We start from the raw sequence: 72,089 nt of genomic DNA on the forward strand, positions 1-72,089 counted from the left end.
CCAAGCCTCCACATTTCTTGAGTCATTCTCAAACTGGGACTATTTAGGGAGAGGTTTTTTGTTTGATAAACTTCAACTACCATTCCCTGGAGAAGGAAATGGCAACCCACCCCAGTACTCTTGCCTGGAGAATCCCATGGAGGGAGGAGCCTGGTAGGCTATAGTCCATGGGGTCGCAAAGAGTTGGACACGACTGAGTGACTTCACACTTCACACACCATTTCGTAAACTTAAATGGACTACCGGTGTGACTTTTCTTTTTAAACAAATAATTAGACTGTACCAGTCTTAAATGAAATGCAAAATAAAACCTCACAGTGTTTATAACAATGATAACATCATGAGATTGGTTTTGCTGGAATGATGATATCATAATAAGTGATAGTTCTCATTGAGTGTTTCTATGTGCCAGACCCTGGGGCAAGTACTGTATGTATACTCTCTTATGAAATCTTTACAACCTTACACATAATCTTCACTTCCAAAGAAAATAGTCTGTAAGCTTACGTATTTAAATACATTTACTTCCAATGTTATTTTTCCTTACATGTATATGTAAGGTAATAAATAAATACTGAATTTTTCTAGGCTTAAAAATGACTGGTTGTATCTATCTACAATGGCTAACTTATACATTAAAGCTTAAGACTTTAGTTTTTGATTGGCAGTCAAGGGAGATAAATTTCCATTTAGTTTAGGGAAATAGTATTCTCCTAAATCTATTTGAACCCAACCCAAAACTTTTAAAAATTTTGTGCTATGGCATTCAGGTGTTCAGAGCCTTGCAGTTTTTAAGACATTTATGATTACTATAAATAAAAATCATTAAGGAATCACCATATCAATATTATTACAATAGTAATTTCAGGTTACTTTTTTTTAGTAATAAGAAGTTTTGGAGTCTATTAACTAGGGGATTAGTTCCTAGGAGAAAAAAAATTTACACTTTTGATTTATTGCATAAACTTCTCAAACTCAGAAAAGTACATTTAAGAATTATGAGTGCTACTGGCAAACTATATAGAATGCAATTTACATTTTTTAATTATAAAAAGCTTTAATCTTTATAGCTTTGTTTTGGATTCTTCTACATACTCCTTTGAAAGAAATAGATAAACAACATGTTGCACAACCAAAATGAGCATGAGTGAACATGACCTGGTTCCATTAAACCTTTGAGATTCATCTCTGTTTCCATGAGTTCCTCCATTTTCCTCCAGTGAGTAATTGACTTCTTTCCCAGACCAGGCCTCATGATTTATCTCTGTCCTATTCCAACCTTCTTCAGCTGTCTGAGAGGAAAGGCAAGATAAAATTGTTACCCCTACGATGAGAGCAGTCTACTCTCCTTAAGACCAGAGTTGATGGATATCTCTAAACAAAAGTGATATCTGTGAGACCAGTTTCTTCTTGATCTCTTGCTCTTCTCTGTGTCATCTTTGGCTCTTTCGTTGCCTATTTTTCATTACTCACCTAAATAAGACTGGCATTTTCCATCCTTACCTCTTCTCCAGAGCAGTATTCTCCATAACCATAACTTCAAAGAACATACATTAATGTCCTCCAAAGCTCTGTGTTCTCAGCTTCAGATTGCCATCAGACATCTCATTGGATAATCTTTAACTCAAACTCAACATGTGCTGAAGTAAACTCATTTTCTCTCTGTATCTTAGTTTGTCTAGCAAGTTGATCTAATCAAGCCATCAAGAGTCATGTGCTCTATACCCACAAAGTGTCAGTTCTAAAGACTGAATATTGTGTCATAAGCTCTTAAAAATGACAAGCCCTCACTGTTTTTATGTTTCTCTGACCCCCATCCCCAAGCCTTTGTCACCCATTTAAGCATAAATGAAGACAGGCAAAGATGACAGGCTGGGTTGAGTCTCATGTTTAACTCTGAACTTCCTTAAAAGAGTGAAACAAAGCACAAATTGATGCAGTCTTGCTTGTCCTTCAATTTACATGACACACCTCCCCAAGGTTCTCTTATTCTTGCCCATGAGTGCCACGTGCAGGATCATTCAACTGGTGAGGATAAACAACCATTCAGGGCTTTTGGCTCTCTGTGCCTGTGAGTCACGGAGGGGTTCTTGTTGGATCGTTAAGAAAGATAAACACGTGGCAGCTCTCTAAAGCCGGTTTCTGGAAACCTAGCAGGAGAGAACAGATAGTCATTGTTCAAAGCCTGTAAGGTGTTAAGAGACTGAAATGGGGAATGCATGCTTAGGGAAGACCAGCCTTTTGATGGATCAGAATTTGAAAATGATTGTAATTAAACTGAAATTAAACTGGTGATGACAGAGGGTTTTGGGGTAAAAAGATACAGAGATATAATGGCACGAGAGCAAGAAAACTGGGGCTAGCATGAAGTTGCCAGGTTCAGTTGGATCAGGAATTTGCCTAAGAAAACAAAGCACTGGAAGAAACCTGGTTTCCTCTGCAACAGATTTAACCAGGTCCACAAGAAGAGAAATAATTGCTGAAGCTCTTTGGCTCGAGGTGAATCTATACCTCTGTTTCTTCATGGTAATGACCACCTTCAGAGAAGGCAATGGCACCCCACTCCAGTACTCTTGCCTGGAAAATCCCATGGATGGAGGAGCCTGGTAGGCTGCAGTCCATGGGGTCGCTGAGAGTTGGACACGACTCAGTGACTTCACTTTCCCTTTTCACTTTCCTGCATTGGAGAAGGAAATGGCAACCCACTCCAGTGTCCTTGCCTGGAGAATCCCAGGGACGGGGGAGCCTGGTGGGCTGCCGTCCATGGGGTCGCATAGAGTCGGACACGACTGAAGCGACTTAGCAGCAGCAGCAGCAATGACCACCTTGATAGTACAATGTATTACCAAATTCTAGCTTGCCAAGGAATCCCATAATATCCTTCTGGGGAAGTTTGTTCATGCCATAAACCTTTTAGAATTTTACACATCTATGAAAACACTTGAGAAATCACCTTCGTATAATACTGCCTTTACATATAAGTAAAGGGGCCTCTGTCTTTGGCCCTGCACTTCAAGCCCTGCACGTTACAGACATGTGATAAATAAGCGTGATAAAGAAATATGGTCCCCTTACCATGGATCCAGTGTCAACACTGAATAGCACCCTGTAATCCTAAGCATCTGTACTTGTGACTGATATTGTTCAGGCTCCAGGGGAATGCTTCTGCCTGCCTTGTGCCCCATGTCCTAGAAAAAGTGATCATATCTGGGTCACTATCACCATTGAAGAGAGAAAGTGTTTTGGAGTGGTGGTAGGATTTGAAAAACAGAAGCCCTTAGGTGAGAGAAAATATATTAAATAATGTATCAAATCCATCCTCTCAGATAATATGAATGTATATCCATTCTTTCATCACAATGTGCTATTTTCTATGGTGCTGAGCAACCATTATTTCTTGCTATTCTTCCTTTTCCAGTTTACAGTTCCAGGGATACTCACAAACTAATGTGGTATTCATAACAGTTGGCTGTGGTGACTGTGGAACATTTTGAAATATTAAAAAATTTTTAACGTTTTAACATTTCTATACCTATTTTATCAGTCATCCAAGTATCACTGGACCATAACAGACACTCAGACATGTCCAATAAAAATTCATACCTTGTCTTTGATAATTTGCTAATTTCCAAGTCATATAAAAATCATACATTTATACTTTGTCCTTATGACAGTTACATACATCAAGATAAGAGAATAAAGCATATTTTACATTGCTTTACATTTGCATTATTTATAAAAATTAAATATTAGGGCATATGATAGATTGACCTCCAGTTTCACTTGTAACTTGAGCCCTAACCACACTTACACCCCAGCCTGACCACACTTGACCCAGCACTTTCCAAGCTACCAAAGTTAGGTAACTTGGTTTACTCATACAGACATTTCAAGAGGGAAAGTAAGTATTGTCCTTTAAAGCTAAACATATCTTTCTATGCACTCAGGAAATACTTTTAGTTGCCTTGGACTCTGGTGATGTTGTTTCCTTTCTAAAGATTTTCTTTTCTAGAAAAATCAGTCATTTTTATTTTCTGTCTCTTACAGAGTTTTGTTGCTGAAATTTTCATGCTGAAAGTTGCAATACACTATATGTGCAGAATAAATTCAGTTCTTGTGTAAAGAAAGGCTTAGGGAAATGATCACATTTCAAAGGTCACTCCTTACCATCCACAACACTTTGTATTAACTCCACTTATCATTAATTGGGACTCTAGAAATATTGTTTTATGAATTAGGTGCAGGAATAATCAAATCAAATGTCAAATTACATATTGCTGATATGTAATAGTTGCTAAGTCATGTCTGACTCTGCGATCCTATGCACTGTAGCTCATCAGGCTCTTCTGTCCATAGGGTAAATGGGTTGTCAGTTCCTTCTCAAGGGGATATTCCCAGCCCAGGGATAGAACCCGTATCTCCTGCTTGCCAGGTGGATTCTTTACCACTGAGCCACCTGGGAAGCCCCAAATCGCATATACATGTTTATAATAAGTTTACCTCAATAAATAAACCAAGTTAATGAGAAAGGAAAGAAGTAATAAAAAATGTTAACTCTATCTTTGGAGCAGATGGAGTGTCTAGGAAAAAATTTTCCACAATACTAAAAGCCATCTATTAGAGTGACTTGCCCAGAGCAAAGGGAATACAGTGATTGTTTTCAAGGGCAAAGGACAGAGATGGGACCCCAAGTTGAGGGAGAGTCCAACAGCTAAGGTGAGGTAGTCCATACCTCCTACTACTCCTTTTCATTTCACTAATGAGATGGTCAGACTTGAATGAGCCGTCCAACAGGATGAGTCTCAACTGAGAGATTTCCCTAAGACACAGGGTTCCAGGCTAAGTGCCCCTTCTCTTCCTATAAGTCCAGAACTACTTGGACCTGTCATGCAGCTTGATTTTTGTTTTCAGTTACCTTTTAACTAATCTTGAGTTAAAGCCTCATGCCTTTTCTTCCAATGAGTTAAGAACTTTTGAACAGCTCTTTGAAACCAACTTCAGTAAACTTTACTCTTAAAACCATAAATTCGAGAACGTCACCACTAGAGATTCTGTGTTTGTTCCCAATATGCTTTGGAAATTTAGGGTAAACCACTTGGATAATGGCATCTAAGCTTTAAAAGAAAATATAACATTTGGCTTTAAAAGTAGGCATGGTTCTTTCCAAAAGTGTTTCTTGAAACACAGTATGTTAATGAAATCACCAAGACTTGGTTTCTGGTGGACTTAGCAGCATTTGGTGTACTCATAACACCCAAGATTTTTCAAAGAAAGTTTAAAATTAATTGTATTTTAAGGAAAATTTGGCAGAAGTTTACATCTGCCGCTGCTGCTAAGTCGCTTCAGTCGTGTCCGATTCTGTGCGACCCCATAGATGGCAGCCCACCAGGCTCCGCTGTCCCTGGGATTCTCCAGGCAAGAACACTGGAGTGGGTTGCCATTCCATTGGTGCTCCCTAAACCAGACTACTGACTTCCATCTTCTGTGTAATAGAGAATGCCATCAGCTTTGCTTGGTTATTGTTTTCCATTTTGTATTTGTTCTTTTTTTTTTTTTTGGACTGAAAACCCCATTATAGAATTGTCAAGGTGAAAATTATCTTCAAATAAGATATGTGTTGCTGATATTTTCTCCATGAAACTGGAGTCATATATAATAAAGAAAATCAGTAATAATGTTACTTCCTCCTCTTCTGGGTTTCAATACTAAGCCTCTTATTTTCTCTGTGTTCTGTCTGCCTTCTTAAGCCATTTTGCACATTCCTTAGCTTTCTGATTCTCAAGTATATATGTCTTCCTTGAGCATTAATTTATCCAACCCAAGCTATTTCATGGGCATTTCTATTTCTTTTTTTCCACCTTGGCTTGGTTCTCACTTCCAGGACTTTTCTACAAGGGTTCTCTGCTTTCTAATTTCTTTATGTTGATGAAAATTCATGTGGCTAATTTTAATGTGGTTGTCACCAATACTGAACCCTTTCTGCCAATTCTACCCCTTCCATTTCATGGCTCTTCACTCCTCCAATCAACGTGTTTTTACCCACAACTTGAATGTGGCTATCAAAGCTAATTAATCTGCTTGACTATTTGACTACCTAAAGCCTCTAGAATGGTTATTTTTCCCATTATCTATCCCAGACCATTCAAGATGTGGCAAACTAAGGTCCCTCAGCTAAAGGACACTGTGCATCTATATTTTTGTAACTTAAAAATCTTAAGCAAAATTCACTTAAAAATTTTTTTTGATAACTGCATGTCTAAATTGACTTCATCAATATTCAAATTTTATCCCCTTTTTCTTCTAAAGAGTTACCTTCACTTAAAAAAATCATGTTCATCTCAACGATTCCTTCTGATAGTTTCATTTGTAAATGAACCAAATGAGGACATTTCATTCTTCTTTAATCCTCTCATACATAGTTCCAGTCAACAAATCCTTGACCAACTTTTATTCAGTTTCTTCTTCACCCTGGGAATGGAAATGTCTTGTGTGGCTTTTTTGGAATATTTACTTATGTTCCTAAAGTGGGGCCTTATCCCAGTTTATACGTTTTCCCACTACCCCTCCTTCCTTGCAAGCAGATTTTCTATGTGTCAGGGCTCCAGCCCCAACCAGTAGTACCACTCATCTGTGATTTCAAAACTCCAGCTCCTACCACTGAAGAAACCCAAACGCCACCATGCTGGTACCTTGTCTCTTGGCAGCCTCTTCCATACATATTGGTATATGCATCTTATCTCTTCAGCTAGCTTGTAAATCCTGTTAGGAGAAGCACTGAGTCTATTTCCTTGATAGTCAAATCAAATGCCATACCTGGTAAGCAATAAAATCAATTTAGAGAGTTGTCACCAGCACTAGAAATAAATAATATATAAGTAAAGACAAAAATATCCCAGTGAACTTCTCATAGCAGGAGAGAAATGTTTGGGGGAAATGTTTCAGTGTGTGTACATACCCTGCACTACTGCATAAGGAAACAATAGATGCTTGGCGTTTGGACATTTAAGTTACTGAAAGAGTTAAGGAAATGTTTGGGAGAAGCCTGCCTGTGAAACTATGAAGATCTTCTCGTGGTTCTTGTTCTCTGGCCCATCAGTCTAAGAGTGGGGTCTAAGCATTTCCTAAGGTCGCTTGGCTTCAGGAGCCTGGTTGAGCACCCCCTTCTCTTGTTCAGAAGAATTTGGATTAACCACAGGCTCTCTGAGGGAACATATATACTGATGTAAGCCTCAGGGTGAACACACCTATAACCTCTACTATGGCACCCCACTCCAGTACTCTTGCCTGGAAAATCCTATGGACGGAGGAGCCTGGTAGGCTGCAGTCGACGGGGTTGCTAAGAGTTGGACATGATTGAGCGACTTCACTTTCATCTTTCACTTTCATGCACTGGAGAAGGAAATGGCAACCCACTCCAGTGTTCTTACCTGGAGAATCCCAGGGACGGGGGAGGCTGGTGGGCTGCCGTCTATGGGGTCGCACAGAGTCAGACACAACTGAAGTGACTTAGCAGTAGCAGCAGCATGGATCTTCAGTCACCCAAATGGGAAGTTGACTATTATTGATATAAATGGCTAAGTTCCACAACCTCCCATTTATTTGAGCAAATGTTCATGGAGTACTTCTTCTGGGCCAGGATTATGTAGACTGAAGATAGATTTGAATCAAACACAGATTACCCCTTTGAAGACAACCTTATGATTTAATGCTATAGCTACATTAAACTATAGCCCATGGGCCAAATATGGCCTACAGCTTGTTTGTATAAATAGAGTGTTATTGGAAATCAGCTAGGCTCATTCATCTGTATTGCCTGCAGCTGCTTTTGTGCAGCCGCACAGAGTTCAGGAGTTGCACCAGAGACCACAGAGCCCACAATGCCTAAATATTTACTGGAAAATATCTTTGAAAAAGCTTGCCAATCTAGGAAGACATCAAAATTTGTTTAAAACAGTATCTTTTTCTATGAGATTTCCATATAGAAAAGTGACAGATCCAGCAAATATAATACAATATTTTCCTTATTTTAATGATGAAACAATAAAGATCACTGGTCTGATGGTACTACCTTAAGAGAATTCAAGAAGTGGCTCTTTTAGAAAATTTGGTGAGAGCAAAACATTATGATCTCAATGCAATGACATCTCATGTTTTTCAGTCTTACACATCCATAATCACCCTGCCAAGAGCCTGGGTGTCTGATTGCAAAATCCCAATACTCTCACAAAAAAATGACAAAGCTAAATGAGCTGAATATGAGTTCAGGAATAGCCAATGGCCTCCTATTAGCTGGGTGTGGCTCATCATCATTGTATGCTTGGCTCTAAAATTTTGAGCAGTGTTCATTTGAGAAATTAACTTAATTTCACATTAAAATCTAGGTCTCTTGATCCTCTTGAGAAATCACATGGCAGCAAGTGGCCTGCAGTCTTGCATGACGACAGCCCACTGGAGCTGAAAAGTGGCTTCCGTCCTTGGACAAGGCATAGATGCTCCAGACCTTCCCATGCTCTGCTGCTCCCAAACATTTCCCTGACTCGAGATGAAAAGTCAGTTGCTGTTTATAACTAGCTTCCTTTGTGATTTCCCTCAGTAAAGAAATTCTCCATAACTAATTTTTTTAATTGTTATCACAGGAAACTACGGAGGTAGTATATTAAAAAAAAAGTTGTCTCACATTTTAAATATGCAATCAAAAGGTATACAATCTGCAGACACTTGAAAGACGTCTGCTCGTCCCTAGTGGGTATAGAAATGACAATTTAGGGCTAATATCTTACACCCATCAAAAAAGTAGACTTGAAATTGTACCTTAAAGCAGTGATTTTCAAAAAGAAATGAGCTTGCCTCAGCTGTATTTAAGATAAACTATTACAGTTTGGAGAGAAAATATTAGAATTTACATGTATCTCCTTTTTAATTTATATTTTATATAATATATAAAGCATCACACGTACACACACATCCGCATGTCTGGATAGATATTCCAGTTGACTTTAGTGGTTGAGGCATGTGATCAAACTAGCTTGGAGCCTTTAGTTTTAGGAACCCAGAAGGAATCCAAGACATTGCATCTAGACCTTCATTTTACACATAAAACATGTGAACCCCCCAGAGGTGGGATGATCTGGTCAGAGACATGAGCATGTAAGCAGGCGACTGAGGCCAGCTTTCTCCTGACTCCCATTCCTATACCCTTTCCTCGACTCCACACTAACTGCTTTCTTAACGGAGGCGTGCTTGAGGAAACGAGACCAGCGTAGTGATAAATAAATCCCCTGAAATAACTGGTAGGAAACTGTCAGACTTCTTCCTCCAGCGTAGCACAAATTTCAACCAGTGGTACCTAGAATAGTTTCTTTTTTGTGTGTGAAAAATGGCATCTGATCAACTTCTCCACTGCCAGTAGAGGCCGCCTGCCCTTGCGACATTCTCACTGGCCAGGTCTCATTGGCCAGCATCTGCCTTCTTTTCCTGTGGAAATAAAATATTAAGGGCAGGAGAAAGGACATATTTGGTAATGTTACGCTCCTCAGCTTCCTGCTCGGGGCTGTCTCAGCTGCAAAATGTCAAGGGAAAAAATATCCCTCCAACTTGGAATGAATTCCAGACAGACCCTGATGCCTGCAAATTTGTCAGAGGGAGCCAAGTCCAGGAAGGCAGAACATGAAGAAGGTTCATTATTCGGCTTCAAGAGACGCTCAAATAATCAGACACTCTGGTATTTATGATTTTTCCCATTTCAGATGGTCTGTAGTTCACATCGTTCCCCTCCCTTTACCGCTGATTCTGAGCTTCCTTTTAAATTAAACCTCAGCAGTTATAAAAAGACTCTCGCATCACTTGTAAGCCGCAGCACTACTGGGAGACAGTGTTCCTACAAGGCTGTTTAGGGCTGGGGAAGGGCAGCCCTTTCTGAATATTAGTCTGGGGAGGGCAAGCCAGGAAGTCAGACTCACTTCACCTTGATCACGCCACAATCCTCATCTTCTTCTGACATCTCTGTCAAGATTCCTGCCATTCACAGCATTTGATATGATCATTTTTACTAAAAAGCAGTATTTCGTCCCATTGGCTTTTTCATTTTAGCTTTTATTTTCATCACAGGGCATGGAACAACCAGAAAGTTTATCCTGACACTCCCACTTTGTGAATATACCATTAGGGATATTTGTAAGGTTGAGTTTTAGAGGATCTTAGTCTTTTCTTGGCATTCAGCATGCTTTCTCTTGTAGAAACCATTGCCACATGCTGGCAAAAAGGTAAGGAAAGAGAACTTGTCATCCAAACCTCATTAAATAGCTACATACACATTTTTCCCTTTGACTTTTTGCCCTTCGTTTCTAAATACCATGGCGTCTGTTTGTACTTGGTTACCCTAAATCCTTATTTGGGTTCTCCAATAGGCACGAAGGCATCCAAACATCAGTTTTAGCAACCGGTGGAAGTGCCCGCATGAGGCATGGGTTGTTCAGTCTTGACCTGTGGTCTCCGTGAATAAGGGTCTTCTTTTTTTCTTTTCCTAAACTGTCCAGCACCTCAACTCTGGTTTTGCTCCTCAACAGTTTAAGGTTTGTGCTACATCCATGGTGATCAACTGTTAGGTCATAAACATCAGATTGTGGCATCACCAAGTGAGTCAGTTGGGAGGAAGCTGGTCTGGAAAAGCAGCTGAAAGTGTCTGTTGACAGATGGAGGCCTTCTTAATCATGGCCTGTGTGGGTGAAGGGAAAGCCTTGCCTGGCCCACCCCTGGCATTGATTCACAAACCTGGACGGCTCTAGAGGAGGCTGGGAAAGCCCATCCTCAGGGAATCCCACTTCTTCCTCCTCCAGTGCTCTCACAGGACACCCACACAACTAAAAGGAGGCGGGAAGTGAACAATGGAGCTCTTTCTGGTTTCCTTTTGAGAGTCAGCAAAGTAAACCAGCTTTCTTTTCCTTTTAAAAATCCTATAGGGTTCCTTTTTTTTTTTTTACTTTAAACTTTTTATTTTGTATTGCACTAGAGCCAATTAACAATGTTGTGGTAGTTTCAGGTGCACAGAGAAAAGGTTCCTTCTTAAACAGCTTATATTGTTAGCATTGCATCCATTTTGGGTAAGATTACTGTTCTATTACCTACCTGGTCATCATAAATGCCACTAATGGGCATCATAAGAGCTCACCTTTTCAGAAAGCAGAAAGTCGGACTAGACAATATCATTAGGCTTTTGTCCATCAATTTCCCCTATTTCTTTGAAGCACTGCGTACTACTAGAAAGATTTCCCTGTTGCCATATATTTTGAATATGAATTCTTGAACCTATAATTCATTTTAGAAGAATTCCCTCAATATTTCTAAATTTGGGGTTTCTGAGAGCACAGATCAGGATCCATTGTGCACCAGACTACTAGGAGACTGATCAGCAAGAGAAACAATGCCTTTCCCTGTGTTCACTATCAAGAACTGCTCAGTATTCCTGCCAGCCTGTAATGCTTTATCACCCAGTCATTTTAGACCTGAAAGAGAACATTCCATCAGGGGATCAAGTTCTATCATTTCATTGGAATGCAAAGTAAGACCACAGAAACTCTAGTACAAACAAATTTACCGTGGCTCAGATTAATAACAGATAGCACTTGAATGGTCTGCCCCAGTTGTGCTCCCTCTCTGCTAAGTCTTAAATAAATGAAAATTAGTTAAAAATTCTGCCAGTAAGCTCAGACCAGACATAAGGAAGAACTTCTGCATTAAGGATACAGAAGAAGTTGTGAAGTTTGCCTCCTGGGGAAAACCTTTAATAGCCTGGAAGAACATATTGGAATGATTACAATGTGGTTCTGACTGGAGATGGGGACAAGGTTCTATGATTTCCAAGGTTTTCTTCAAGACACAAGATTTTCAGAGTTGTTGAAAGGTGACTCCATGCATGACTCACGGCTCTTAAGATTGTTATTCTTGATCAGGCTACTTTTACATAACAAAGTCAGATTCTCCCACTGGAAGATAACTAAGAAGTAGTAGTTCATTCCATCCCACTTGTTTCACTGTTGAGAAACCCTGGGTGCTGGGAAGTCACTGTCAGCCAGCAGAAGAGCTGGGCAGACCCTTGGGCTCCCTGTGCTGGGGTTCTTTCCTATGCCATATTTTTATGAATCACATAAATCTAAGATTTTATAAGAATTTTGTTTATTTCATGAGTAGTACTGAGACAGAAATATGAGAATCTCTGGGAATTGGCATGGCTAAATATTATAGTTTAGAAGAATAGCTTAGGCAAAGTACAAAAGAGGAAATGCTATTTAGATGAGCTCATTTCTACTCACTAAAAAAATTAAAAAATTAAACCTAAGATGAACAACTTCTTTCACTTAGCCCAACATCAGAGCAACTCCCCAAACAAATCTGTTTCATATGTTTCTTCTCCTTACACTCAGGAATTTCTTTGATATCTAATCTCACGTTTATTTTTTATCTTGGAGGGTAATTTGTCCATTTCACATAGAAATCTGGTTGAATTACTCCTCTTGTTTTTTTTTTTCCGTGGAAGCTGTATTTGGAGGCCTTCCTCGTTCCCACTATCAATCAGAAATCATGCTTCACAGATTCATGTTCTTATGAATGACTCTAGGAACCAGCATTTTTAATACTGGTTAATGGGAATAAAAATAACTGCATTAAATCATAAAATGCTCACTTAAAGCTGATATTAATATCTCATTTATATTCTGGACTTTCTAGATTCTTTGTTCAGCATCTTTAGAAATCATATTTTCAGTGGACTCCCCATAATAGGCAATTTCTTAGTTGGTTTGATTTAAAGATAACTAAAAGCCATTCTTATCCCAAATAGTTTTTCTGTTGATCAGTCAGCAACTGAAATCCCAATTGTTGTATTCCATTGTTCAGGTTAAGACATCATCTCCAAAAAACTGGCAGTGTCAAAATATAATCCATTATTATCCATAATACCTTAGCTTTATATCCTGGATGTCACTATGGGACAAAGAACAGTAACATGAATTACATTTTCATAGTAACTATAAATGGCCTAGATTATGTGAGAAAGGAAGCCCAAGTTGGGCAGTAGCCATGGAAGATTAGGTGAGAATCCTTACAAGTTGTAAATTAGGATAAGAGAGAGTGCCAAAACACCATCATCAGTCTCTTTACCCAGTTGAGGAGGGGGCTGTGTCTATATTCCATGTATCTCAACATCCTTAGTATGTTTATTTACTTGTGTTGCAAAGGTCTGCATTGCCATTAATCAATTTGAATCTTCAGATTGAGTCAGAAGTATAAGTTACAAAGCATTTAGTGATAGTTTGGAATATATATGTTTGTATTCCATTGTTCTGGAATATATATGCATTAGAGTAATTAAACATTTTAAAGGGCAAAACAAGAAAGCTGATAATCAAATTTTACAGTGGTTTACATGGATTAAGGGAAACAGGCAAGAGGTAGAAAGTAAAAGAAAAGGGAATTTAGGTCATTCTTTGGGTTAAGGAAAAACAAGTTCAGGGAATGAGAGGTATGGCAAGACTAATACAAACTAGAAATACACTTTCATTCCAGAGATGATCTCCTGGAAAGTAAGTCCCAACTCAGCTCAGTCAACAGACCATCATGGCCTTGCTTTCACTGCTGTTCTTTTCAGATAAAACAACAAAATGCACTTTATATCAGCACTTTTATTCTTGTGTTTATGTGTGTGTGTGTTACAGTTGATTTTGGAAGATGCAGATAAATCCTGAACTATGTCAGTCAGTCAGTTCAGTCTGTCAGTCATGTCCAACTCTTTGCGACCCCATCGACTGCAGCATGCCAGGGTTCCCTGTCCATCACCAATTCTTGGAGCTTTGTCAAACTTGTGTCCATCTAGTCAGTGATACCATCCAACCATCTCATCCTCTGTCATCCCCTTCTCCTGCCTTCAATCTTTCCCAGCACCTGGATCTTTTCCAATGAGTCATTTGTTCATGTTAGGTGGCCAACATATTAGAGTTTCAGCTTCAGCATCAGTCATTCCAATGAATATTCAGGACTGATTTCCTTTAGCATTGACTGGTTGGATCTCCTTGCAGTACAAGGGACTCTCAAGACTCTTCTCCAACATCATACTTCAAAAATATCAATTCTTTGGCACTCAGCTTTCTTTATGGTCCAATTCTCACATCCATACATGACTACTGGAAAAACCATAGCTTTGGCTAGATGGACCTTTGTTGGCAAAATAATGTCTCTGCTTTTTAATATGCTGTCTAGGTTTATCATAACTTTCCTTCCAAGGAGAATGTGTCTCTTAATTTCATGGCTGCAGTCATCAATGGCAGTGATTTTGGAGCCCAAAAATATAAAGTCTGTCACTGTTTCCACAGTCTCCCCATCTATTTGCCATGAAGTGATGGGACAGGATGCCATGATCTTGGTTTTTTGAATGTTGAGTTTTAAGCCAGCTTTTTCACTCTCCTGTTTCATTTTCATCAAGAGGCTCCTTAGTTTCTCCTCACTTCCTGCCATAATGGTGGTGTCATCTGTGTATCTGACGTTATTGATATTTCTCCCAGCAATCTTGATTCCAGCTTTGCTTCATCCAGCCTGGCATTTTGCATAATGTACTCTGCATATATGTTAAATAAGCACGGTGATAATATACAGCCTTGATGTAATCCTTTCCCAATTTGGAGCCAGTCTGTTGTTCCATGTCCGCTTCTAACTGTTGCTTCTTGACTTGCATACAGCTTTCTTAGGAGGCAGGTCAGGTGGTCTGGTATTCCCATCTCCTTCAGAATTTTCCACAGTTTATTGTGATTCACACAGTCAAAGACTTTGGGATAGTCAATAAGGCAGAAATAGATGTTTTTCTGGAACTCTCTTGCTTTTTCGATGATCCAATAGATATTGGCAATTTGATCTTTGGTTCCTCTGCCTTTTCTAAATCCACCTTGAACATATGGGACTTCACAGTCCATGTACTGTTGAAGCCTTGCTTGAAGAATTTTGAACATTACTTTGCTAGCATGTGCTGCTGCTGCTGCTGCTGCTGCTAAGTCGCTTCAGTTGTGTCCGACTCTGTGCGACCCCATAGACGGCAGCCCACCAGGCTCTGCCATCCCTGGGATTCTCAAGGCAAGAACACTGGAATGGGTTGCCATTTCCTTTTCCAATGCATGAAAGTGAAAAGGGAAAGTGAAGTTGCTCAGTTGTGTTTGACTCTTCGTGACCCCATGGACTGCAGCCTACCAGGCTCTTCTGCCTGATGAGTGCAATTGTGTGATAGTTTGAACATTTCTTGGCATTGCCTTTCTTTGGGATTGGAATGAAAACTGATCTTTTCCAGTCCTGTGGCCACTACTGAGTTTTCCACATTTGCTGGCATATTGAGTTCAGCACTTTCACAGGATCATCTTTAGGATTTGAAATAGCTCAGCTGGAATTCCATCACCACCACTAGCTTTGTTTGTAGTGATGTTCCTAAGGCCCACTTGACTTCACATTCCAGGATGTCTGGCTCTAGGTAAGTGATGACACCATCATGGTTATCTGGGTAATGAAGATCTTTTTTGTATAGTTCTTCTTTGTATTCTTCCTTGCCACGTCTTCTTAATATCTTCTGCTTATGTTATGTCCATACCATTTCTGTTCTTTATTATACCCATCCACATGAAATGTTCCCTTGGTATCTCTAATTTTCTTGAAGAGATCTCTAGTCTTTCCCATTCTGTTGTTTTCCTCTATTTCTTTGCATTGATCACTGAGGAAGGCTTTCTTATTTCTCTCTGCTATTCTTTGAAACTCTGTATCCAGATGGATAAATCTTTCTTTTTCTCCTTTGCCTTTCACTTCTCTTCTTTCCTCAGCTATTTTTAAGGGCTCCTCAGACAACCATTTTGCCTTTTTGCATTTCTTTTTCTTGGGGATGGTCTTGATCACTGCCTCCTGTACATTGCCATGAACCTCTGTCCATAGTTCATCAGACACTCTGTCTATCAGATCGAATCCCTTGAATCTATTTGTCACTTTCACTGTATAATCGTTAAGGGATTTGATTTAAGTCATGCCTGAATGGTCTAGTGGTTTTCTCCACTTACTTCAATTTAAGTCTGAATTTGGCAATAAAGAGTTCATGATCTGGGCCACAGTCAGCTCCCAGTCTTGTTTTTGCGAACTGTATAGAACTTCTCTCCTCAGCTGCAAAGAATATAGTCAATCTGATTTCGGTATTGACCATCTGGTGATACCCATGTGTAGAATCATCTCTTGTGTTATTGGAAGAGGGTGTTTGCTATGACCAGTGTGTTCTCTTGGCAAAAGTCTGTTAGCCTTTGCCCTGCTTCATTTTGTACTCCAAGGCCAAACTTTCCCATTACACCAGGTATTTCTTGACTTCCTACTTTTGTATTCTAGTCCCCTATGATAAAAAGAACTCTTGCCTGGACAATCCCATGGACGGAGGAGCCTGGTGGGCTGCAGTCCATGGGGTCGCTAAGAGTTGCACAATGACTGAGCTACTTCCCTTTGACTTTTCACTTTCCTGCATTGGAGAAGGAAATGGCAACCCACTCCAGTGTTCTTGCCTGTAGAATCCCAGGGATGGGGGAGCCTGGTGGGCTGCCATCTATGGAGTCACACAGAGTTGGACACGACTGAAGCGACTTAGCAGCAGCAGCAGCAGCATGATAAAAAGAACATCTCTTTTTGATGTTAGTTCTAGAAGGTCTTGTAGGTCTTCACAGAACTGTTCAAGTTTAGCTTCTTCAGCAGTAGTGGCTGGGGCATGGACTTGGATTACCATGAAATTGAATGGTCTGCCTTGGAAACACCTGAAATATGTACTATATTACTAACATTCACTTGATGAAAATGATCATTGACACCTAAAATTGGCTATTTATATCCAGCAGATCATTGGAAGTCTAGTGATATACAAACACTTTTTTCCAGAAATGGAATCTGGAAGGTAGCAGATAAGGCTTCTTTCTAGGCACTGAAATTCTTCTAAAGGTTTGATTTTGAAAATTGGTTAAAGTCTGGCAATTTTACTGTGGAGTGGAGACAAAACCAGAGTGGTAGGTTGGTGGAATTGAAAATGAAACTATTACTTCTTGCCTTTCTCCATGGGAGGTTGGATGCTACCTAGATAGGTCATCAGGAAAAATAGTAACAAGAGTCTAAACAGTTAAATTTTAATTTAATTATTGAGTTTGTACAGGAAGAGCTTTAATGATTTATTTTGAAATAAAAATTTGAACCCATGCAAGTTATATCCACTGAAGAAATACATTTACATTGCTTGTGTATTAGTAGTTCACTCTCTACATATTCTATATCTATTTTATATATATATATATACACACATATATATATACACATATATCTATCTATCAAGAGATTGATTGGTTTTAAGGAATTGGCTCACACATGATTATGGAACCTCAGTAAGTCTTAAATTTTCAGGGTAGGCCAGCAAGCTGGAGACCCAAGGAAGAGTCATAGTTCCAGTCCAAAGGCAGTCTGCTGGTAGAATTACTTATTTAGGAAGGCCGGTCTTTTACTGCGAAGACCTTCAACTGATTAGATGGGCCCCATCCACATTATGGAGGCTAATTTGGTTCACTCAAAGTCTGCTTTTTAAAAAGTTAATCTCATTTTTAAAATACTTTCACAGATACAGCTGGATTGATGTTTGCCCACTTATCTGGGTACCATGGGCTAGTCAAGTTGGCACACAAAATTAACTGTCTCATAAGGACTAAGGCACAGTTCTATGGTATTGTATTGTGCTCAGTTGTTACTGACTCTTTGTGACCCTTTGGACTGTAACCAGCCAGGCTCCTCTGTCCATGGGATTTTCCAGGCAAGAATGCTGGAGTGGGTTGCCATTTCCTCCTCCAGGGGATCTTCCTGACCGAGGGATCAAACTTCCATCTCCTGTGTCTCCTGCACTGAAGGCAGATTTTTTACCTGCTGAGCCATCAGGGAATCCCAAGGCATAGTTCTCGGAACTATGGAATTAATTGTTATATTATGGAGCCTACATCCTCACGGTTTTCAGAGTTTGAGACATGTTGCCACAGTCTTTTCAAAAAAAGAATACCCAAAGTTAAATCAGTTGAAATTATTCTTATTCTCACCCTCTGGTGGTAGTGATGATAATGATGGTGATTTTGCATCTTCCTGGGACTATCCAAACCTTATGCAAACTAGTCATTGTAGAGGTAGGTTTGTTGAATGATGGCAATACTAGTATCATAGAATCTTTCTGAAGAGTAAAGCTTCCATTTTTTTATCTTACTTAGATTGGAGAAGTAGAGTCGATGATCAAATAACACTTTTCCTGATACTATTAGAAAATTATGCAGGACATCTCTTTGAGAAGAATAAGACTGTGAGACCCATGATAAAAAACAGTGGACCGGCTGTGATATCGAAGACATACAGGAGATTTTATGACTCGCAGTGTGTTCACCTGTAAGGGAAATGTCTGAGAGCCTGAAGTATATATTACACACAGTTTGGCTGCAGTTAGAGGAAAATCTTGGATTGCCTGAACCTTGTAACTTTTATCAAACAAAGAACATATTGTCCCATTTCTTCCCATATCCATTGGTGAAGCACAGAAACTTCCCATTTATTTTTCACTTTATTATTATTTTATTTATTTCTTTATTTGCCTACAGTTTTTTTTTTTTTTTCACTTCATCACACATTTCAAGTGCTAAACGAAATCACTCATCCTCAGGAGAAAATGAAAGAAATGACAGTCGTGGAATCTTCCTCTGGATACGGGAGTAAAAATAACGCTCAAAATAAATAGTGGCCACACACAGGTCGCTTCTTCATGAGGCCACTTGGTGACTTCACAAGATAGGCCCTTCCCCACCCATCTGGGATGTGCCCGACCCGGCTGCCATCCACTTTAGGGGCCTATAATTACAGTATGAAGATGGAGGTGCACCTATGAAAGCAAACTTTGTCCCAAGCTTTTCCAAAGACATACTCTACTTTTCCAAACTTTTTCAATGGAGGGGGCATATTAGAAACAGTCATAGGGTGCCTCTGGAAAGCTCCATGGAAGGCCTGGTAACATTGTTTTCTCTGGGATGGGAAGCTGGGAACTCTGGGTAAAGGCAGGGCAGAGGTTTGCTTCTCAATGTACACTTTGTGTTGTTGAAAATCCAAAAATTTACCATGTACAAAATTACCTCCTTATAATTAGCTACCTACCTAACTGTAATTAGCTAACTAAATTAAAAAATAATAATAATACAAAAAGAAAAGTTAACTGGAAACACTTGGATCTTACTTATTACTATTTAGCTCAGTTTAACTCTTAGATCATTTATTTCCTCTTTTTTTCTTTTTTTTTTTTTGGTCAGAGAGACTCTGTACCTAAGTAACACTGACCTCCTTGTTCTTTTTCAAACGTACCAGGCACATTCGTGCTTCTGATTCTTAGCAAAAACAATTTCCAATGCCTGGAAATATCTTCTCATCATTATCAGTATGGCTCACTCATTACCCACTTTGTCTTGACTCAAATATCAGATTTTCAGTAGGACCTTCCCTGACCACCTTATTTAAAAATTGCAAGCTTAAACCCCAAAATTCCCCCATGCACTTTATTTTTCAAAGTAACTATTTCTCTTAAAGTACTGTATAATATATTTAACATCTTTATTGTATATACCCCAACAGTAGAACTAAATTTCATGAGGCCTGGGATTTCTCTGTTTTGTTATTGCTTTCCCCCAGCATCTAAATACTGGCTGGCAATTATAGATTGTCAGGAAATAATGGCCAAACAAATGGGACAGAGAATGAATGAGTTTGCTTTTTAGTTTGCTACTCTTGATTGAATATTAAGTGATTTGAGACTTGTTTTGAATTCTATTAATGTTTACTGCTAAATTTTTTTAAAACATTTTTTGATGTATACTTTGAAAATAAAAAATGACTCTCTTATTATAAGGGAAAATGTAATTTTTCTTCTATCATTTCACAACTCTTCTGCCTAGCCATTATCCTCATTTTTATGAACAATACTTTACAATCTAGATTATTGTCATTAGGATACTATACTTTTGTTCATAGAATTTTAACTTCTGAGAATATTTTAGACATAATCATTCTGTTCTGAACAAATTTATCATAATTATTTAGAGTTACCTATGATTACAAACTTTCAACACTCATTACCTCAAATAAATTGAATCAACTAGAGTAGTTAACTAGTTACTTCAACCAGGAGAAGACTTAACATAGGGAATTAAGCACTGAAAAAAATTGATTGAAGAAGCAAGGGTCAGAGCAAGTCTCTGTGAGCTTTGGGGAACCCAGAGAGTTCCAAGTTATGAAACACCATCCCACTTTCCCCAGTCTCAGCAGCAGCTGGCAGCACCGAGGCAAGCCACATGCAGGAGATTTCCCAGACGCTACCGTGAAACTCCATATCTTCGGGCTGCGCCAGTCCCCATCTCAGCCACTTCTGCTACAGAAACAGTAATAGCTCTACTTCTCCCCTTTCTGTGGAATTAATATTTCCCAACATGCTCTGAGATATAAATGGACAAAGATTTACCCTTATCCATCTACAGAGGTCCCTCGATATACAGATTTCTATAAGCCTTGCACCTAAAAGAAACAGAAAGGGAAGGAATACTGAATTCTTCATCAAAATTTCATCCTGATATTTCTTAAGCCCATTATAATTTTTAAACTTTTGAGCTGATGGTGTTTGCTAGTTTATGAAGGCCATTGCTGCTAAGTTCTACTCATGGGCACATTCTGTAGGTAAACCTCACTGATCAACAAACAAGTTCTTCTCATGTTCTTTGATAAACATGACATGAATGCCAGACCCTATATATCTTCTTCCAAGACAGGAAAGTGAAGGTGGGAAATCACAAAGGAACTGTACATACTCCACACAGTATGCCTATACAAGAGTTTATTAAAACTAGCAAATATTAGATATTGGTAATTGCCCATTATTTGCTTATAAAGTCTTTCTCTATCAATGCTACCTTATCTGGAAGATGAGCATATAGTAGCACTCATTTCAGAGGACTGAAGAGCTTAATGAGATTAGAGAGAGACAAATAGACAGAGAGAAAGAGACAGCAAGAGAAGGAGATAGTCCTAGAAACAGTGCTTGGCCTTTTATAAGTTCATAATAAAAGATAGCTGCTTTCATTCTCACCACCATCATCCTTATCATCATCTTAACTCTTTCCCAGGAAAAATTGACAGGTTGATATCATGGATTGATGTGCTGGGCTTAATTCTTCATTCCTCACTGCATCTTTTGCCATGATCTCTTCATGAGCTAAATGTGGTTCTCCCCTGGTTGAATTTGGACTTGACTGTGTGACTTGTTTTGGTCACAGCATATGAGCAGAAGCAACAATCTGCCAGCTTTAGGCCTAGGCATTAAGAGCCCCATATTTCCCCTTGTTCCCTTGCATTTCTGCCATTGCTTGAGGAGAGTTTCCTCCCACATTGTTCCTGCCAACTTCAACCTGAGCCCCAGAATGAATACACAGGGGCCAGATCTGCATTGGTGAATGCACAGAACTGCAATAAGAAACAAAGCCATCCAGCCAAGCCTAAGCTAGATTATCTGAGCCCCACCCCACTACAGAGGGGTAAGCAATAATACATGATTGCTGTTGAAAGTCCCTGAGTTTGGAGAGGGTTAGTTATCCAGCAATAGTGAATTAATATGCTTCATTTCATTTGTACCTACACAGATGACCCAACAAAGACAGAGTCAAATGATGACACCTGCTCCCTGACTGAATCATATTGCATGTTTTGCCCAAATGTTGGCTTGGCTCCCTGTGAACATCACCCAGAGGAGTGCTGTGGAGACTGAGTGAATGCAGGGAGAGGGAAGAATTGGTGCCAACTTCTGCCTTCTGTGTTTTTGCCACCTTCAATTCTTTGCCAGCTGGTACAGCTGTACCTTTTGCCCAAACAATATGATATCCTGGGCATTAGCCTAAATGGTACCACACATGCACAGAGCCACAGCTGCTATTTGTGCTTCTTGCTGTTCTTGGCTCTGCTGCAGTGCCTGAGGTGGCATAGATTTCTACACACACCATGCAGCTTTCCAAGATTCATAGATAGAGGTCTGATCAATGCAACCGCTAATAATGTTGACTATATATTTGGTAAATAAGCCAGGATCATGTTTGAATAGTTCGATATTCTTTTCTCAAAGCGAAACTCATGCAAATCAATTACATAAACAGAAGATATAAGATCAAATAGATTGTCCTTCCAAGAAAAAATTAAAACCTTACCTATTTTGTTAATATGTTTTTATGTTTTTAAAAGGAGGAAGTATTTATTCTTTGCTTTGCATAATAATATTTGTAGCATTTATGTAGATAAATACCATGAGTTAGTCATTCAATAAATCAAATTTATAATTAGTTTCTGTATAGTAAAAAGGTAATTTCTTCTGCATGTGCTGCTTGGAATAATTGAAAACCATTACTGATTAGTACATGTGGCTAGTGAATGTCATCCATCTTAAAAATTTCTGAGCTTGTTTTAAAATCTAAAAATAAGAGAATATGAATGAATGTGTGTCCAATTGATTGTCCATGTGGTGGTGGTGGTTTAGTCACTAAGTCATGCCCGATTCTTGCAACCCCATAAACTGTAGCCCACCAAGCTCCTCTGTCCAAGGGATTCTCCAGGCAAGAATACTGGAAGGGGTTGCCATTTCCTTCTCAAGGGAATCTTCTCAACCCAGGGATCCAATCCATGCCTCCTGTGTTGCAGGCAGATTCTTTACTGCTGAGCCACCAGGAAAGTCCCTTATAGTCCATAGAATATATCTATTTCTAGCCTCTTGAAAACGTAATCAAAAGTGGGTTCTTTATTATTGACAACACTTGTAAGTACTATGGAGATGAGAGAAGGCATAAATAGAGGAAAAAAAGAAATTTTATAGATATTCAAATTGTATAATTTAACAGGGTAAAACATAGACAACTTTCAGAATTCTGTCAATGAAAATATAGGCAAATAAATATATAACATAGTTGCTTTCAACACTGGTTGCAAATTAAACACTTGGGGAGGTTTTTAAAACTATCAATGCCAAGTCCCACACAAAACTTTCAAATTTAGTTGGCCCTGGGTGGGACCAAGGAATCAGTCCTTTATGGAAGCTCCCCACATGATTCTAATGTGTAGGGTTAGCCTCATTATTATATGGTATTTTAAATTGTCTTCATTCCAAGGGGATGCTAAAGTAGGTACAATGACTAATTTCAGACTTCTTTAGAGGATTTGAAGGCTTCCCTTGTGGTTCAGTCGGTAAAGCATCTGTCTGCAATGCAGGAGACCCGGGTTCAATTCCTGGGTCAGGAAATTCCCATGGAGAAGGAAATGGCAATCCAGTCCAGTATTCTTGCCTGGAGAATCCCATGGACAGAGGAGCCTGGCAGGCTACAGTCCATGGGATTGCAAGAGTCAGACATGACTTAGCACTATTTTTCTTTAGAGAATTTGAGCTTATAAGACGAGTTTTAAAGGAAAGAGCATGGATTGACATAGACAAGTGTTTTTCTTTTAACATCAGTTCTTTGATTTGGGTTTTCTCAAATGGCGTCTCTGTTTTGTGGGCTTCCCTGGTAGCTCAGATGGTAAAGAATCTGCCTACAATGCAGGAGACCGGGTTCAATCCCTGGATCAGGAAGATTCCCTGGAGAAGGAAATGGCAACCCACTCCAGTAGTCTTGTCTGGAGAAGCCCATGGACAGAGGAGCCTGATGAGCTACTGTCCACAGGGTCACAAAAAGTCAGACACGACTAAGTTTTACCATTTCAACCAGGTTTCCTGGTGGCCCAGTGGTAAAGAATCCCCCTGCCAATGCAGGAGATGCAGGTTCGATCCTTGGCTTGGGAGGATCCACTGGAGAAGGCAATGGCAACCCACTTCAGTATTCTTGCCTGAGAAATCTCATAAACAGAGGAGCCTGGTGGTCACAAGAGTTGGGTATGACTGAACAGAAACAACTAAACAACAAACCATTTCAACTAACAAAGCTTTACATTTTTAACCGGCAAAAATTAATTTGAGAGATAATCATCTTTGACTTCTTGTTTCCTCTATCCATATTTTTACCTGACATCAATCTCAACTTCATTTTTGGTAGAACTATGTCTTTAGTCAGCAATATGCTGGAAGAGCTCATAGAGGCCTGCAAAAGTCAATTGTGCGTGTGTCTTTCTAGCCCTATGTTCAGGAATGTCAGGCTAGTAGATTGAAACTAGCCATGGTGAAGTGTTTACACCACAGACATTGGCAGATGCTAAAAATCAGATACTCTCTCATCCCCAAAATGATTAGTAAACATTAGATAGCATCTAACTAACTCCACTGGAAGAGATTTAAGGCACCTAAATTAATTTTTTGGTTCTTCACACTAACTATCTTCAAATTGTGTCTTAATGTTGAAGTACCTATTAATCTAGGGAAAATTGAACTTGCATTTTCAAGAATGCCTTTCTGTCTTTTTATTTCCTCTTGAATCTCCCTTCTCATTTTACCCTTACCACCCAAAACAGACATTCCCACATATTCAATGCTGAGAAGAGATTGAATTGTGTTAGCTTAAGAATCATTTTGTTTTCTCATGCCTGTCTTCAAACCATCCCATCCCACAGTTTTTAGTTTTTCATTTAAGCTGCACAGCAGTGCTTTTTTGTTTGATGAGAAAAGATAACCAAGAAAATAAATTAGGAGTCTTATGATTGACCTTATTTTTCTGTTATTCAAGGAAACCCAAAATGAAGCAAAATAACCAAATTTTGCCAAGGAAAACATTTTCAACCATTTCAATTACTGTTTTAATTGGCTGGATCCAGCTACCAGATTATCCTCTAATCTCTGCAAGAATGTTATTTGGGAAAACTTGAAATATGCCCTGCATGGAAGCCACATTCATCCCTTCAGCATATTCTAGTTGAAATAACTGTCTCTCAGCATACTGGAACAATATTAGAGTAAAACAGACAGTTCCTGGAAGAATATAATCCATAGATCATATAAAAGCCTAATTCACTCTTAGGATATTATTGAGAAGTCTGAAAAATGCTGTATGCCTGAATCCAAGATAATGAAAACTGATGCTATTGAGATGTTTGTAAAATAAATGACTCTAAGTAATGTGAAGACATATGTGTGTGTGTATGTGTGTGTGCATGATTGTGCATGACTCTGTGTGTATTAAGCAACACAACAGAAGGAGGATAACGGTTGCAATTATTTGAATGGTTTCATGAAAGCATCTTGGGATGTGGGTTTTATGAAGATTACACCCAGAAATAGCCCCAGCTGCTTATCAGACTTGTGGGTTTAGAGATAGGAAAAGGCTTTTCTCATTTGTTTATTTGAACTGAGTCTTGAAAAGATTGCTATTAAGATGAGTGTATGACATCTTCAGGTTGCCATTTTCAGTATGTTCTCATTCAAGTGGGAAAAGAACTACCATGCACATTATTTTTAAATAGTTATGTGTAGTCAGTTTCCACAAATAGACTTCAGAAAAGGCACAAAATAATATGGTGGCTATGATAACCAGTTGGGTTTGTACCCTTAACTAGTCTCTTCAATAAATTTGGGTTGTCTGGCACTATATTGAAATTATAAAATTCAAACAAAATAAAAGGCTGCTAACATCTGTTTCATATGTTAGGACAAGGCCACCAAGAAGGAGCATGGCATTAAAAATCCATGAGGATGTATTCAGGGATGACCTCTGCAATACACATTAGACATCCTTCATAGCCTCACTGCTTACAGTATGGGCACCAGAGCAGCAGCAGAAACTTCTGAGAGCTTGCTACCAGTGCATAATCTCAGGCCCCATTCAGACAACTGGATCAAAATCTGCATTTGAACAAGATTGTCTGATGACTTACACAGGCATTAAGATTTGAGGAGCACAGGTTTAAATTATCTCATTTATCTAAGAATGGAAGCAAGTGGGTATATCTGTTTAGTGTCTCTATCAAAAATACTGTGAATGTCACAGTGTTTGCTGGAGTATTTATCAGTAGATCTAAAAATAGGTTAGAACTGGATCTTTTATATGGTGTTTCAGCAGTTAGTTAAAATACCATCCGTTCATTCCTTCAAAGTTTCCATTGCTAAGATTATTAGACCCATTTATGTACTTCAGGATCTCAAGGACTGTACAATTGTAGCCGGGAGTTTTGCTAGGCTGCTTGGAGTAATGTCTTCTTTGAGAATCTACTGTGTGGTGTCATAAAGATGTGGAGAGATGTCCTCATACTTAAGGTGATTAAACCAAGTTCCTTCATTTCCTGTCTTTCTGTCTGTTTGTTCCTCTGTCTTTACCTTCTTCCTCCAACCCTCACCATTCTTCATGTCCAAGCCAAAAAACTCACAAGCAAAATATAACAAGCCAAAATTATGTTTAGCCAGAAGAATCTCAGGAGCCCCAAAGCCTACAGGTCTTCAGGGACCATCAAGCATTTCTTCCCTTCCTGGTTAGTGACTCATTTATTTCTACAACCAACAGGTTCTCTCAACTTTCCACCAGCAATTTTGATGCTCAGGTCTGAGAGGAACTGGCTAAGAAACCATATGTGGTAATTTCACCTTAAGCTGAATCAATTCCAATTGCCTCACTCTTTGTGGCTGTAGTTGTTTCACACCATTATCAAACCTGAGTGGACTTCTGTTATCTCCTGTATCTCTTGACTTCTTCTTCTCCATCTCACACACAGATTTTTCTGTAAAGAGTAAGTGGAGGTGGCAGTGAGACCATTATTTTTACAACAGTGCCTGAATATTTTAGCAACTAGAATTGCATTGCAAGCCCAATACTACTATCCTTAGAGTCCACATGCTGCCCAAGAACAGGTTGGTGTATTCTTTGAGAGTGGCACTTTCCAACTTCCTGTTCTGGCTCTAAGTTGAATGGATAGATTGCCATACAATAATTTGGTTTGAATAAATCTTAGAGTACTGAGTTTGTGAATGAGTTCGTTTTTATAATATCAATTAGAACACTTTCAAGTTCAGTCTTGTGGTAGTGTCTCTCATTTGCTTGCATTTTGATGAGCTTTGCAGGGGAGAATAGAATAGCAGGATGCCATTCTGAAATTACCCATCACCAGCGTCCTCTGACCACAAGTGAGAGAGACTGCTACTGATAGACTATTAACAGTTGCGGAGATTCTGAATCATTGAAGCACTTGACAAAAGAGAGTTCGTGGATCAAGTGAAAATCCACATATACCCAGGAGAGTATCCCAAGCTTGTAAATGTTGTTGTGTAAATGTAGCACTGAGAAGAAGAGTGTGTGAGCCACTGTTTTGGAGTTTAAAAAAAAAAGCACAGAAGAATTCAGTTTCAGCCTAAAATGGCTTATTTAGCCACTGGCCATCAGAAATGTAGACAGCATCACATTTCCCTTTGACCTAGACTGACAGGATGTACCAAATTCCTTTATTCAAGTGAAACTTAAATGGAGCTTTCAGTAGAATTCCCAAAGTGTCAAAACATGTTTTACCAAAGTTAAATTTCTTGGCAGGATAAAGGATGTATTTTTGAGCCATCAAAACTGCTGAAGAGGAAACCCATGTTTGTTATACACCCCCATACTATGTGATCGTTGAGTAAAGAGGAAGTGGGGAGATCTTCAAATAAGATGAGAAGATTTAAAATGCGAGCACTGTGTGCTTACTGTTGCTTAGAGGGGACCCTTTTTGCCCCTCCATGTATGTGCAAAATGAAATTGGATGTGGTTAGTCATGTGGTTTTTAGCTAAATTAGATTGTCCATGGGAATCAGTTCCTTTGGTCTATAACTGAGGCCTTAAATACCATTTTATAAACACTGAAAAAGAAGTCTCTTTCCAGATAAATGTTAAAGCTGGAATTTGGGGATGCCAATTAATACTTTACATTTATATAGGTGTAATAGATTTCATCCTTTGAATACATACTGCCTCACAACTGACATGGTATTCACTACGGGAAAATCAAAGAAAGATTCACATGTAGTGAGAGTAGTATTCCTACAGCAGGAAATAATTATGGTCAGCAATGTGGCAGTAAAGTCACCCCAAGTTAGCTGACTACAGTGGATTAACTTCACATCTGGCTGGTAGAGACTATCCAAAAATGATTCTGGGAATGCAGGGAAGCCTTTAACAGGACTGTGGCTTTGTTCTGTCTTTGTGAGCATCAGCTGACAGGCCTTCATCAATACATTCATTATGACATCATTATGTGGATGAACAATTTGTGGGCCAAGAAGATCTGAGAATCCCTGGGGCGAAGGGAAATTCCACAGACATCCATGGTCTTGGATGCTCAGTGAATAAACTATGGTTTTTCAGCAGTTCCTTGGGCCTGAGAAATAGTTGGTCATGACCCAAGCCTACACCCTTCAGCCCAAGCTTTCTCAGGGAGGGTTGGATACATCTGCAATACCCACACTGGCCCCACATGCCCCTATTAACTTAGAGCAAATGAGATTAGTATTGCAGAAGATATTCTCGAATTAAACTCTTTAAAGGAGAGTGTTTGTGTAAGGTGCCAGAAGGCTAACACACCAATGCCCCATTTCAGTATTGCCAGTTAACACCCTGGCGTAACACTGGCATGCATGACGCATGAATCCAATCTTGCTCTGAAAAATAATAGTAAATTTCAAAAATTCTTATGCCTGAATGCATAAACCTTCATGATTGCAATATTTTAAGCATTGTATAGAAAGATGCACTTTCATCTTAGTAGTGGCTCCTGGTAAAGAATCTGTCTGCCAATAAAGGAGATGCAGGTTTGATCCCTGGTTGGGAAGATGCTCTGGAGGAGAAACTGGCATCCCACCCCAGTATTCTTGCCTGGGAAATCCCGTGGACAGAGAAGCCTGGCAGGTTACAGCCCAAGGGGTTGCGAAGATCAGATATGACTGAACAACTAAGCATATGAGAGCGTGTGCACACACAGACACACACACACACACATATATATATCAGTTCAGTTCAGTTCAGTTGCTCAGTTGTGTCTGACTGTTTGCAACCCCATGGACTGCAGCACACCAGGCCTCCCTGTCTATCACCAACTCCCAGAGTTTACTCAAACTCATGTTCATTGCATCGGTGATGCCACCCAACCATCTTATCCTCTGTCAACCCCTTCTCCTCCCACCTTTAATCTTTCTCAGCATCAGGCCCTTTTCAAATGAGTCAGCTCTTCACATCAGGTGACCAAAGTATTGGAGGTTCACCTTCAACATCAGTCCTTCCAATGAATATTCAGGACTTATTTCCTCGGATGGACTGGTTTGATCTTCTTGCAGTCCAAGAGACTCTCAAGACTCTTTTCCAACACCACAGTTCAAAAGCATCAATTCTTCAGTACTCAGCTTTCTTTATACTCCAACTCTCACATCCATACATGACCACTGGAAAAACCATAGCCTTGAATAGATGGACCTTTGTTGCCAAAGTAATGTCTCTGCTTTTGAATATGGTGTCTAGGTTGGTCATAACTTTTCTTCCAAGGAGTACGTGTCTTTTAATTTCATGGCTGCAATCACCATCTGCAGTGATTTTGGAGTCCAAAAAATATGAAGTCTGCCACTGTTTCCCCATGCCATGAAGTGATGGGACCAGATGCCATGATCTTAGTTCTCTGAATGTCGAGTTTTAAGCCAACTTTTTCACTCCCCTGTTTCACTTTCATCAAGAGGCTCTTTAGTTCCTCTTCACTTTCTGCCATAAGGGTGGTGTCATCTGCATTTCTGAGGTTATTGATATTTCTCCTGGCAATCTTGATTCCAGCTTGTGCTTCTTCCAGCCCAGCATTTCTCATGATGTACTCTACATTTAAGTTAAATAAGCAGGGTGACAATATACACCTTTGATGTGCTCCTTTTCCTATTTGGAACCAGTTGTTGTTCCATGTCCAGTTCTAACTGGTGCTTCTTGACCTCCATATAGGTTTCTCAAGAGGCAGGTCAGGTGGTCTGGTATTCCCATCTCTTTCAGAATTTTCCAGTTTATTGTAATCCACACAGTCAAAGGCTTTGGCATAGTCAATAAAGCAGAAATAGATGTTTTCCTGGAACTCTCTTGCTTTTTCAATGATCCAGCGGATGTTGGCAATTTGATCTCTGGTTCCTCTGCCTTTTCTAAAACCAACTTGAACATCTAGAAATTCATGGTTCATGTATTGTTGAAGCCTGGCTTGGAGAATTTTGAGCATTACTTTACTAGCGTGTGAGATGAGTGCAATTGTGAGGTAGTTTGAGCATTCTTTGGCATTGCCTTTCTTTGGGATTGGAATGAAAACTGACCTTTTCCAGTCCTGTGGCCTCTGCTGAGTTTTCCAAATTTGCTGGCATATTGAGTGCAGCACTTTCACAGCATCATCTTTCCGGATTTGAAACAGCTCAACTGGAATTCCATCACCTCCACTAGCTTTGTTTGTAGTGATGCTTCCTAAAGCCCACTTGACTTCACATTCCAGGATGTCTGGCTCTAGGTGAGTGATTACCCCATCATGATTATCTGGGTCGTGAAGATCTTTTTTTGTATAGTTCTTCCGTGTATTCTTACCACTTCTTCTTAGTATCTTCTGCTTCTGTAGGTCCCTACCTTTTCTGTTCTTTATTGAGCCCTTCTTTGCATGAAATGTTCCCTTGGTATCTCTAATTTTCTTGAAGAGATCTCTAGTCTTTCCCATTGTGTTGTTTTCCTCTATTTCTTTGAATTGATCACTGAGGAAGGCTTTCTTATCGCTCCTCGCTATTCTCTGAAACTCTGGATTCAAGTGGGAATATCTTTCCTTTTCTCCTTTGCTTTTCACCTCTCTTCTTTTCACAGCTATTTGTAAGGCCTCCTCAGACAGCCATTTTGCTTTTTTCCATTTCTTTTTCTTGGGATGGTCTTGATCCCTGTCTCCTGTACAATGTCATGAACCTCTGTCCATAATTCATCAGGCACTCTGTCTACCAGATAGTCCCTTAAATCTATTTCTCACTTCCACTGTATAATCATAAGGGATTTGATTTAGGTCATACCTGAATGGTCTAGCGGTTTTTCCTACTTTCTTCAATTTAAGTCTGAATTTGGCATTAAAGTGTTCATGATCTGAGCCACAGTCAGCTCCCAGTCTTGTTTTTGTCTACTGTATAGAGCTTCTCCATCTTTGGCTGCAAAGAATATAATCAATCTGATTTTGGTGTTGACCATCTGGTGATGTCCATGTGTAGAGTCTTCTCTTGTGTTGTTGGAAGGGTGTTTACTATGACCAGTGCATTCTCTTTGCAAAACTCTATTAGCCTTTGCCCTGCTTCATTCTGTACTCCAAGGCCAAATTTACCTGTTACTCCAGGTATTTCTTGACTTCCTAGTTTTGCATTCCAGTCCCCTATAATGAAAGGGACATCTTTTTGGGGTGTTAGTTCTAGAAGTTCTTGTAGGTCTTCATAGAACCATTCAGCTTCAGCTTCTTCAGCATTACTGATCGGGGCATAGACTTGGATTACCGTGATACTGAACGGTTTGCCTTGGAAACAGAGATCATTCTGTCGTTTTTGAGATTGCATCCAAGTACTGCATTTTGGACTCTTTTGTTGACTATGATGGCTACTCCAGTTTTTCTAAGGGATTCTTGCCCACAGAATATGATGGTCATATGAGTTAGATTCACACATTCCAGTCCATTTTAGTTCACTGATTCCTAGAATGTCGACGTTCACTCTTGCCATCTCCTGTTTGACCAATTGATTTGCATTGATTCATGGACCTAACATTCCAGGTTCCTATGATATATTGCTCTTTACAGCATCAGACCTTGCTTCCATCACCAGTCACATCCACAACTAGGTGTTGTTTTTGCTTTGTCTCCGTCTCTTCATTCTTTCTGGAATTATTTCTCCTCTGATCTCCAGTAGCATTTTGGGCCTACTGACCTGGGGAGTTCATCTTTCAGTGTCCTATCTTTTTGCCTTTTCATACTGTTCATAGGTTTCTCAAGGCAAGAATACTGAAGTGATTTGCCATTCCTTTCTCTAGTGGACCACGATTTGTCAGAACACTCCCTGTTGGCTCAGACGGTAAAGCGCCTGTCTGCAATGTAGGAGACTCAGGTTCGATACCTGGGTTGGGAAGATCTCCTGGAGAAGGAAATGGCAGTCCACTCCAGTACTATTGCCTGGAAAATCCCATGGACAGAGGAGTCTGGTAGGCTACAGTCCATGGGGTCGCCAAGAGTCGGACACAAGTGAGCCACTTCACTTTCACTTTCACTCCACCATGACCCGTCCATCTTGGGTGGCCCTATATGGCATGGCTCATAGTTTCACCGAGTTAGAGAAGGCTGTGGTCCATGTGATTAGACTGGTTAGTTTTCAGTTATTGTGGTTTTCAGTCTGTCAGCCCTTTGATGAAGAAGGATAAGAGGCTTATGGAAGCTTCCTGATGGGAGAGACTGACTGAGGGGGAAACTGGGTCTTGTTCTGATGGCTCAGTAAATCTTTAATCCAATTTTCTGTTGATGGGTGGAGCTGTGTTCCCTCCCTGCTGTTTACCTGGGGCCAAACTATGGTGGAGGTAATGAAGATAATGGTGACCTCCTTCAAAAGATCCCATGCATTTACTGCCACATTCAGTGCTCCCAACCCTGCAGCAGGCCACCGTCGACCCATGCCTCAGCTGGAGACTCCTGGACCCTCATGTATGTGTATATATATATGTATATAATCATCTACCATGGACACTCTGTCTACCTTTCCTATATTAACTCTCCTAACTCTCTCAGAATTCTGGATGTTATCTAAACTAAATTCATTTCCTTCCATCTTCCCTTTATTCTTCATTTCCACTACTGCCCCACAGCCCAGTCTCAATACCTCTCTGTACTTCTCCTTTAAGACAATTAAAAAGATGTGCTAAAATTTCTCTGAAGGATCTAACTAGATAATGACTCTGTCTTCCTTTAGCTTCCAGGATTTTGTTTTCACCTCTATCGTTTCACATTCCATTCCATCGTGTGTCATCACCATTTGGGTACATGCTCAAAAATATGGGCTCTGTGCTTAAATGTGTGTTAAACTTTAGAAGTGATCTGTTAGTTTTTATTAAAAGCAAACTTTGCTAGTAAAGGATGAAACTGATCTGTATATTTCACTCAGTTAACTTGGCCTGTCTGTTTCTAACTGAACACAGTTAATCAAAAGAGTATGCACAGAGTCATATAAAGTAAGGGCCATACACAGAATGACTGCTATCTAACAATAATACTAGAAAATCCTAAATAATTAACTGTTTGAATATTTACTTGTTCTCATTCTCTCTCTCTCCATTTGAAATTTCAGTTACATTCCCTGCTTTATTTTTGCTTAATTATCTTCTAAATGTTTATGCTCTCTGCCCCTGTTCCATAGTCTCAGTGATGACTTTATTTTCAGATTCATTAACTTCCTGGTGAATTTTTTTTGTCCTGCTTCATAATCTTGATATTTTCTTACTTCTTGAAACATATGCCTGCTATTCATTTCATAGTCTGAATGTGTCTTTCTGAAATCTAGAATATATCGAGTTGGATTTTTCTGGTGACTTTCATTCATACTTCCTTGTATGTTTTTAGTCTCCTTGTAAAATGTTCTTTCCTCGTTCATCTACTAGTATATCATTTTTGGAAGCTTTTGGTTTTGGACTGTCTCTTTGTTTTTATATATCTACTTGAAAAGACTTTTGGCTTTTTGTCTGCTCTACCATGCAACTGTGAGTCACCAGGTATAGCAGATGCTCTCATGGCAACAGTGATTTTGGAAATTGTCTACTTCTCTGTATTCACACCTTTTTGCCATCTGCTTTTCAAGATCTTCTTTACTTTCTCATGATCTCAGACAAGTAATAGAAAAATATATTATGTTTTTAAATTTATTCCATATTTATTGGTATTATTTTGTGGAGGAATTTTTCTGGACAACTAACCTACCATATTCTCAAGAATAAAAATGCTTAATCATATCTTAAATTATTTGCTTACCTCCATACAGATGAAAGCCCTTCACAGATATATGCTATCATATGCATGTAGAAATCTGTGACACCAAAGCCCTTACTTGACACATATAAGCCAATGAAGGAATAAGGAAGAAATGAATGGTGCCAATCATAATTGTATAGTACCAGGTCTTTGAGAGCTACAAATAATTCAAGAAATAGGACAATAATATTTTCTCAAGAGATTTGGAAGTCATATTGAGTTTCTCAATTTACTCTGAAGATGTCTAAAAGAAATTGCATAGTCCAGTGAAAATATAAATTTTATCTGAGAAAATAAAAGTCAAAATATTGTTAAAAATCTATAATTTTACATAACTAGGTATCTTTAAAATTTTATGACGACTGGCACAGAGACTACAATTTGATATTAGATTATGATGCTTTAATCGCCTAGCTTTGACTTAATTGTTTGCACCCAAGAAAAAGACAATCTGGTGGGTATCTTTATCCTTATCTGTCCTAGAACCCATATGATAGAGGAGGAAAACACAATTTATGCTAGAAACTCTTACATTTTAGGGAAGATTTTGGAGCTGTATCCTAAAGGAAGATTTGAGGCATATTTTCAACTTTAATTGACTATGTATGGCCTGATCATAAAAAAATTTTGCCGGTATAGTTTTTGTTTTTATAATTTTAGAGTTTATTTTTTATAATATTCACAATATTTGTAAAAGCAAGCATTTAAATATGGAGATTTTTATATGTTTTTTGAAATTTTATATACTTTTACTTGGATGTTATAAGCTTTTTTAAAAAAATACATTGATGAAAATTCCTGGGAAAAGAGCAGACCTGTGTCAGTGTGTGTGTGTGTGTGTGCACGCATTTGTGTGTTGTGTCTACCTGTGTGTTTATACTTGTTTGCGGTTCACATATTTTGTGGTTGAATTATTCAAAGTTTGTTCCCTCCCTTCGATGAAGACTTGCATTCCAGCTTCATTGCAGTGTGCAGTTCTTCTGTGTGGTTTGCTTTTTCTTGCATCTGAAAATAATTTGGGAGAAACAGAAAATTTGATTTGGCCTGAAAAATCTTTTCTCCATTTCTTTGTAAAATGCGACCAGTCCAGCTATTTCTATATAAGGATAAAGAGTCAAAGACAGGCTAACCCAGGAAAAATGTGAACCTAAAGATTTCCTCAAATCTGATATTTGGGCAAACCAATCTCAAAATATTCAAGACTTATTCCTTGGCTCTGAAAATTGCAACATCATAGGAGTAGCTTTTTCCCCATTATTGGCAATTCTTCTGCCTGTCACACTTTGCCATTGAGATTTTTTTCTCAGGATTCTTCTTGAGAAAGTTTGACTTTAAGTAAAATGAACACTACTCTCCCAAAGTCACATGAGATGCAAGTCAAAATGATTTTATGTTCAAGCATCAGTGCAAAATATTTAAGTCAGGAGGACTTCACTCCAAAATTAGACCAAAAATAGAAACCATTTTCAAAACTATAGACCATCCAATTCAAGGAAACATCATCCAGGTATATTTATTAATATAAAATTTTTGAAACTGTAGTATGTGATTATTATAAAGTTCAGTGGGAAAGTAGGATCTAAAATTACATGATGCTACATTAGTACAATTACAATTATTTTTAAAGCTAAGATACAAAAATAATCAGGTAAAAACACATCATAAAACTGTAAGAGTCATTATCTTTTTGCTTGTAGAATATTTGCTTGTAGGAAATTTTTAAAAAGAGAAACCTTTGTTAATTTTAAAAATTTAATAGTTAGGGACTTCCCTGGCAGTCCAGAGGTTAAGACTCCACATTCCCAACTCAAGATGCAAGGTTCAATCTCTGGTCAGGGAGCAAAGATTCCTCGTGCCACATAGCACAGCCAAAATAAATAAGTATAATAAAAATTTAATAGGTATTTTTAAAATTTTCATTTCTGTATGATTGATTAACATATTTATTTTGAAGGGGCAAAGTGTCAAGGCAGAATAAGTTTCCAGGGACCTGAGTTCAGATTCTTTTCTTAACCATCTACTAACAAGGGTTCCATACTGGAATCTTTCCAAAAGATACTATTTTCTTGAAACTTATCTCATTCCATACCTTATTCTGGTGATCTATAGAAAACGTACTTTTTCTCTTACTCTGTATAGGAAACTGGATAACTGTTTAGAAATATATTTTATTGAGAAATGTCACAAATTATGTGTTTTACTTTGCAGTGACATTTCAGATGAAAATGTTTGTCTTGCCTTGATGGCCCAAAAAAGACTGGGTCTGACAGAGAGTAAGGTGATTGCCCTCTTTGATGTGGAGAATAAGTACCTGTGTGTAGTACAGAACAATGAAAGCAAAGGTGGCTTATGAACCATCACTTTTATAGTTTTCTATCTGTTAGGTTTTCCCATTTAAAGACACATTTTTCTAAATGTTGAATATTGCATTAAATGCCCATGCGGTGGTGGCACTAATTCATCATAACCAATCCCTCCTGTGGAATTATTTACCCAATAACTGAATACATTTTCTCTCAACCTAATATTTTATATCTGCATATTTAGTCAACATAATTCTAAAATAAAAGAAAATGATGAAATTGTCCAGAATTGTCAACTCTAGTGTACCCACTGTTTCTGATTTTCAACTATGGTAATCCAGTTTTTAAATAAGACTGTTAAAAACAAGAAGATATCATGAAAAAAAATAAAAGTCCAGTCAAGAAAAAAGTATGAACTGTAGAATGTGACTTTAATCCTTTAGAAGTCGCATATTTTTCTGTTCTTTGCTCTCTTTCAGCAGAAATATTTCCCTCTAACCAAAGGCTGATGCCTTTTGGTACCTTCAAGTAATACCTACAGTGAATATGATTTCTTAGAAGTTTTTTTTTTTTTAAAGTTATAAAATAGTCTACAGGAGACCACAAACATTCCCCTGAAACATAGTGCAAATTCTACGCAAGTCTCATGAACAGCCTACCTGTTTAGATGATCCAGTGGAGAGTTATGACAGTGGTTTGTCTGTGGAATTCTAGCTTGTGCCATTTAAGGCAGACCAATTACCTTAATTTTTTCAGAGGACATTTGTCTTTAGCACTCTGGTTGAATTTTTTCAAGGAGAAAGACATTTTTCAAGCAGTAAACATCCTTATGGATATTGGAGTTAATATGGAATTGGAATCATAGTCACCTATGGAAACCGGGGCATTTTTAGGTAAATACTCTGAAAGACTATTGGACATCACTCAGTCTAGAGATTCAGATGGATTTTATTCAAAATGATTTTAGACTTTATATTTTAGTTGAATGAGGCTAATGAATAAAATTTTGGGTGAAAAATATTGTTGCTTTATTGCATCTTACTAAAGTTTTTTAACATTCTGTATTGTAAGTAACTTTAAAATATTTTTTAAGATATTCTTTTTTTAAGTTTATTTATTCATATATTATTTATTTTTGGCTGTGCTGGGTCTTCGTTGCTGCGGGGGCTTTTCTCTAGTTGTGGCAAGTGGGAGCCACTCTCTAGTTATAGCATGCAGGCTTCTCATTTTGGTGGCTTTTCTGTCTGTGGAGCATGGGCTCTGGAGCGTGAGAGCTTCAGTAGCTGTGGCTCCCAGGCTCTAGAGCACAGGCTCGATTGTTGTAGCATGAGGGCTTAGCTGCTGCACCACAAGTGGGATCTTCCCCACCCATAGATCGAACCCATGTCCCCTGCATTGGCAGGCAGATTCTTTACCATTGGGCCACCAGCGAAGCCCGTGTATCGTAAGTTGCTTACTGACCCCATTTGGGTAATGGGCTTACCACTTGACCCATACTCTTTGGGTGCTGTTACCAGGTGAATGGGAATGAAAGCTGAGAAGGCAAAAAACAAAAAAAAAGTAGTCTTCTAAATGCATTTTGCCTTTTTCTTAAGTCAAGCTTGTGCATGAAAAACAGTGGTCTTTTCTCACAAGTGCAGATTTATTTGAAATATTTGAATCTTCTTTTCCTCCCTCCCTTCCTTTCTTCCTTCCTTCTCTTTCTTCATTCTTTCCTATTCTCCTTCCTTCATCTCTTCCTTCTATCCAGGCCACACTGAAATTTCTAAGCACCCTATTGAATGTAGAGATACAGTTCAAGTGAACCACGGAGACCCAGACTCAAAGCAAACAACAGTTCTTTTATCAGAGCTTTTTCAGTTTTGTGTGTTCTACAAAGTCATTAAATATCTGTGAAGAATCAAGCTACCTTATAACAAAGTAGTACTTGCTCTTTCAAAATTTAAAAACATAGTTTTTCAGTTTCAAGTATTTTCACAAATGTATTTCTTAAAACTTTATACTCTGCTTCTCTAAAGACAATTATAGAATTAGAAGATTTTTCTAACAATTATAGATTTTTAAAAGGAAAAAAATCTTGAAAATGGTCGAAGACTTTTAGTTTGTATCTTGTGCTCAGAGTTGCTTTTTTATTGAATAAAACATATTCCCTGCTATTAACATTGATCTAAATTTATATAATGACATTAATTATATGTATTTCTAAATGATATCCTAAAAAACACTAGAACTTTTATGTTGCTCAGATAAATAAGCTAGAGAACTTTTGTAACATGGCACTGTACCTTTTCCAAAAGCTATTGTTATAGTCAGTGTTAGAAGTTTCATGAATAAAATCTTTTTTGTTTTTCATTTCCTCCTCAAACTTATTGCCTGAAAGGCCAGTTTATATTGTGCATTTCTTACATATTGGCTGAATTTGTTACATTGTCATTAGGTCAGAAGGTGCTATATATACATGAGGCTGAGGTCCCCGTATATGATACAAGTGTCACTGGCCCAGTAGACTCTTTCCAAAGAGAACAGGCTAATTTGACTGCATTTAAGAAAATTCGCATCCTTTACATCCAAGCATATATGGAAAGAGGTCATTTTATACTCAAGTAATAAAGTAAATGGAGCTGATTTCAAACTATCTCTTTAAAATGAGAATGCATATACAGTGTCAGTCAAAATTGTCAGAGATTTCCACTTATGCAAATATAGTAGACATACATTTCCTTATTCTTCTCACTATGAACAATTAAAAATTCTGGTCACTATGTACAAAACAAAACATAAGAAGACTCTGAAAGGGGAGTTGAGAGAAGTTAGACTGACTAGGGACCTCAGGACCTAAGAAACAACACATTGATGAGTTCTCTGTGTTTCTACTTTTGCTTATATACCCCAGACTTGGAGCCGAAGAAATGGCCAACTAAGAAACAAATGGATGCAAACTAAAAAAGTCATAGCAGAGGCCTACTCTCTTTAGCTAAAGGATCAGGAACGGGCAGTCTAGCAAGACAAAGTTTTTATACAGAAGAGGCTCAACTTTAGCTACTTGCTGCTGCTGCTTAGTTGCTCAGTTATGTCTGACTCTTTTGTAACCCTATGGACTGTAGCAACACCATGTTCCTCTGTCCCTGGAATTTTCTAGGCAAGAATACTGGAGGGGGTTGCCATTTCCTTCTCCAGGGGATCTTCTCAACCCAGGGATTGAAGCCGTATCTCCTGCTTGGCAGGCCAATTCTTTACTGCTGGGCTACTTTAGCTAAATATCACAGGGGAGAAAAAGTAACTTTGGTCCCACTTCCCACCCTTGGTAAAGGTTGACAGGGAAGTCTAGACTTCCACTGTCGCCAGGACTTGAAGAGTGCCCTGTAACACTGAGGTGTTGTCAGAGGAAGTCTAGCGGAACATCAGGACCTTCACCATTGCCCAGCAGTAACGAGACTCCACCCTCCAATGTCCCATGAGGGAGCAATAGGAAACACTCATGTCTCTACCAGCCAGGTGGTATAGGATGGTGCTAGTAGACAGGCTGAATTCTCACCCATGTCTAGCAGTGATGAGGAGCTCCTCCTCTTTTCAGGAGTCAACAGAGGCTGAGCAGAAAACAAAAAAGACTTCTAGCAATAATGAAGTGATGTGTGCACTTCACCTGCCAGAGTAGTGTCAGAAGAAGCTAACTGAAGCAAATGAAAGTACCAGGGACATTACATTATGTTAAAAGATCAATTCTCCAAGAAGGTATAGCAATTCTAAATGCATGTGTACCAAAGAACAGTGCAAAAAATATGTGAAACAAAAGCTGGTAGAACTAGTAATCTAAAGAGAAATAAACAATCCTACCGCTATAGTTGAAGATTTCAATATCCTTCTCTCAGCAGTTGATACAACAACTAGATAGGAAATCAGCAAGGATATAAAAGAACTTAAAAACACCATTAACCCACAAGTTCAAATTGATGTTTATAGAATACTCCACCACCAGCAGCAGAATATGCACTTTTCTCAAGGAACCATAGGACATATACTGAGATAGACCACATCCTGGGCAATAAAACAAACTACAGCAAATTTGAAATAATGAAAATGATACACAAAGTGTGATCTCTTGCCACATTGGAGTCAAAGTAGATACAAAAAACAAAAAGATAACAGGAAAACCTCCAACCACTTGGAAACTAAACAACACATTTGAAAACATGAGTCAAAGAGGAAGTCTCAAGGAAAATAAAAAATACATTGAACTGAATGAAAATTAAAACACCACATAGAATCTGTGGGACATAACAAACACAGTTCTGAGGGGAAATTTTATTAACACTAAATGTTTATATTAGAAAGAAGCAAATATCTCAAATCAATAATCTACATATATAAATTGAATACCTTACACTAAATGGACCAGATTCTCAAAAAGCACAAGTTACCACAATTCACTCAATATTAAATATAGAATTAGAATAGTCCAAAATCTAGTAAGGAAATTGAATTCATAATTTTAAAACTAATTATACAGATACTGAAAGAACAATTCATTATACCCAATATTTTTCTGAAAATTGAATAGGAGAAAACATTTTCCATTTAGTTTTATAAGCTAGTATTATCCTGATACCAAAGCAATACTAAGACAATTTAAAAAGTGAAGACTAATAACCTTTATGAATAAAGATGCAAAAATTCTTAACAAAATATTAGCAAATAGAATGCAGCAATATATAAAAAAGAATTATAGATCACAACAAAACATGGCTTATTTCAGGGCTACAAGGCTAGTTCACTATTTGAAAATCAATAATGTAATCCACCATGTTAGTAGGCTGAATGACAAAAAGAAGTCACAGGATAATATCAGTTGAGGCAGAACATGCATTTGACAAAAATTCTATATTCATTAATGATAAAAGCTGTCAGAAAATGAGAAACAAAGGGGAGTTTCCTCAACTTTATAAAGAACATCTACAAAAGCAAAAAAACCCTACAGCAAAGATAACCTTATGATAAAAAAACTAAATGCTTTCCACCTAAGATCAGGAACAAGTTAAGATGTCTGCTCTGACTGCTTTTATTCAAACAGTGCTTAGAAGTTCTACTCAATGCAATACAACAAGAAAGGAAATAAAAACCATACATAACATAACACCCCAAAAAAGGTGAAGCACTTAGGTATAAGCCTAACAAAATATGTATAAGATCTATATGGGGGAAACTACAAAATTCTGATGAATGAAATTTTTTTTAAAGAATAAATAAGTGGAGAGATAGTCCATGTGCACAGAGAGGAAGACAATATTGCCAAGATGCCAGTTCTTCCCAAATTGATCTCTACATTCATTGCCCCTCCAATCCAAGTTTCAGCAAATTATTTTGTGATTCTAAAGAGAGGTAAAAGACGTGAAAGAGCCAACACAGTGCTAAAGGAGAATAAAAAATCAGAAAACTGACATTACACAACGTCAAGATTTACCACAAGCTACAGTAATCAAGAGAGTGTGGTGATAGATAAATACAGGTATTCCTCAGAGATACTGAGGATTCAGTTTTAGACTACCATAGTAAAGTTAATATCACAATAAATGGAATCACATGGCATCTGAAGACACTGGTGGGGAGAAACCTACAAAATTTCAAAACTAGTCTGCCAGAAACATCTAACCTGGCAGGGGCCTCAGATCTCCCCTTTCTGGACCCTTTCAACAGCTGCCGTTGGGCTTCATTCACCCACCACTTAGTGTGGGTTGTCAGTATCTTCTTGTTATTGTAAATATTTTTCAGATAGGTTGAAGCCTTCTATTGCCAGAAGGCTGATGCCCTCACAGTTGGAAAGAAACTGTTAGAAAATGTGTTTCCCACTTGGGGTATATTTTCCGCAATCTCTAGTGATCAAGACATTCATTTCATTGGGCAATTCATATAAGCCTTAGCAAACACCTTGCAAACTTCTTGGAATTATCAATACACACACACACACCCCATACACACACGCACTCCACACATACCCCCCACACACACATACACACACACACACACAAACACACACCCCACACACATACACACACACACACCCCCCACACACATACACACACACACACAGGCTTCCCAGGTGGTGCTGGTCTTTTTTTTTTTTTTTTTAGCTGTCTTATTTTAAACTACTTTATTGAGTTATGATTGACACATAAAAGGCCTTACAAATTTAATATAAACAACTTGATGAGTTTAAGGGTAAGTATATACCCATGAAATCAACATCATAAGCAAGTCCAAGAAGATGTAATGATATTTTTTAATTAATTTTTTAAATTTAATTTTACAATCTTTAATTCTTACATGTGTTCCCAAACATGAAACCCCCTCCCACCTCCCTCCCCATAACATCTCTGTGGGTCATCCCCATGCACCAGCCCCAAGCATGCTGTATCCTGCATCAGACATAGACTGGCAATTCAATTCTTACATGATAGTATACATGATAGAATGCCATTCTCCAAAATCATCCCGCCCTCTCCCTCTCTCTCTGAGTCCAAAAGTCCATTATACACTGCTGTGTCTTTTTTCCTGTCTTGCATACAGGGTCGTCATTGCCATCTTTCTAAATTCCATATATATGTGTTAGTATACTGTATTGGTGTTTTTCTTTCTGGCTTACTTCACTCTGTATAATTCGCTCCAGTTTCATCCATCTCATCAGAACTGATTCAAATGAATTCTTTTTAACGGCTGAGTAATACTCCATTGTGTACATGTACCACAGCTTTCTTATCCATTCATCTGCTGATGGACATCTAGGTTGTTTCCATGTCCTGGCTATTATAAACAGTGCTGCGATGAACATTGGGGTACATGTGTCTCTTTCAATTCTGGTTTCCTTGGTGTGTATGCCCAGCAGTGGGATTGCTGGGTCATAAGGTAGTTCTATTTGCAATTTTTTAAGGAATCTCCACACTGTTCTCCATAGTGGCTGTACTAGTTTGCATTCCCACCAACAGTGTAGGAGGGTTCCCTTTTCTCCACACCCTCTCCAGCATTTATTGCTTGCAGATTTTTGGATCGCAGCCATTCTGACTGGTGTGAAGTGGTACCTCATTGTGGTTTTGATTTGCATTTCTCTGATAATGAGTGATGTTGAGCATCTTTTCATGTGTTCGTTAGCCATCCGTATGTCTTCTTTGGAGAAATGTCTATTTAGTTCTTTGGCCCATTTTTTGATTGGGTCGTTTATTTTTCTGGAATTGAGCTGCATAAGTTGCTTGTATATTTTTGAGATTAGTTGTTTGTCAGTTGCTTCATTTGCTATTATTTTCTCCCATTCAGAAGGCTGTCTTTTCACCTTGAGTATATTTTCCTTTGTTGTGCAGAAGCTTTTAATTTTAATTAGATCCCATTTGTTTATTTTTGCTTTTATTTCCAGAATTCTGGGAGGTGGATCCTAGAGGATCCTGCTGTGATTTATGTCTGAGAGTGTTTTGCCTATATTCTCCTCTAGGAGTTTTATAGTTTCTGGTCTTACATTGAGATCTTTAATCCATTTTGGGTTTATTTTTGTGTGCGGTGTTAGAAAGTGATCTAGTTTCATTCTTTTACAAGTGGTTGACCAGTTTTCCCATGGTGCTGGTCTTAAAGAGCCCACTTGCCAATGCAGGAGATGTAAGAGACGCAAGTTCATTCCCTGGGTCTGGAAGATCCCACAGAGGAGGGCATGGCAACCCACTTTGGTATTCTTGCCTGGAGAATCCCATGGATAGAAAAGCAGCAAAGAGTCAGACACGACTGAAGCAACTCAATATGCTTATATTACATACATATACCCTACTGGTTCTGTTTCTCTGGAGAAACCTTGCTAATACAGTATGTTTAACTACAATATTACTTTTTTCCTAATGCTGTTAGTCAACTTTAAGATAGTTTGTCCATTGCAAATAAGTTAGCAGCAAGCCTCATGCCTCATAGCCTCCATCTCAATCTATCTCTGACTCTGTCAGCTCTCATTTTTAAGTTTTCTCCAAAGGAAATGCTTTATTCTATAATCTTAAAAATAACATTTACTATAAACTGGGTGTGTAGGTGATTGGGCAACTTGGTACAAGAAACTGATTGGTGAATACTTGAAACAATGTTGTTGTTGTGGACACAGGGAATTTTTATTGGCTTTGAGAATGTTGGTTTCCTCATTGTTATGATTTAATTGGTTGTGTCTGCTCAGTCACTCAGTTGTGTCTAACTCTGCAGCCCCATGAACAGTAGTCGACCAGGTTCTTCTGCCTGTGGAATTTTCCAGGCACGAATACTGGAATGGGATGCCATTTCCTCCTCCAGAGGATCTTACCCAACTCAGGGTTAGAACCCACATCTCTTTTGTCTTCTGAATTGGCAGGCAGATTTTTACCACTAGTACCACCTGGAATGATGATAAATAGGAGCATAGAGGAGTTCATAGATGAGGCCACATGATGAACTTATGGTCATAAATCAAAAGTATACTAGCTGCCAACATCAACCATCATTCTAAACACAAAATTATGCTTCTTCTCATAAAATTCTAGAATTGGAAGAGATGTTATAGTTTATTTAATTCAACCTTTCATTTCAGAACTAAAGAAAGGAGTCAAATAGTTCAAATTATATATTTTATAAGACCCACCCACTCTTAAGATGAAATGGTACAAGGATTAGGCACAAGCACATTGCTTAATAGCAAATGGGGGAAAAGTGAAAACAGTGATAGATTTTACTTTCTTAGGCTCCAAAATCACTGCGGGCAATGACTGCAGCCATGAAATTAAGACACTTGCTCCTTGGAAGAAAAGCTATGACAAACCTAGACAGCATATCAAAAAAGCAGAGACATCAGTTTGCCAACAAAGATCCATATAGTCGAAGCTATACTTTTTCTGGTAGTCATATACAGATGTGAGAATAAGACCATTAAGAAGGCTTGTGTGTGCTAAGTCACTTCAGTCATGTCCGACTCTTTGCAATCCTAGGGACTGTAGGCTGCCAGGTTCCTCTATGGGATTCTCCAGGCAAGGATACTGGAGTGGGTTGTCATGCCCTCCTCCAGGGGATCTTCCCAACCTCGGGACCAAATCCATATCTCCTGTGGTTCCTGCACTGTAGGAAGATTCTTTGCCACTGAGCCACCAGGGAACAAGGCTTAGCACTGAAGAATTGAAGCTTTCAAGTTGTGGTGCTGGAGGAGACTCTTGAGAGTCCCTTGGACTGCAAGGAGATCAAACCAATCAATCCTAAAGGAGATCAACCCTGAATATTGATTGGACATACTGATGCTGAAGCTGAAGCTCCAATATTTTGGCCACCTGATGCAAAGAGCTGACTCATTGGAAAAGACCCTGATGCTGGGAAAGATTGAGGGCAGGAGGAGAAGGGGGCGACAGATGGTGAGATGGTTGGATGGCATCATTGACACAATGGACATGAGTTTGAGTAAAGTCTAGGAGATAGTGAAGGACAATGAAGCCTGCTGTGCTATAGTCCACAGGGTCACAAAGGGTCGGACACAACTTAGTGACTGAACAACAGCAACACCAGAAGACTCAAATAAGCAGCACAATCTGGTCCAGACTTCCATTTCATCCACCAGTTTCTTAACATTTATTTATATTGTGTAGGGGATGCCTTAGGACAGCTGACAAAGGAGGCAAAGAGCAAAGCTGATCTGTGAACTATCATCCTAGTACTTGCATGTAAGCTAAAAATGGGCGAGAACTTCACTATATGGCGGCCTTTAAAGACAGTGGTGGGATGAATCTTTCTGATAGCCAGAGCTCCAGGCGGTACAACTGATTACCTTTTGGTGAAAAAAGAATGGCCCAAGATTAAAATCGGTGCAAATTCATGGATAGCAAGCAGCTTGAGAGGAGAAAGATGGAGAGATCAGTCATGGTACATGGATGGACCAATAGGAGAGGGCACAAAGTGTGAGGATCTTGGCCTTGCACGTGGAAGGCATCTACTCCGGAATAGGCATTAAACAGCCAAGTAATCACAGTAGACAAAATGTCGGCAGGCCCACGTCAACCATCTCTCTGTCATCAGAGGTCACAGTGTTTGAACACTAGGCACAATGAACAGAGTCACCACAGTGTCCAGAGAATGGAGGCTATGCATGGGTCTGGCTACGTGAGCTCCCATTTGCTGAGGCTGGCAAGAGAGACCAATGCTGACTCCCATGTACAGCACCATCCCTTCCTAACCAGCCACCTGGTGGCAAGTTAACTACATTGAACTGTTTCCAACCTGGAAAACACTGCAATTTATTTTGAACACTTTTTCCATCTCTATGTATTCTAGGTTTGGATTTGCCTTTCCTGTCTGAAGAATCTCAGGCAGCACCATTTTCCGTGTGATTACAGAAAGTTCAATCCACCCACGTGGAATCCCATATGACATTGCTTCAGGCTGAGCCAATGGTTCTTAATGAGGGGCAATATTTCCCCCCACCCAAGGGGATATTTGACTGTGTCCGCTGACATAGTTGGTTCTCACAACTAGGAGGATGCTACTGACATCTAGTGGCTAGCAGCCAGGGTTGCTGCTAAACATCAATATACAGGACAATTACCTGTAACAAAGGGTTATCTCAGGCAAAGTGTGAAGATGTCACTATTCAGAAACCATTGACTAAGACATTCACTTTATAGCAAAGGACATGCAACCATTGGCCCACAGTCATGAAATTAGCTGGTCTTGTCATGTACCACAGCATCCAAAACAGCTGGCATTGAAGAGCAAAAGAATAGCTTACAGATGGCATAGAAAAGGCACAAGTTCAAAAATGATACCATGCAAGGATAGGTAGTCATCTTCCAGGATGTGATATATACTCAGATTAACAGCCAATATATAGTGCTGTGCCCCATTAGTCAAATAGAATACAAAGTGCCAGGGACCAAGGGATGAAAGTAGGAATGATCCATAGGAAGTTTTTTCTTCCTTTTCTGGATTCTGGCCTCTCTGTGTTTGCTGATCTTAGTTCCTATATGTGGGGAACTTCCACCTTGGAAATGTAAGCTATGATTTATGCCTATATACTTCATACTTCTCATGACAAGGGGCCAGGGGACAAGGAGAGGAATACAATATTGAAAGAAGCAATTGATGTGATCATCAGGAGACAGGGAGGAATATGTTTGGCACTTGGTTATCTCAGTACTTCTTTGCTCAACTGTGATGGTTAAATAGAAAACTACATTAGCCAAGGTCTGAGAAGGACTCAATCAGGGATTTAGATAATCAGAGATACAACTTTAAATCACCCCACCAGCTCAGCCAGCAAAGGCAGCATAGGTATGAGCTGTGGGAGAAGAAAATCCAGGATAAATCATGGAGGAAGGAAACTAAGACATATCACAGTTGTAGCCTCAAGCCTACCTGCATCCAGGAAGGCTGCAGCTTTCTTCATTGATGTTCCTCTAATAAGTTTACCCTAGGAAAGAGACCCACCCCTCCTGCAGGAAGACCTTCAGGGTTTAGATGAAGCAAGAGGATCCAAGCTGTGCAAAAGTGGACTGTAGTAAACATTGCCCAGGTTCCCTTTCCAGGAAGGAAAGTGCTAATTCCCTCAACTGCTGAGTGTGCTGCTGGCTGTTAGCTGTCACCCATAGTTCTCCCTGGGATTTGCCTTCCAGTGAAAACAGCCATATTGCCCATCATCCTTCCTCCTGCAGGGAACAAGATGCATCCCAAGACTTGCTGATATGCGATGTGAAGAGCTGGTCTTCCTTCCCCAAATCAGAGTATACCTAGAGAGCCATTCCAGACTCAGGGCTCCCCTTGGGCTTGCCTTGGTTTTTGTTGCTACTACATTGCAGCCCAGCTTCTCCTTTGGCCTGACTCTGCTTCCCTCACATCTCACACAAACACTGATCCTGACAGCAACACCTCAAGAACTTTCTGTAGACTAGACTCCATCTCAGAGTCAATTTGTGGGGAATCTGACCCACACCATTAATATTTACATACACTGCAGTCTATGCACGTGAAGATTCAGTGAAAGGCTGCTGCTTTAGCTTGCCAGAACCTCCTTCTTCCTTGAAAGCTTGTCTTTCAGATGGCTATTGACAGATGTACACTTTTCTTCCTCTTCCTCAGTTATGCCTATTCTCCTTCACTTTGGGAAATTTTCTGCTAGAATAGAAACTTTTAAAACTAGAAAGAAATGCATGTAAAAGACTATCTTTTGTTACTTCTTTTTTATCTGCAACAAGAACCCTGTGATTAGTTTTAGTCCATTAAATATTTGGCCTAAAGCATGTGTTTATGAAATGCAAAACTCACCTTGATCTAGGCTCAGATTTACCAGAGTTCCTTTTCTTTCTTTCCAACACTCGGACTTTGTTTATATCAGTGTTGACATTAGTCATTTTCAAGAGGCTATAATTTGGATTTTTTTGTCCAACAGCAGTGCCCTGTTCCTATGTTTTTCTTTTCTTTTCTTGTCCATAAGCCTGTAGCAAGGGAGAAGCCAGCTGAAGGTAAGCACCAATGTCAAATGCTCACTGAATGATAAATGGATAACTTCAACAGTTTTATAGCCTAGCTGAAATTATACTGAAATTCCTTATTGGCCAGACCCAAATCTAAATATATCTATGCAGCAAATAAACTCAGACTGTTCCCTTAAATGCCAGTTTCTCTGGAGAAACAGATCAGAAGACAATTATTGGTATAATTTATTTAAATGCTTGATAAAATTCACCAATGAAGCCATCCAAGCTCAGCATTTTCTTTGAAAAAAGGATTTTTATTTTTATAGCTATTATAGACATATAACATTATTTTATTGAACAGTTTCAAGTGTACCATATGATTCAGTATATATATATATATATGAAATGATGACCACAATAAGTTTCAGTTCAGTTCAGTTCAGTCGCTCAGTCGTAGTTTAGTTAACATCAATCACCAGACACAGTTGTAATTTTTTCCCTGTGATAAAAACTGATAAGATCCACTCTCAGCAACTTTCAATACAATACAGGATTATTAACTGTCACCATGCAGTACTTTACATCCCCAAAACTTATTTATTTTATAACTAGAAGTTTGTACCTTTTGACTATCTTTTTAATTATGCATTTTATTTACTTAATAAGACTATATAATTATTTTTTCAATTTTGTCACTTTGGTTTGTTGTTTTTCTCAAAAAAAGTGTATCTTTTTCATCTAATTTGTTTATTTTCATAAAATGTATCACAATATTTAATGTTTCACTCTTCATTATCAAATTTTCATCTGGTATCACTTACTCTTAGCCAAAAGAATTTCCTCAAATATGTCTTGCACACATCTGCTGATCAATGCTTTTTCTAGATTAATAGATTTTATATATTCTTAATAAATTTAAAAGATATTTTTGTATTGCTTTCTGATTTTCACTGTTTCTGGTAAGAAAACAGCCTTCTTATTTTATTCCCTGTATTTCATGTGTATTTTTCCTCTTGCTCTTATTATGTCCTGTTTAACTTTGGCTTTCAGCAGTTTAATATAATAGGCCTAAGTCTTGTTTTCCTTTCTGCTTGGTGTTTGCTTAAATTTTTATAATTATGGGTATATTTTAAAAATAAAGTTAACAAATTTTAAACAATATTTTCTTAAATAATTTTTTTTCCCCATACTTTTTCCTCTCTCTTAGACATCAGTTATACAAGTGTTAGTTCATTTGCTATTATTCCACAGGTCACTGATATTCTACTTTTGATTTTTAAAGTAATTTTTATAGCTAATTTGCTCATAATTATTAATAATTCTGATAGATAATTCAAAAAATATAAGCAGTATCAATAATTCATATCATACCTTTAGAAATAGCTATTTTTCTCTTTAAAACCTTATATCTCATTTTCCTTTTTGTATTACTGTCTTGGCCAGGACATGCAGTTTGTATTGATCATAGCAGTGATAATAAACATTCTTATCTTTAATCTTGGCTTAAAGTTTGGCTTAAAACTCAATATGCAAAAAATTAAGATCATGGCATCCGGTCCCATCACTTCATGGCAAATAGATGGGGAAACAGTGGAGACAGTGAGAGACTTTATTTTCTTGGGCTCCAAAATCACTGCAGATGGTGACTGCAGCCATGAAATTAAAAGACACTTGCTCCTTGGAAGAAAAGCTATGACCAAACTAGACAGCATATTAAAAAGCAGAGGCATTACTTTGCCAACAAAGGTCCATCTAGTCAAAGCTATTGTTTTTCCAATAGTCGTGTATGGATGTGAGAGTTGGACTATGAAGAAAGCTGAGCACCGAAGAATTGATGCTTTTGAACTGTGGTGTTGGAGAAGAGTCTTGAGAGTCCCTTGGACTGCAAGGAGATCCAACCAGTCCATCCTAAAGGAAATCAGTCCTGAATATTCACTGGAAGGACTGATGTTGAAGCTGAAACTCCAACACTTTGGCCACCTGATGCAAAGAACTGACTCATTGGAAAAGACCCTGATGTTGGGAAAGATTGAAGGGAGGACGAGAAGGGGACGACAGAGGATGGGATGGTTGGATGGATGACATCACCAACTCAATGGACATGAGTTCTAGCAAGCTCTGGGAGTTGGTGATGGAGAGGGAAGCCTGGGGTCACAAAGAGTCGGACACGAATGAGCAACTGAACTGAACTGATCTTTAATCTTAATGGTAAAATATTTAAAATTTCATTATGAGGGAGGTGTTTGCTAAGGTTTTTGAGCAGTATCATCAATCAACCTGAGGAAATTTTCAAACTAATTATTTTTCCATTTTTAAGTAAATTTTGAAATTTATTGCTTTTGTTTTCTTCTAACTCTTGGGAAAATACAGGGCAGTAGTTATAGTGCCATTTCCAGCCATTTCAGAATGTCTCCATCTCTGTAACATCTGTAGGATTACATTTATATTGTCCTCTGGAAGTCAGGTTGGCATTGTGACTTCCTTTGCCTTTATGCGGTATGAGAAGTGATGTGTCACGTTTGGACAGAAGTTTCAAAGTTGGCATGGTCTAGTTCACCTTGCCCTCCTTTCCTGACTCAGCAATCATGTACACATGTATAGAGAAGAAGCACCCATCAACCTGGATCCCTTAATAATGATAATAAGCAGAAGGCACTTACAATTGATTATAGTATATTACTTATTATTATCTTTTATTCCATAGCTTCTTTTTGTTGATATTGTCATATGTTTTGTATACATAATAGGAAGAGCCAGGTAAGCAATGCAGCTTAGAGAATATTTTCTTTAAAAAACATTTCTTTCCAAGTGTGAAGTGAGTGGAAGAAAAATAATTGGGTATGTAGTCCCTGCACTTGGCAATAATACACAATTTATTAGAAGAAATTAATTAAATTCCTAAAGACAATTCTAGATATGCCACATGAGCTTAAGAGAAAAAGAAAGAAAATAAATAATTTTCTAGAAGGAGTATACTTCCTGTAACTATACTATGAGAAAAGTATAAAGATACAATAAGGAAGAGCAAACTATATGGCTTACTTATAATAGCACTTAAATTTTAAGAGTATAAATTTGATTCACTCATAGGCATTGAAGATTTTTTAACAGGGGAGAAACTTTGTCTTTAGTTTAGGAAAATGACTAAAAATACTGCCACTATATTTAGAATGAAATGTAAATATAGATTTGCATTCTAGAGATCTTGAAAGGTTGGGAGGGGCAAGGATTTTTATTTTTATTTACTTATTCTTGGGGGGTCATGCACTGCACTGCTTGTGGAATCTTAGTTCCCAGACCAAGGATCAAACTCAGGTCCTCAGCAGTGAAAACTTGAAGTCCTAACCATTGGACTGCCAGGGAATTTCTGGGGCAAGGATTTTTAGTTGTTGCGGTGAGATGTCGAGGGCCTAGAAGAGGGGATGGAAAAGAAGGAACAGCTTTGGGTTTTATTGAGCTGTCTGCATATCCATCTATGACTAGACCTTTAAAAACCTACATTCTTCACTTTTGTATATTGCAGGTCATATATAGAGAGTCTGTAACTGGATACACCTTATTGGATATCCACCTCATATTTGACGTTACTGAGTTTATGTTAGTATTTTATGTTACTGAGTCAGGACACAAAAACTGAAACTGGAAACACAGATATCTAGGGGAAGAAGGTTGGTAACACAAACTTCTGAGAAGTAGGGTATTTGGGGGGATTTTGTTTGTTTGTTTTTGCCTTTTGTGCACAGGCAGTTGTGATTCGGGTGCATTTGCTTATTCTGGTAGGAAAAAACCCTCCCCCTAAAACAGAAGGACCGTTATAAAGAGCTAGAAGTAATCAACAACACCAGACTATGTCATGTTTTTTATACCTATAACTGGGTCACTTTCAAGGACTGTGGACCAGACTTCATTTCTTTCTTTTTAAAGGGCATCTTGGGAATTCTAATACTTCTCCATGCTCTAAAGTATCATTTGTCCAGGGGAGAGGGTTTGGGTGTCAAGCATAGGAGGGATCAGGGGTTTCTAAAGTGGTCCCTCTGAGAATCACTTCATAATATATTTGTCGGCATATCTTTCTCCAGTGCTGGTTTTGTTACCGTCTCTCTGTTTTCAATATAAACAGTGTACAAAGGGAGCTATCTTCCTGCTGCTCAAAATAACTACTTAGTTGGGTAAAATTTATAATGTTAGATTCTACTTTTAGCCAGGAAATGCAAACAAAGCCTGGAGACTGCTTGTTCCCTGACCCCAAATTCATTTCATGTTGCTATAGTATCATCCCTGAGAAAATGGGCCTGCCTGTTTTCCTCCCCATAGACGCACTCAATGGGCTTTTGTCAGCTCTTGAATTATAGCATTAAAATTTAAACACTAGGGATTTAATGGAGGATTATTATGACACTCCAGTGCATTCTTTCTGTTGCCATTAGCAACAACTGAAGGATAAAATAAATTAGTTGTTTTAAGAGGTACTATTTTCTTAAAAGATGAAGGATCTACCTCACATTCTTGGAGTTTTATAAACTGGTCTGTACAGGTTATTGTTAACATGAGAAGAGGGCTGGTGGTATATAATACCAATCCAATAATTGAAGGACTTTTTTGTATTAGCTCACCAGTCTACAAAGAAATGATATTTTCACAGGCCCCCAGAAGATGAACTTCAATCTGCTGCTCCCAAACACATTCTCCACTGTCTGGAAAACGTGCAAAGGGGATGGCACAGTGTTCTCCATCCCAAATCCTTCAAAGTGCTAGGGGGAAATAAAAGAATTCCTGCCAAAAGGCCTAGAGAGATCTGTCTGTCTGTATAGTATGGTAATGACTGAGGCTAGTCCAGAGAGGCTTCTGGGAGAAACCCAGCTATTGAAATCTAATGAATGGAACTGAGAATTTCTTTTTACAATGCTGTTTGTTTATTTGCTTGGTCATATCCTAGTATCTAAGAAGACATCAGAATAAACAATAAAAGCAAGATATTGTTGGATCGTCTTTGAATTTCCATTTGAGTATATATTCTGAGAAATTTTCTCATAGGTAAATTTGTAACTAGATTTATTTTCTCTGCCAGTCATTTATTTGCCTTTCTAGTTGTGTGTCATTTTTACCTCTTCCCTGTTCCATTGTCAGCATCCAGATTTATATTCAGGATTGTACTATAATCCTGATACAATTATTTTGAAGGCATTTTCTAGCAAGAATACAAAGAAAAGCAAGGATATATCCATATTTTTGTTGCTCTCTCAGTTACCAAAATATGTATATATCCTTGCTTTTCTTTGTATTCTTGCTAGAAAACACTTTCAAAATATTTCACAATTTTTTTTTGTCTTTGGAATAAATTCAAGTTCATGGTAGAAATACTAAAAAATGAGTAATAGGCTGTAAGTAAATAAATAGCCATTTGGATTTTTTTACTACCCAGAGGTAATACCTCTTAACCTAAGTGGGATTCTTTACTTATGGCAATGAAAGTAAATCTTATTTTCACCAAATACTTTCAGAGCTCTCTGTCTCTTTCTCAAAGGCAATTCTATTACCAATGTCTTTTCTTTCCATTCAGGGGTAGTCCATGCAGATTTATTTATATAGGAGACTTTTACATGAAAATGATACATATTAAAGTTTTTATCTCCTAGCTTTTCACATATAGCTTTTCCACATAATAGTAAATCTTGAAACCAGAATTTGTATGTGAGAACACAAGGGTGATATGGGGGTTTGAAGGAGAAAACTAAGAACATGGTTTTAAAGTTGGCTTTACTAAGCAAGCCCTTTGCTCTGTTTTTTAAGTTTTATGGACCTGGTCAATAAATTAAAAGGGTCATGAAACATGCTTTTAATTTTGCTTTACGTAACACTGAGAAAATACTGTTCATAAAAACAAAAAAAAAGTTAGCATTATTTTTGCCATGTTTTGGGTTACTTTGATATGGTTTGTCTGGAACAACTCATCTCTCTAACATCTAGTCCCTAAATGAGATATTTTTGTAATTTTTATAATTTGCTAGCAAAAACAGTGTTGCAATAAACATCCTTGCAAACAGGATTGTAGACCCACATATCAATCTGCTCATACTCTAAATTGCTAGAATATGAATTACTTAGATCAAAGCGTAATATACAGAAACTTTTACCATAGTGAACCAGACCAGGTATTTAAAAGCACCTCTATAAATTAAGGACCAATAGCACTTCAGGAACCACACTGAGAGCTGCCACAGATGGGCAACTTCCAATTTTCATGTCAAGCTGAGATGTTCCTGGGACCAGGGTGACTGTGCTCTTAAATATATCATTTTCCACCTGACAAGTCACGTTCCTTAGGCCTTTCCCACTATGCAGGTCATTGAGTCCCTGTAGACTCACCTTCAGAAATGGAAATATCAGGCCATAGAGTCACGTTTCTGTGGATCAGGTGTTTAGCTTTGCCAAGAGCCTGTGCTATGCTATGCTAAGTCGCTTCAGTCGTGTCTGACTCTGTGCGACCATATATATGGACTGTAGCCTGCCAGGCTTCTCTGTCCATGGAATTCTTCAGGCAAGAATACTGGAGAGGTTTGCTGTGCCCTCCTCCAGGAGATCTTCCGACTCGGGGATCAAACCTGTATCTCTTATATCTCCTGCACTGGCAAGTAGATTCTTTACCACTAGCACCACCCTTGCCAAGAGCCTGAAAGTGAAAAGTAAAAGTGAAAGTTGCTCATTCATGTCTGACTCTTTGTGACCCCACGGACTGTAGCTTGCCAGGCTCCTCTGTTCACAGAATTCTCCAGGCCAGAATACTGGAATGGGTAGCCATTCCTTTCTCCAGGGGATCTTCCCAACCCAGGGATGGAATCCAGGTTTTCCACATTGCAGGCAGATTCTTTACTGTCTGAGCCACCAGGGAAGCCCCAAGAGCCAAGAGCCTAATAGCAAGCTATTAACTGGTTTCAAAAAACCTTACCCATATAGGCCATTACAGACTATTGAGTAGAATTCTCTGTGCTACATATTAGGCCCCTGTGAGTTATCTATTTTATATGTGTGTGTACCAGTCACTCAGTCCTGTCTGGCTCTTTTCAACTCTATGGACTGTAGTGTGCCAGGTTCCTCTATCCATGGCGATTCTCCAGCAGGAATACTGGAGTAGATTGCTGTGCCCTCCTCCAGGGGGTTCTTCCCAACCCAGGAATTGAACCTAGGTCTCCCGCATTGCAATCACATTCTTTACCATCTGAGCCACCAGGGAAGCCCCATTTTATATACAGTAGTGTGTATATGTCAATCCCAATCTCCCAATGTATCCCTCCCCCTTCCCCCGCCATGTAACCATAAGTTTATTTTCTACATCTGTAATTCTATTTCTGTCTTGTAGATAAGCTCATTTGTCGCCTTTTTTTTTTAAGGATTCTACATATAAGCAATATCATGTGATATCTGTCTTCCTCTGTCTGATTTACTTCACTCAGTGTGACAATCTCTATCTCTACCCATGTTGCTGCAAATGGCATTATGTTGTTGTTTTTTATGGCTGAGTATAACAGATTAACTTTGCTGTACACTTGAAACTAGCACATTATAAATCAACTATTCAGTTCAGTTCAGTTCAGTTCAGTCGCTCAGTCGTGTCTGACTCTTTGCAACCCCATGAATCGCAGCATGCCAGGCCTCCCTGTCCATCACCAACTCCCGGAGTTCATTCAGACTTGCATCCATCAAGTAAGTGATGCCATCCAGCCATCTCATCCTCTGTCTATACCCCAATAAATTTTTTTAAAAGCCTAACCCAGTAGCAATACCAGAGAGGCAATGAGTCTGAAACCCCAAAGGACCCCTCAGGATAGAGGCTAACTCCCTCTGCCAAGGACCCCAATTGACTGAAAGTTGTCAGCGACACTTGAGCTCAAAGGTGTCATTAGTGTTGTGAGTTCTATTAGCACTTCTCTACTTACAGCTCTTCTAGAACTGGAAGAGTATCCTTGGCACTCCTGGGATGAAGAAGTACATTCAAATGTAGGAATAACAATAGTAGATTAAATTGGCCCAAATCCCTCAGCCTCCAAGGTCACATTAGCTTCCTTTCCCACTGTAAACCTTGCCCCAAATCCATTCACTGAATCTGGATGCCTAGTCCCCAGACAGGAGTAGGTAAGATGACACCTTGGGCAGCTGTATCCAACAGAGTTCTCCAGGATAATAAGACTGGTGGGAATGATCTTTGGTCTCTTTTGGGGACAGAGAGATCGCTGTAAACCAGTTGAGATCAGGGTAGAGTGGAAGAGAATAAATAGAGGGCATTAGTGGAGAGAGAAGTTTCTTGACAATAAACAAGATACTGTATTCCGTTTGAGCAGATTTTGAATAGGGGCTAACTCAGGACTCACAAAAAGAACTTCTATTTTGGTCTGCCCAAAGTTCTGTGTTGAATAGCAAGGTCCTCACTGTTGATAGCATTTTTTTTTTTTTTTTTGGCTTTGAGGACTCTTTGGTTCATCAGTTGCAGCCTCATCATTTTTTGGCTGAAGCTGTAGAGCTTCAGCTCTATGCCCTGTTGTCATGGTAACATTTGCTCATCCACCCTCCCAGAGGAGAGTGAGCAATAACTAGGGCACCATTTGAGCAGTTTGGTTTGATCCTAGCTCTCATTGCTCCAAACATTTATTAACAGGTAGGACTGCAGAGAATCATTATGTAATGCCCAGCCCCCTTGCCTAACATTTGCTGTCAGATCTCAGAGTCTTGTCATATTCCCAGACCTGGCCTGCAGGACCCATGGTCCTTTTCTTTCAGAAAGGCACATTTCAATCAGCATCCCATCCTTGTCACCAAAACTGCTGAGAATTGTGATGGGTCTGATCTGTCTTGTGTGTGTGTACTTAGTCGCTTAGTTGTGTCTGACTCTTGGCAACCTTTTGGACTGTAGCCCACCAGGCTCTTCTGTCCATCAGATTTTTCAAGCGAGAGTACTGGAGTGGGTTGCCATTTCCTTGTCCCCAGGGAATCTTCCTCACCCAGGGATCAAACCCTCGTCTCCTGTGTCTCCTACATTGCAGGTGGATTCTTTACCTGGTGAGCCATCGGAGAAGCCCAATATGTCATCTTACTTGTAAACTAACAAGTTAATCAGCCACAGTCTTATGGATGCTAAAAAATGACACAGGACTCCTAAGTCAGAGACCAAAGAATTTATTACAGAGCATGGTAAACAGCATGAACATCAGCTTACTTTTGAGAGTTCCTTCTGCTCCAAAATCTTACAGAGAAGACACCTAGATGTACTCTACATATGCAGTGATTTGCATTTCAAGAGACGAACTATTAGCATACAAAAGGTCAGTATCTTACAATGAGTAATAAGCATGTCTACCCCTTGATCAAGAGAAATAATATCTTTATTAAAGCAGATGGTAAGCATGCCAGCTCTTTGTCCCTGGGGAAGATCCTATCTCTATCAAGGTTTTTCACTATGCAAAACATCCTTAAAAAATAGTCCAGAAGGAAAAACTGTCAGTGCCTCTGTTCCCAAGATGTGCCAAACTGTGAAAGACTTATTAGAATTGTTTCCCAATACATTCAATGGCTTGAATGTACTTAGATGTATTCAACTACCCCCTCTCTATTCCTCCATTGGTGGCAATACTTTTATTAAAAACCAGTACCAGCTGCTGTAATAACCCTTATGCATTGCTTATTCATTCCTTTTGGATAATTTCCCAGGTAAAGTGGTTAGGTAGAAATGAATACATTTAATTTTAATATATTTTGCAGATTTTCTCTACCAAAAGACAGTTAAAATTAACATTTCAAACAGCTGTGTCGAAGAATAACTTACTCCTTAATGTGGAAAAAATAAATGATAAGCTTCATATTCTTAATCTTTCCTAGAACAGCAACTTAATGCAGAGACTGTAGAATTTAATTTATTCCTAATAAAATGGGCTGCTATACAAAAATAGACTGGGTGGCTTATAAATGATGGAAATCTAGTTCTTACAGTTCTGGAGGCTGGGTGATTTATTCGTCACAATTGTGGAGGCTGGAGTGTCCAAGATCAAGTCACTGACAGATTCAGTGCCTAGTGAGGACCCGCTTCCTGGTTCATAGACACTTCCTGGTTCATAGCTGTCTTTTCACTCTGCCCCCATATGACAGGAAAGAGGAGGGAGCTCTCCTACTACTGTCTGTATTATAAGATCACTAATCCCATTCGTGAGCATTCCACCCTCATGACCTAAGCACGTCCCAAAGTCCTTACTTTTAAATATCATCACATTGGGGATTAGATTTCAACATGTAAATTTGGAGGGATACAAGCAAAGTTCAATAAGAAACCTGAAACATAATGGTTAGACAATTGATATAGCTGCTTTGAAAGGACAAAGCTCTCATATAGCCATTATATTTAATCAGAAGGATAAGAAAAAGCTGGGAAATATTTACATGCTAGTTTTCATAAAATGTAATATAAATCTACATTTAGCCTGTATCTTGTCATCATGAAAACTGTTTTTGTCTAAATTTATTTTAAAAGAAAAACAAAGGATTTCTCTGTATTACTAAAAGATTCTAATAACTTTTACTTATAATTCCAAATGTATGGTTTTTTTAAATAAAAAGTATATTTGTTAATGTACTGTTTCTTATAAAACACTATATTCACTTGTTTTTAATTATGTTTCTTGAGTGAGATTGTGGTCACCCACATGTCTCATAATAATTAACTCATTCTGAGATATCACTGATTTATTCTGTAACTGCCTTGGTTGTGATTTAAACTTACTTGGTAGCGTTAAAAACACAATGAGAACATTTGTTAAGCTTTCTATTGCTACATAACCTTGTTTATAACAAACCCTGTGATTTAACCTATTCAACTCTAATAGGCAATAGCAATTCAAGTTTTCTCTTTAGAAAAATCTATGTTGACAATGGATATTATCATTTGCAATTTCTACTCAATCCATAGAGTAAAAACAAGACCTCATTGTTGCATTAACCCACTCCAGATGAAATTCAGGTCCTTAGGATTTTACTTATTTTTGTCAGTGAAATATTATTATCTCTGATCAAAGATCACAGCAAAAGTGAACCACTGTCACAGGTAAGAGTCAAGAGAATCAACAAACAATAGATACAGATCTCACAAACTGCAGGTATTGGCATGATTAGATCTAAGATATGTATAAAATACTTTAAAAATGAAGAGTAGGACTTTCCTGGTGGCTCAGTGGTAAAGAATCTGCCTGCCAATGCAGGAGACATGGGTTCAATCCCTGATGCCGGAAGATCCCACATGCAACTAAGCCGGTGGGCCACAGCTACTGAGTATGTGCTCTAGAGCCCGAGAGCCGAACCTGCTTAACCCACAAGCCACAACTAACGAAGCGCAAATTCTCTAGCACCTGTGCTCCACTAAGGAGAAGACGCCACAATGAGAACCCACATATCGCAACTACACCATAGCCTCTGCTCACCGAAACTTGAGAAAAACCCGAGCAGCAACGAAGATTCAGCACAGCCAAATAAATAAATAATTACTTTTTAAGAATGCAAGGTAATATGTTTCTTGAGCTAGCAGGTGGATTTTTAACAAAATACAACTGTTAAGGATGAAAATATAACCTTTAAATTAAAAATTTATGAGATGATGAGTTATCACAGATGAAAAGTCAGTAAAGAAAGTTTCGTCATAAAAAAGTAATTAAAAATGCAGCACAAAGACAAAAGAAAATGAGAATTACTAAATAGTGTTAGGAGATAGAAAAGGTAGACTAAGAGAATTGAACCTTGTCTTATCAGAGTGAGACGAGAATAGAGATTATGGAGCAGAGTCAACTTTTGAAAAGGTCGTGATAAAGAATTTTCCAGAAATGATGAAAGACAATTTACAAAGGAAGCATAATGTATACCAAATGGGATAGATTTTAAAAAAATGAATCTATGATCATCCACCTTCCACTAAAATTTTAGAACTTCAGAGATTAACAGAAACTCATAAAAGCAGCAACTTGAGCAAATAAATCTCCTCTGAAACAACAACAACAAAATTGAAGAAATAGTAAATGTCCAAACAGCAATAACAGAAGCCAGATCGCAGTGAAATGGAAAAATTCCCAGTTGTGCAACCAGCCAATTTCTCAGTAACAAGGGCAAAATAAGACATATTTCCATAAATAAGAACTGAAAGTTTTCACCATCAGCAGAATTTCAGTAAACTAACTTCCAAATTATATTCTTCAGCATAAAAGGAAGACCAAAGATGCATAAAAGAAAAGAAAGTTTTAAAAAATTATGTATGAAATACACAATGGTGAATTACTTAAGAAAAACAAAAAGGAATTAGAGGCAAAGAAATAGTTGTAATAATGGAAGACAGAACACAACCAAAAATAGAACAGAGACTAAAAATATTAGAATACTATGAACCTTTAAATTGAGATAGTGGAAAAATTTTCAATTCCTGGAAAAAAAATAATTCCTAGAAAAAAATAAAACAATAAAAGAATAACCTTATAATAATATTAGTTTTACAATAAGATTAAAAATAATATGATGGAGTTCAGGAAGGCTACCTGAAATGTGGCACCTTGGCATATTGACTATTTTAAGTTGAGGGATCTTTTTTTTTTTTTTTTGTAATGATACTCATTCCTTCATTATCGACTGTGTTAATTTGAACAAGGCTCAGGCCTGCAGGCTGCTGGCAGCATTGAGCTGCAGGTGCATTTCAGCTAGACATAGAGATCTCACCCTAAGCCAAGAAGACAGAGGGTAATGTTTTATATATGTATATTTATGTTACATACATCCCATATCATCTTCTGTATAGAGTGAAAAGAATGGGCCACTGCATTGTTAACCACTGTCCTAAATAACAACCATAGCAACAGACATGGAAATTTGGTCCTAATCAAGGCCTTTACTTTGTCAACCAAGTGTTGGATACATCAAAAGGAAAAGAAGAGACAGAGAGACTGATATCCAACCACCCTGGTGGCCTTGTTCCCAGCACATCTTACACCGAGTGTAAAGTGTTCCCTGTGGAGGTAAACACACATACAGAAACACTCACACACATACACACATACACAAAAATGTAGGCAGGAGCTCCTCCTCTGGCCACACTTGGGCCCAGCCCTCAGACTGGGGGAGGGGGAAGTTGGGTACATTGTGCTAGAAGACTGTGAGGGTCAGGTGAGCAGACAATGCAGAGTCGAGTGATGTCCAAGTGATGAATGAGGGTAACACGTGAGGCTTCATCCACAAACAAGAAAGAGGTCAGTGGGAGAGGCTGATCAACACAGGCCTGGAGGTCCCTCTGTGCCCAGGCCACCTGGGAAATTTCTACACAACACTCCTGTCCTAGCTACAGCCTAATCTCTGATTTGAATCCTGAGTCTCAAACCATCTTCTGGGCTCTGATGAAAAATGTTGTTTCCTTGAAGGACAGGAGCCAGTGGCAAATGCATGGCCCAACCACCTGGTGTTCTAGTTATAGCAACAATGACAGCATCACTGACGTGAACCAAACTACAGCTTGGTCATCAGAGCAGAAACTGAACTGTGTGCAAGAAGGGTTCATTTCTTGATGGAAAGAGAATAACCAAGTTGTCACCCCCCACCACTACCCCCTACACACCAAATTTCAGACAGACCTGTCAGTTTCATGCCTTTCCCCAGTGACTAAACTCATATTCTGGTAACTGGAGACTCCATATTAGGTCATTTTGCAATCCCAAACTATGTGATTCCATTCATGACTCTTTATTTACCCTGTCAAAATATACACTTAAAAGGTAAGTTAATGAAAATGAATCTCTCTTTTTGGTAGAAATTTACTGGAGATACGTGGAGACATCTTGGGATGTCACAAAAGGGAGTTAGAGGATTTCCCTGGGGATCAATTTGCACAATGCTGATGGGTCAGTCTTGTCAATAAAACAGGGCCAACAAATGTGATTCAAAAACAGAGGGACTGGACAGAGCTGGCAGGTTGTCCCTGGCTCTACATCTTCTGTGCTCTATGATGGGGAGAAGCAACAGATTCTGGTACCTTTGTTTAGCTGGGGGAAAAGAGCACTGATCCTCCCACTAGCAGCGGGGATCTGGGCAGCTGCAAGGAATGATGAAAGCGGGAAGGAACAGCATCTCAAAGATGGAGAGTTGGCCTGATTGCTTGTCGGCCAAAGTGACTTATCAGAGGGGACAGAACCAAATGGACCTCCCTTGATGACTGTCCACACTGTCTCCATTACCATTCCATGTCCTGTAGGTCCCAAAGAGGCAGCAACTGGTCAGTTCACAGTTCCCTTCCACAAGTTGGGAGGGTGGGCAGGAAGCAGTTTGGGAAGCCATCAGTTCTTGCCAAAGCTGAAGAGCATGGGCTGTGCAGATGAGGTCACTGGAGTCCTTGATAAGGAGCCCAAGAAGTGGAAAGAGGCTGTTTGAGGCCCAGAAAGCTGAGAGCGGGGCTCCTTGCACGGGGAGCACAGGCTCACCATCATTAGGATGGATGTCTCCTGTCCTCAGGCACACCTTGTATTTCTCTAGGTCCCAGAAAGTGCTCAGGAGCTGCTCACCTGCAGCATAGGAGGAGATGGAGATTGTGGGGCAAGCCAGATTGATAAAATAGCCATAGGTACCTGCGTCTTCCCTTCTGCAGGCAACTGACCGGAAGGAGAACGAGGTCTGACTGGGGCAGGAGAGTCTAAAGTCAGAAGAGGAGGAGGCTGGGCGGTACACACGGCAGGCTCAGGCGAGGGCTCCTTTCCCACAGGAACTGAGCTCCACGAATAAATAACATTAATTAAATAAAGGAGGGTAAGAGCCAGTAGAGTCATGCCTGCCGGGGGTCCCCCCCAACATACGCACACACATGCAAGCATACTGAGCTTCAGTGAGATGAGCCTGGGTTGGGGGCACAGGGACTGGGGTCTGGGGGCACAGGCAGCCTGATAGAAGGTTGTTACTCATGGTTGAACACTGTCGTGGGGAGCAAAGCAGTGGAGGCGGTCAGCAAGGCATGTGTGGTGGGAGGTGGAGGCCACTGAGGACTCTGGCACCAAGATATGGATTTCCGGACTTTAGATGTGGAAGGTCTTTCCAGACGCTGTCCAACCACATGAGCCTGTCCATATGTAGTGCACGGGGGTCTTGTTCTTGTTCATGAGAAAATTCCATCTCAAAGACCACTGGCAGGGACATGTCCAATGCCCGAAACAAGATGTTCTCAGCCCCGTACCTGGGGCGGGACCCCCCATTGCCATGGCAACCCTACTGGCCAATAGGCCTCTTGTAGGCCACCACAGATGTTGGCCACTTTATTTGGCTGCTATTGGCTCCACTAGGAAGGAGGGGCTGGGACTTCCACTGCTCCTCTTGGCAGTCTAGGAAAAGCTAGTTCATAATCTTGTTCTTCTCAGGGGAGACGAAGTTCTCCATGATCAGGTACCTCTGGGCAGCAGCCAGCATGCACTTTACAAGGTTCATCTAATGCAGGCAGAGGACAGGAAGGAGAAAACAGGAAAGAGAATGAAGGAAAGTTACATGGCTCAAAATAGCCTGGAATTAAAACTCCCCTCCAGGTACTCCCCACCATTCTATACAAAACAAAGTACTCTCTCACCCGAAGAAAAGAATGGACATTAAGGTTGATTACAACCAGCTCCCTGCCTGTCCCAGCCTCTGGCCGATTTCCAGAATTCCTTGCCCCTGAAGTTTAAAAGATAACTAATCTGAACAACCCTGGAGAAAAACAGGCCCCCTTAAGACAGTAGATTTCCACATATATGCCTATATATACTTACTCTTTTCTTGGATTAGTGTAGCAGCTCACTAATCTGACTGCTGCCCCATCTCGCCTCATTAAAGGTGATCTGTTCTTGGAAAGTGCCGGTCTGGTTTTTTCTCCAAACCTCACTTTCTCTAATTCCCTTACCCTACAAAGAAGATACTCTATTGGGCTCCTCCACCATCCCTCGAAGCTGAGGGATCTTGAGAAATACTTTGGCCATCTGTTGCAAACAGCTGACTCATGGGAAAAGACCCTGATGCTGGGAAAGTGAGTGAGAGTCGCTCAGTCATGTCTGACTCTTTGTGACCCCATGGACTATGGAATTCTCCATGGAATTCTCCAGGCCAGAATACTGGAGTGAGTAGAGCCTTTCCCTTCTCCAGGGAATCTTCCCAACACAGGGAGTGAACCCAGGTCTCCCATATTGCAGGCGGATTCTTTACCAGCTGAGCTACAAGGGAAGCCCGAGAATACTGGAGTGGGTAGCCTATCCCTTCTCCAGCAGATCTTCCTGACCCAGGAACTGAACCAGGGTCCCCTGCATTGCAGGTGGATTCTTTACCAACTGAGCTGTCTGCTGGGAAGACTGAGGCAAACAGAGAAGAGGGTGACAGAAGATGAGACTTTTGGAGAGCATCATGATTCAACAGACATGAACTTGGGAGCTTTGGGAGACAGTTAGGGAAGGGGAGGTCTGGTGTGCTGCAGTCCATGGGGTCACAGAGAGTCAGACCCGACTTAGCAACTGAACAAAAAGAACACCTTGAGAAAATGCCCAAAGCTGCAAGGTCCCTCTGACTTTTTCTTTGCTTTTCCCTCCTGTGAGGTCATAAAACCCTCATGTGGGAAGTGCTTTCCCTACTCAGAAGAAATAAACATCCTTATCTCCGAAGACAAAGAGACACCAAGAATTTGAACCAGCTGTACTATTTTCCTAGTTTACTACACTTATCTCATACTCCGTGACCTCTCATATTTCTACACGAGCGTGACATGGGAGCCATCAAAGACTTCCTATCATAAAATGTCAATATCCCCAGCTATTCTACAAGTTATCACTTAGAGAAATCTTTTCATAAATGTCCTTATCTTGAGACAGTCACAGTAATCTTCTAACAGCATTACTCATTTAACAAAAAATACCTGAATCTTAACTGACAATAAACAGAAGATATTATAAATAAATAGGAATATATAGTGACACAGTGGACTAGGATATAGGAATGGAAACAATGAAGCTTTGAAACACATATAGAAGAAAAGTGATAAATTACATTTGGGGTTTCATGATATGAATTGAGTCATATAATAGTCAATTTTGTAAAATTCAAAAGCAAGAAAAATTAAACTATACACTTGTTAAGAGAGATATTTTGGGAATGTAAAAAGTTAATAATAAACCCAAAATTCAGGAGAATGGTTACCTTTAAGGATAGAAAGATGAATTTTGGAGAAATACACAAGTATACATAGGCAGTTCCAAAGCTATTGATAATACTCTAGTTCATATATCTGAATATGAATATACTGTTTTTATTTTTTATTATGCTTCAGAACTTACATATATTACATACATTTTATATAGATTAAATATAAAAGTTTTATACACTGTGTATTACAACTAAAAGCAACAAAATTATTACAGTAAAACACAAAAACAACCACAATGTTCTCACCATCAGTGATAAGCTTGGTTAATATTTTCCTGTATTTTCTTCAAGTACACACATGCTCACACACACATTTCTCATTTTATTTTGTAAATAAGATCATATTATTTAAACAATTAGATATTTTCTCTTTTTATTAATACTTTCGTGGAATTTTTCTTTTTTCCTTAGATAGTGCTTTAAGACATAATCTAAGGGCTATATTATTTCCCATTATCTGAATCATCATAGCTTATATATCCAGCACATCAATTTTGACATTGAATTATATTCTTTTATTCTTGTGTTGGTGTAACTGGGATACACATTCTTGTATTAGCCCTTTGTATGTACAATTTTGATTATTCCTTACTGTAAATTTCTAGATGTAGAATTGCTGATTCAAAGTATACAGATTTAGGAGGTCAGAGTGACCTTTATTTTAGACTGCACCCTTAAGTATGAGTCACAGTTTTCCCTCTCCCACATACTGTGGTATTAAATACCACAATGTAGATTCTGGGATGAATAATAAACCTAGTCAATGGAGAAATCAACACACCATTTTCTCATCTTTCTCTCTTCTTCCTTTCTGTGTTCCATTCATATATATAAACAAACCACTACAGGTCATCAAGTATTGGGAAAAAACCAACAAAAATAAAAAAAAGAAACCAATACCCTAGGAAAAAGAAAGAAGCCTTCTAAAAGGGAAATTTAAAATAATCATCCTCAACAGGTTCCAGGGACCAGCGTATCAATAAAAACAAAATATGCTGCTATGAAAAAAGAAAATCTAGATCACCAGAAGTTTTCTTGGAATTCAAATTTCTGCTTCTAGAAGTGAAAACTTGATTGTGGAAATGAAATCATTCATAAGGGGGCTGAATGAAAGAACATTCCTGGTAGAAGATCTAGTCACATCAAGGAAGATTTCTCAGAATGAAAAGCAAAATGAGAGAAAGATTAGATGATGGATGTATTAAACTATTATATATATAATAGCATTAGTAATGGATAGTGGAATGCAGTATACAATGGAAGAATTTTAAGCATGTGGACAGAAAATAGGAATAAATATACTCACTATATATACATACATACATATATATATATATATATATATATATATCTGTATATATATATATTGAGGGTATCCATGTGTGTATCTAGTTGAACAGTTAAGTTGTGTAATATGGCTAAATCACTTTTACTTTCAGAAAACAGTTTATCATTGAATTATTTCTCATCATGGGAATCACATAGGTTCCTAGAAATCACAAGATGCAGTTTTATACAGGCTGAAAATGTGGGTAGCATGGAGTTTCAGGCATAGTCTGATGTCTCTGTGATTACAGAAAGGCAGTGCTTAGGTCATTGGGAAAGTGGTCAGTTTTTCAACTTCTTCAAGGGTTCAGATTTACAAAAATTCTACACAGTTTTAATTTCACTCCAAATCAAGTCTCCTTTTTAGGGACTTGGAAACCAAAGAGCACAGAGAATTTCATCTGCATGTCAAGCTCTCTGTACTCCACTTTGGTTTTTATTATTATGCAATCTGAGTATCTGCACAAGGATTTTTCATAAAAACTTGTGCTTCTTCCAATATATAAATGGTCAACTTGATGGCCCCACTCTTCCAAAACAAGACCCCAAACACCCCTGAACCCTAACAGGAATACCAAGAAGTCCACTAATACTCATGCTTTTCAACCACAGAGACATGCTGTTCAATAAAAAAGAACCTTTAGCCTACTCTCACTCTTAGAAACAAGAACTTAGGTTGATGGCACACACCATTTCCGACAAAATGAGAATAACTAAAACCACCAACTGAAGTTGTCAGCTCCAGAAATGAGGATTAGGTTATGGAGAAAATAAAAATATTAAATAAAGTGACTCTGATAAATATTGACTTTCTGGCAAGTTTGGATCTCTTCATGCTAAATAAAAATATGAGGTTTCTTAGTGACACTGACCTATGAAGTCATCTCCAATAATGTTATAATATATTGGACAAGAAACACAAAACAAATGAATCTTTTAACTGTGCCAGATTATTATAACAGCCTTCAACTAATTCTCTCTGTATTATGATTTCCTTTTGCCAATTACCAACCACTTCCTCAGTATGGTTTCTTAGTTTATAGGAACTCCAAGCTGTTGATGTTGTAAACTTAAAGAATAATGACCACCAACAGAAAGTATAAACAAAATATATTCATAATGTGACATCTTGTTTTGGGAAATTAAAGTGAAAATGAGCACAAAATTACTGAAAAATGTTGAGAAAAAGTTTGTTGGTTGGGTTAAGTTTATCAAATTCCACTCTGGAAATTCTAATTTCTATCTTCCAACTCACTTCTGACTTCTTGTAAATAAAGGTCTAAGGTTCCTCAGCATTTTTCTCTTTCTCTTCTTTAAATTAGGTTTCATTCAATTCATCATCATATTCTTCTACAGGAAATGACAATTATTAATACAATGTTCCTATACTCTGCCCAGGTATATCTCCAGGTAAATAACATCATAAATAATAGAAATTTTGACTATGTATGTGCCTAGTGAAAAACACAGTGGCTGAGGGCAGGTTATGATATATGGAAGAAGGAATAGAAATTGGAAGCGTGGGCCTTCCCTGGCCATCCACAATGCAGGGGACATGGGTTCAATCCCTGGTGGGAGAACTAAGATTCCACATGCTGCAAGGCACGAAGAAAAAGGAAAAGAAATAATAAAATAAAATAGAAAAAGCAAGGTATGACCCCTGTTCTCAAAGCTGTTTACTAGAGGAAAAGGACACATTCAAAAAAAAGTTCCAGAAGTCTTGGGTGCAAAAATAGGTGAAGGTAGAGAGAGGTAGAGTACTAAGTCATACTGGGTATAGAACTAGATTTTGACATTTGAATGTTGATTTTATGGAATGAACTTTTAAAAAGTCCCACTCCATTGCCAGGGCTTCTCTGGTGGCTCAGACAGGAAAGAACCTACCTGCAATGCAGAGGCCCAGTTTCAATCCCTGGGTCAGGAAGATTCCCTGGAGAAGGGAATGGCAACCCACTCCAGTATTCTTGCCTGGAGAATTCCATAGACAGAGAAGCCTGGCAGGCTATATAGTCCATGGGTTCAGAAAGAGTTGGACATGACTGAGTGACTAACAGTTACCCTTTCACTTTTTCCACTGCCATATTAGACTGATATTCTATATCTAACAGAGCAGGTCACTTTTAATTTCTGAGCCATGGTATAATGGATGATATAGAATGCTCTCTTGGGTAGGATTTCAGGAAAGCCAGTTCTGCATGAAGTCAAGACATATGTATAATTTCTAGCTCCAGCCAACTCATTTATTCCATTTCCATCAAAAATTCTGACTTTAATATTGACAAAATAATTGTTGAAATTTATCAAAGAAAAACAATCTATCACAGCCATTTTCTTAATATTATGGAGATAAAATGATTGATCAACTGAACTCAGCCATTTGTGGTTTTACAGGAACATGATCCTGGCTTCATAGCTTTCTTCTTTTCCAATTCAATTTATGATTCATTTCATAAACATGAGAATGTAGTAAACCAGTGCCCCATTTATCAGTGGTTTAGCAGTCATTTCTTTCTGGATATTGAATGAATCAATTGAATTGGTCAGACTGGAGTAAAAAGTGGTACCAAAATGCAAAATAGTCACAAAACAGATCTGCTGTCTGTCCTCTTCTACCACGTAAGAATCTATATTTCCCCAAGCAAGTCACTTCAGCAAGTCCAAGGGGATCCCTGGTAAATGAGAGAGTCAACATCTGTTTCCTCTGACTTCTCTACAGTAAAAAGAAATTAAATGAATATAGTTTAGTAGAGGTTTATTTTGCTTGGGTTTGGCTTTGGTTTGGTTTATTTTAATCAAAAAGACAGAAAAACCTGTGTCCTAGGTCTAGTCCAGGAATACATCCTGGTCCCATTGAATGACACTGTGTGCATCTTGCTCTTTCTGTGTGCCTCCATCTTCTAATCTGTAAAACAGAAGTTGGACTAGCTCTCTCTGGTCCTTTGCAGCTCAAAATTCTCTTTTTGGGAAAAAAAGAAAAAGAAGTGCCTCTAGGCTTCTAATTTGAATGCCAGGCTTTAGCCTGATGTGAAACTGTCTGGGTTATAAACCAACTACAAAACAAAGTTTGTAATGGAAACAGCAAGTGACCCTTGGCTGCAGTCAAGCTAACAGTTCCCGCTATAATATTCAATTACCAGTCATATCCCTGGGCAGCAACTGGCATGTTATGTAACAGTGACTATTGCAGGATTACCCAATCCTTTCACCTAACCCTAATTGTACAGTCTGCTTGTGGCTCCTGTAATACCTGGTTCTCTTCAATGACACACTCGAGGGTATATGTGGCTGACACCACCAAACCCAGCTCTTACTGGCTTAAAATAACACAGTTATGTGCAACTTTGCAAGCAACATCCTTTTTAGAGTACATTATTTTTGCTTTTTTTTCCTGCCTCTTTCTAACTGGCAGTGACTTGGTGCCTAAAATTACCTAGCACTAGGAAAAATTCTAACAAATAATAAAATGCCCCCAGTGCAGGTACAGTACATACCATCTTCTAAGGCACAGACCAAGTAAGGAGCTCCAGCTGAAAAGATCTAGAGAAAAGGCAGAGAAATATGATTTAAATTAACTACAACAAATCTTCAATCGAATGGAACTGATACTTTTTTTCTCTTTGAATTTAGCGTGTACTCCTTATATTACATATAAATGTTTTAACTCTCCGGAAAAAAAAAAAAAGTGGAAAATTTAGAAGAAAAGTAACATCACAAAATAGAACTGGATCTCTAGGTAAATATGTCTGACACTTAAGATGAAATATTTGTTTCAAGGTGTGAATATCATATAAAAGTTTACTTATTACAAACAATCTAAATACATGTCCCTCAAAATAGAACAATCCAAGAATATATTTCTGCTTATAAAAGTTTTACAATTCTATTTTAGAAAACAAAATATCAAAATAAATAACAACTTATCCATTAATCCTATGTACTTTATCAATCCACATTATAGTAACATAAAAATATTACATATGCAGTTTTGTATACTGATTTTGTTAATGGTCACTGTCATATAAGCAGGTATCTATATTTTAGATCTTTGTGAATAATATTGTAAATGGATATGGTTTTGTTACTCAATATGCACATTCACTTCAAGTGCTTAAATTTCATATTGTAAACAATTTTTTATTATGTATTATTTTATGAAGATTGATGCACTAAATATCTTTTTGCAAACATTTTTCCTTGAATTTCTTATTGTTTATTCTTTAAGTTTTAATACAGTTTAAGCTACATATCTTAAACTATTTATACAGACTGCCAACTAAATATAAAATCTGGAGCTAAAATGTTAAATTTAAGATTATTTTCCATCCACTAGAGGGAAACCCTTATAGTCAAAGCTATGGTTTTTCCAATTGTCATGTATGGATGTGAGAGCTGGACCGTAAAGAAGACTGCATGCCAAAGAACTGATGCTTTCGAATTGTGGTGCTAGAGAAGACTCTTGAAAGTCCCTTGGACTGCAAGGAGATCCAACAAGCTAATCCTAATGGAAATCAACCCTGAAATTTCATTGGAAGGACTGATGCTGAAGCTGAAGCTGCAATACTTTGGTCACCTGATGTAAAGAGCAGGCTCACTGGAAAAGACCCTGATGCTGGGAAAGATTTGAAAACAAGAGGAGAAGACAGCAGCAGAGAATGAGATGGATAGATAGCATCACTGACTCAATGGACATGAATCTGAGCAAACTCTAGGAAATATTGAAGGACAGAGAAGCCAGGCATGCTGCAGTTCACGGGGTCACAAAGAGTCAGAC

Source organism: Capricornis sumatraensis, chromosome 13 (genome assembly GCF_032405125.1).
Source record: "Capricornis sumatraensis isolate serow.1 chromosome 13, serow.2, whole genome shotgun sequence".
In the NCBI taxonomy this organism is placed as follows: domain Eukaryota; kingdom Metazoa; phylum Chordata; class Mammalia; order Artiodactyla; family Bovidae; genus Capricornis; species Capricornis sumatraensis.